This window comes from Hoplias malabaricus, chromosome 3, assembly GCF_029633855.1.
Source record: "Hoplias malabaricus isolate fHopMal1 chromosome 3, fHopMal1.hap1, whole genome shotgun sequence".
Taxonomy (NCBI): Eukaryota; Metazoa; Chordata; class Actinopteri; order Characiformes; family Erythrinidae; genus Hoplias; species Hoplias malabaricus.
The window spans coordinates 75,827,864-75,899,952 of record NC_089802.1 but is presented as its reverse complement, the minus strand read 5'-3'; the positions used below and the strand labels follow the sequence as shown (position 1 = coordinate 75,899,952).

The 72,089-nt window shown below is 43.6% G+C and overlaps 3 protein-coding genes across 4 annotated transcripts in view; all 3 read left to right on the top strand.

Annotated features, from left to right (window-relative positions):
• cacng5a (calcium channel, voltage-dependent, gamma subunit 5a) overlaps positions 1-4,238 on the top strand; it is an 8,667-nt gene extending 4,429 nt beyond the window's left edge. For both annotated transcript variants that reach the window (XM_066666435.1, XM_066666434.1), the window contains 3 exons: positions 1,608-1,748; positions 3,508-3,653; positions 3,981-4,238. In XM_066666435.1, coding sequence (XP_066522532.1) covers positions 1,608-1,748; positions 3,508-3,653; positions 3,981-4,238 — 545 coding nt within the window. The remainder of the gene's footprint in view (positions 1-1,607; positions 1,749-3,507; positions 3,654-3,980) is intronic.
• A 16,014-nt stretch (positions 4,239-20,252) lies between these two features.
• cacng4a (calcium channel, voltage-dependent, gamma subunit 4a) lies at positions 20,253-33,644 on the top strand. The gene is made up of 4 exons (XM_066665247.1): positions 20,253-20,552; positions 30,245-30,328; positions 31,740-31,880; positions 32,519-33,644. The coding sequence occupies exons 1-4, from the start codon at positions 20,321-20,323 to the stop codon at positions 33,058-33,060; spliced, it is 999 nt and encodes a 332-aa protein (XP_066521344.1). The 5' UTR covers positions 20,253-20,320; the 3' UTR covers positions 33,061-33,644.
• A 4,333-nt stretch (positions 33,645-37,977) lies between these two features.
• Positions 37,978-53,468, top strand: cacng1a (calcium channel, voltage-dependent, gamma subunit 1a). The gene is made up of 4 exons (XM_066662752.1): positions 37,978-38,206; positions 51,116-51,190; positions 51,846-51,983; positions 53,236-53,468. The coding sequence occupies exons 1-4, from the start codon at positions 37,978-37,980 to the stop codon at positions 53,466-53,468; spliced, it is 675 nt and encodes a 224-aa protein (XP_066518849.1).
• The last annotated feature ends 18,621 nt before the right edge of the window (positions 53,469-72,089 follow it).

Genomic DNA, 72,089 nt, shown 5'->3' with positions numbered 1-72,089 from the left:
GCTAAACAGACACAAAGAGCGCAGAGAAATAATCAGTGTCCTGATTAGAAGAGCAGTGTGGAGTTATTCGCAGAGTGTGGAGCTGTGTGTGTGTGTGTGTGTGTGTACGTGCTCCACGTGCTGTAGATGTTGTTATATTATTGGACTGAGCTGCTGATGCTGGTGGAGCACGGCTGCAGCTCTGAGTGATGAAGCTATAAAAGGCACTGTGTGAGCTGCTGAAGAGAAGACGGAGAGACATCACCTCTGTTAAAGGGGACTGTGAGAACTCCATAATTCAGTGACTGAGATGTAAAGAAAGTCATTCAGAGAGGTTCCTCTTAGAAGAACGAATGTATGGATGTCATAACATCTACAACACAGATTTAACATGGTGTTTACTCTCCGTGACAACCAGTGGCCCCACCCCTCTGATCTACAGAGTGGGCTATTTATATGGATACACCTTAAAATGGGAGTGGCTGGTGATATTAACTTCCTGTTTGTGGCACATTAGTATATGGGAGGGGGGAAACTTTTCAAAATGTGTGGTGACCATGGCGGCCATTTTGAAGTCGGCCATTTTGGATCCAACTTTTGTTTTTTCAATGGGAAGAGGGTCATGTGACACATCAAACTTATTGGGAATTTCACAAGAAAAACAATGGTGTGCTTGGTTTTAACGTAACTTTATTCTTTCATTAGTTATTTACAAGTTTCTGACCACTTATAAAATGTGTTCTAAGTGATGCCCCATTGTGTTGGATCGTCAATGCAACCCTCTTCCCCCACTTATCACACACTGATAGCAACACCGCAGGAGAAATGCTAGCACAGGCTTCCAGTATCAGTGTCACATGACCCTTTTCCTATTGAAAAGCCAAAAGTTGGATCCAAAATGGCCGACTTCAAAATGGCCACCATGGTCACCACCCAACTTGAAAAGTTTCCCCCCTCCCATATACTAATGTGCCACAAACAGGAAGTTAATATCACCAGCCACTCCTATTTTATTAAGGTGTAGCCATATAAATGGCCCACCCTGTACATATGTGAGTGAGTGGGTGAGTGTGTGTAATTGTCCTCAGGTGTGAGTGTGTGATGAACAGTGCCTGGTCCAGGGTGTGTTTCAATGATTCAGAATGGGTTCCAGACCCACGGTGACCCTGATCATGATGGAGTTACAGAAGCAGAATAAGATGAATGAATGTATGAATGAATGAATGAATGATGATGACAGAATAGTGATAAATCAGTGGTAGATATTTATATAGGGACTATTTTGCCTCATAACACCCTGCCTGTACCTTTCCGCCATGCACTTTATATTAAAGAATTGTTACACTGTATCTAACAATAAAATGAAGTAAAAGAAGCTGACGTTTTGATCATTTGCAGATGTTTATTCGGTGTTGTATTAAAATGAGATCATGAATATTAATGAGGTTTAACTTATTCACCAAACGGCTTCAGACTATTTTCTACCTCAGTGATGATCTCATTAGGACTGGGTCACTGCTCTGCATTTAAAGAGATGGTGGAAAATCTGGGTAATGAATGAATTTGATCAGGTATTGATCAGAACTCGTTCTGTGTGTGTGTGTGTGTGTGTGTGTGTGTGTGTGCAGAGATGATCCGCTCAGCCACTCCGTTTCCTCTGGTCAGCCTCTTCTTCATGTTCATCGGCTTCGTCCTGAACAACATCGGACACGTCCGCCCCCACCGCACCATCCTGGCCTTCGTCTCCGGGATCTTCTTCATCCTCTCAGGTACCAGACACAAAGACTAGGACGGCACTAACTTTACAGTGGGATTTAAACAACTGTTGGTCGGTTTATCTCCTATATCTTTTCACTTTCTCTCTCTGTGTTCTCTCTCTCTGTGTCTCGCTCTTTCTCTCTCTGTTCTCTCTCTCTCTCTCCCTCTCTCTCTTTTCACTTTCTCTCTCTGTTCTCTCTCTCTCTCCCTCTCTCTCTTTTCACTTTCTCTCTGTTCTCTCTCTCTTTCTGTCTTTTCACTTTCTCTCTCTGTTCTCTCTCTCTCTCTCTCTCCCTCTCTCTCTTTTCACTTTCTCTCTCTGTTCTCTCTCTCTCTCTCTCCCTCTCTCTCTTTTCACTTTCTCTCTCTGTTCTCTCTCTCTCTCCCTCTCTCTCTTTTCACTTTCTCTCTGTTCTCTCTCTCTTTCTGTCTTTTCACTTTCTCTCTCTGTTCTCTCTCTCTCTCTCTCTCCCTCTCTCTCTTTTCACTTTCTCTCTCTGTTCTCTCTCTCTCTCTCTCCCTCTCTCTCTTTTCACTTTCTCTCTCTGTTCTCTCTCTCTCTCCCTCTCTCTCTTTTCACTTTCTCTGTTCTCTCTCTCTTTCTGTCTTTTCACTTTCTCTCTCTCCATCTCTCTTTTCACTTTCTCTGTTCTCTCTCTCTTTCTGTCTTTTCACTTTCTCTCTCTCTCTCCCTCTCTCTCTTTTCACTTTCTCTCTGTTCTCTCTCTCTTTCTGTCTTTTCACTTTCTCTCTCTGTTCTCTCTCTCTCTCCCTCTCTCTTTTCACTTTCTCTCTGTTCTCTCTCTCTTTCTGTCTTTTCACTTTCTCTCTCTCTCTCTCTCCCTCTCTCTCTTTTCACTTTCTCTCTGTTCTCTCTCTCTTTCTGTCTTTTCACTTTCTTTCTCTGTTCTTTCTCTCTCTTCCTCTCTCTCTTTTCACTTTCTCTCTGTTCTCTCTCTCTTTCTGTCTTTTCACTTTCTCTCTCTGTTCTCTCTCTCTCTCTCTCTCCCTCTCTCTCCCTCTCTCTCTTTTCACTTTCTCTCTCTGTTCTCTCTCTCTCTCTCTCTCCCTCTCTCTCTTTTCACTTTCTCTCTCTGTTCTCTCTCTCTCTCCCTCTCTCTCTTTTCACTTTCTCTCTGTTCTCTCTCTCTTTCTGTCTTTTCACTTTCTCTCTCTCCATCTCTCTTTTCACTTTCTCTGTTCTCTCTCTCTTTCTGTCTTTTCACTTTCTCTCTCTCTCTCCCTCTCTCTCTTTTCACTTTCTCTCTGTTCTCTCTCTCTTTCTGTCTTTTCACTTTCTCTCTCTGTTCTCTCTCTCTCTCTCCCTCTCTCTTTTCACTTTCTCTCTGTTCTCTCTCTCTTTCTGTCTTTTCACTTTCTCTCTCTCTCTCTCTCCCTCTCTCTCTTTTCACTTTCTTTCTCTGTTCTTTCTCTCTCTTCCTCTCTCTCTTTTCACTTTCTCTCTGTTCTCTCTCTCTTTCTGTCTTTTCACTTTCTCTCTCTGTTCTCTCTCTCTCTCTCTCCCCCTCTCTCTCTTTTCACTTTCTCTCTGTTCTCTCTCTCTTTCTGTCTTTTCACTTTCTCTCTCTGTTCTCTCTCTCTTTTCACTTTCTCTCTGTTCTTTCTCTCTCTCTCCCTCTCTCTCTTTTCACTTTCTCTCTGTTCTCTCTCTCTTTCTGTCTTTACTTTCTCTCTCTGTTCTCTCTCTCATTTCACTTTCTCTCTGTTCTCTCTCTCTTTCTGTCTTTTCTCTCTCTCTCTCTGGTGCAGGTCTCTCTCTGGTGGTGGGGTTGGTGTTGTATATCTCTAGTATAAATGACGAGATGTTGAACAGAACAAAGACAAACGAGGCGTATTTCAGTTATAAATACGGCTGGTCCTTCGCCTTCGCCGCCATCTCCTTCCTCCTCACAGAGGTAAACACACTGTGTCTCTCTGTATCTCTCTCTCTCTCTCTCTCTCTCTCTCTCTCTCTCTCTCTCTCTCTCTCTCTCTCTCTCTCTCTCACAAACACCCATGTGTAATGAGTAGACCTATGTATATCAGTTCATGCCGTTGCACCCTATAGTTGTCCAACCTAGCAACAGTTACTAAGGAAAGGAACCATTTAGTGGATGCACACATTAGTAACTTTCAGGAACAGAATCTGATTTCTCTGTTGTTTGTGTGTGTGTGTGTGTGTGTGTGTGTGTGTGTGTGTGTGTGTGTGTGTGTGTGTGTGTGTGTGTGTGTGTGTGGAGCAGGCAGCCGGAGTGATGTCCGTGTACCTGTTTATGAAGCGATACACGGCGGAGGAGATGTACCGGCCGCACCCAGGCTTCTACCGGCCACGCCTCAGCAACTGCAGCGACTACTCGGGTCAGTTCCTGCACCCGGACGCCTGGACGCGAGGACGAACCCCCTCGGACATCTCCAGCGAGGCCTCGCTCCAGATGAGCTCCAACTTTCCTGCCCTGCTGAAGTGCCCTGACTATGACCAGATGTCCTCATCCCCCTGCTGAGAAACAAATACACACACACACACACACACACACACACACCTTTAAATACACAGTACAGTGCAAGCCTTAGACACCTGCGAATATTACATTAAGGCTATGACATGCTTATTTCAGTTAAGCATAGCAGGGTTCAAAAAACCTAGGTAAACATTGTATAGAAATGTTTGTTTATATTTATTTGTACTTATTTTTTCTATCACAGATACATAGCTTTAAATCCAGTGTTTTCAGATGTAGCAAGACTTACGCAGTACTGTACCTACTGTACTGTCACGGGGGGGACCACTGGTATACTAGCGCTTCCACAGATCCACCCCCAGACCCGGAGGAAATCTGAAACTCGGAAACTGGAAAGGTGTTCTTGTGGCGAGAGGATACTTTATCCCGTGTGGCCTTGCCCTTAAGCGAGGGAATGATGTGCACCCTGTTGAACCCATAACACAAGCATCAACTCGACACAGGTGGGATACGACCAAGTGGACTCGGTTTGTTGAACATCAGTGCAGAGCAAACTCCATTCACATCCCACTGCCGCTGAGTGGATGGTTGTCTCTTGGGATTGCGCATTCACGTCCCACAGGGTGTGAGGCATTCCCGTGCTTAAGGGCAAGGCCTCCCTGTTTCTCCCGGTTGGAGATTCCCTTGCCTGGGTGTCCCTGTCAAGTTTCAGAAAAGTTCCTCAGGGTGCAGAGGGCTGGGTCTGTTGTAGCACAAGCAGACCAATAGCTCCCCCACGACACATACATGCATCAAAATCAGATAAAGTAAATCTGATATGGCTCTGCTAGCATGTCTGAAATAAAAGTGTCACTGGCAGATATCGCCAGTTTCATTGTGTTGAAATGTGGTGATGCAGTTGTTTGGGTGTTTCTTGGGAGTTTGCTTCCTCAGGAGACTGTGGAGTTGAAGTCCTGTAAACAGTAGCTGCTAGTCCACCATGCTAGCATGTAGCAAACATGCTAGCACGACAAAAAAAAAAAATCTCTGCCTTTTTACTAGAAAACCTTTACATATTTTCTAGAGCCTTGGAAAACACTTTATATTTGGGTTGCCTTCATAGGGACTTCATAAACCAAGCATGAGCAGTCTATAACATATTTATAAAGCGGTATTAATAATAAATGTCACAATGACAGTGTTTTAAGGTGTACACATCACTGTATTGACATGGGAACTTCCTTGTGTAATGTTGCCTATGTAAATACCCTTATTACATGGGTATTTATGTTCTAAATAACTACTTTATGAATTAGTTTATAAATATTTTTGTAGTCCCTATGTAGGCAGCCTTCAAGTAAAGTGTTACCAAATGCATTCTACTTTTATTCTATATTTCATCATTTCCATCGTTATCAGAACTGCATTGTAATTATTTTTGTATCTCGTTAGCTAGCATTAGCCCAGCATATTAGCATTATGCTAATTCATTGTAAATATCCATTCAAATGAAAAAGGAAATTAAAAAGTGTGGAATAGTTGTTACGTACAGTTGAAATGCTTGTTATTATTGCTTTATAACACGTCAACTTTAGCAAAATTGAAATGCCCATAACAGTTCTATTAACCTCACTCTGACTGGTTCCTTTATGCACTTTAATAAAACTAGAGGGTCCTGTCTGTCTTGGTGTAGCAGTGGTGGCAGAGGTGGATTATGGGTTGGATGAAGTGTGGCAGCTGTTGGCTATGAATGTTAAGTTTATTTTAGATCATTGTATGGTTTATCGTTTTTAATTTTCAGTGCAATACACTGTTAACCCCTTACACTTCCTCTTAAACCCTCCACTAGTGCAGCATAATGTACTCACCAGCACTTTAATGACATAGCTATATTTTTGTTTATTTCAAAAAGTAAAGACTCAAACAAATCCTGAGATTTCAAGGGTTTTTTCCACATACTTTTTATTCTTATTAATTTCCCTAAAGTCTATTTTCACAATCACTAAGGTTTGCACTATTTAAGTGCATATTTAACACGTTTAAGAAACTGTGTCCAAATATTGTGTAGTTTGTTTAAATATTGTTTTGTATTTTGAAGCATGTATGCCATCAAATTACACTCACAAGTCTGAATTATTTGACTAGTCACGTATACAATCAAACATGTGTCAGCTTTTCTTAACCAGGTGTTGGAAATGGAAGCAGATGTTCCACGAGGTGTTATTTTTCTTAGTGCTTTTAACATGATTTTATAACCAGTGAGTTATTGACTCTTGACTTTTGGAGTTGATTTGAAGTGAAAGTGAAAGTTTAACATTTCTAGATCAGCTCAGTTTTAACTCTTTCAGCTGGCAGTCTTAATCAAAGCAAAGTGGGTCTTTAATCCGAGTCCCTCAGACAAGTCAGACACTTAAACCTTACACTGTAAAAAATGTCTTGTAAATTTTACAGTAAAATACTGGCAGCAGAGTTCCCAGGCATTTACCGTATTTTTACAGAAACACTACTGTATTTCAAATTTACAGCATTTTACTGTAATTGAATAATACAATAATTTACTGTAAATACTGCGATTTACAGTAAAATACTGGCAGCAGACTCACTGTAAATTTACAGCCATTTTTACAGTGTACCTTCACTGAAGGAGATTTCTTCTCTTTTAATGATGCACATAAACTGTACTTAGTTGCAACTAGCTCCCCCTTGTGGAGAGCTTTGAGGACTCACAACCCTGATAATAACATTGCTTTTAAAAGCAAAGTAGTGTGAGATTCTGACTCCCAGCTGCCAGCGTTTGAGTCGTGACATTTGTGTTAAACTCACAGAGGTTTTTATGCTTTTTGTTGGAAAATGTGCAGCTTGCCAAATCATGTTCCTTTTTACAAACACAGCACACATTACTTCTTTTATAGATGTATTTGAAGTTTGTTATATTATTATTTTTCCAGTTCTGTTACCTCTGTACATAGACCAAGGTGTAAATAAGATGGAGACTTTTATATAGATGTTTTACTGATCTGTCGGCAGTGAGCCAAACATGTAGCAAAAGCAGATGTTAACCTACTTCTAGCTTGATTACTGTACTCTCAATAGCAGCACTGCCTTCTGCCACGGCGCTTCTACTGTACAGAATGTGAGCTTTACGTGTCGTTACTGCACAAAGAAAAACACGTTTCTAACACGGTGGCAGGAGGAGGATGAACTGGGTTCCTTCATTGTGAAACATTCAGAGACGTGATGGAGAAAACAGAGAGAAACGTGCTTTTGTTTGGACTACGACGATGTATTAACATGCAGAACGCTAGCAACACAGTTCCGTCAGTGAACATGTACATGCAGCTCCAGTGTGTTCTTACTGTGATATTCATGCTTTATGTGCATTGTACAGTAGAACTGAAATAAAGCTATGACCCTGTGTGTGTGTTGACGTATACAATCAACCGCCTCCTGTGCTAACTGCTTTTTCTTTTAAAAAACTGGTTCACTCTAAAATGCTAGCACTGCTGGATGAAATCTGCTGTAGAGAAGTCATCCAAACCCTAATCTCTGTTAATCCTTTCTAATATTCAATCATCTACTGTGAATATCTGATGAATTTCAGGAAGTCGTGCTAATTGTCTGTGTGTTTATGTGATTAGCTGGAAAATAACATCTGTTCTCACTTCTTAAACGGAGGGTGGTTAAGAGAGTGATTAAGTATTTAGCCGCATGTGTGTGTGTTTACACTTGAACAAAACAGAGTTAAAGTCCAGTTGCGTTCTCTAAAGGTACATTACCTGTAATCTTTATTTACAGAACTGTGTAAAAGTAAATATCTCCTGGGGATGAAATCAACCGTGTTTTAAAATCTACAATTACAACCGAATAAGGTACAGAAAATGTTTCCTAAGATGTCACTGACAGTGTAGGTTAGTACATGAAGTACAATGAGTTCAGGAGTTGAATTCCTGTAAACAGTAGCTGCTAGTCCACCACGCTAGCATGTAGCAAACATGCTAGCATGACAAAAAAAAAAAAAAAGATGTGTTTCTCTGGGGCTAGTAATGATTGGCCTCGCGTTTTCAAAGGGATCTTTCCCAACTTACAATATCAGAAAACCACTATTTGTGTTTCTGCCACAGCAAAAAGATCAAAACAATTCGAATAATACATAAACAGATGTATTTTATTCAATTATATCACAGCAAATGTTCTCAGGAATCTGTGCCACCTCAGTATTTGGCCAATGGCGTTTCAGACTGTTTCATACTAACTGTACTAACTCGTTTAAAGTCCAAAGTATCCAGTGTAGTGATGTGTCGGTCGCGAATGAACCGGTTCAAAGAGCCGGCTCTTGTAAGTGAACGATGAGAGCCGGTTCCCGTCTAAGACCGAGCCATTTTTTTCTAAGGCTTCAACCAATCAGAGCACAACAAGCAAGCTCCAACCCTCCAAGCTGAGACACTTGGTTTTCCTGAATTCCAATTCGCCTTACAAAACATAGTTGAAGAAAATGTTAAATCAGTTAAATGTTTGTTGACAGTTGTGGTTGTTTTAATCACTACAGTTGAATGCTGCTGTTTTGCACTTTGCAGAGTATTTGTTAATTTTATTTCCCAGAAATGGACGATTATTTAATTTAATAAGCTATTTTGTAATACCTACCTTTTGGGTTCCATTGGCTGTATTTCAGAGTTTACAAGTGATTTTTTATTAAGGTGTTTAAATAAAAATCCAGTTATTTATACAATTGAATGTGTGAGTGCAATCAGTGAGTTATTACAAGACAGCCATAAAACAATTGGCCATTGCAACACTATTTATTATTTCTAATATTGAACAATGATATTTTGTCCATATAGTCATGTAAAATGTAGGTAATATTGTTCTGTACCAGGGGAAATAAGTGGTAAAACAAAGAGCCATTTAGGAGCCGAAAGAGCCGACTCTTTATGAAGAGCCGAGCCAAAAGAGCCGGCTCCCCAAAAAGAGCCGAAATTCCCATCACTAATCCAGTGTTCACTCTCCGTAAATGGAGTGGTAGTTCTCTAAATGGTTGTAGCTGTTAAATTGTAGTCTGGGTCCCTCTAGTGGTCCTATGTCGAACTACAAGGAACATTCCAGGTCAGTGGAATTCCTGATTTCCAATATAAGGTCCATTAAATCCAAGATAATTTAACCAGGTGCGCTACTCTTACGCTTAAATGACCTACATTAATAAGATCAAGGTGAATTCATTTGTTAATTAAGTGGCAGGTCCATTTCTTCGTGTAAGGGACCGTCTGCACCGTGGTCATCCAACCTCTAGGGGGAGACCACGTTCCAGGCCACCTCGTAATCAGCCCAAGTGAGAGCAGCTGGTGCTAGCCCGCTATAAGGGCTCTGCCTCTGCTCTTACAGCGCGATGTCTTGTGTTTATTTATTTATTTATTTTTTTTAACCAGACGCTGACGGTAATTTGGTATTCTCCTCAAAAGAAGTGTTCTGGCTTCATTTGTGATTCCAACTTTGGGTGAAATTCACCGCAAACTTTCCATTCTTCTCTCCAGAATTCTGCAGAGTTTTTCTTTGTAGGGATTTTTGTCCCACTGACATAACTTCTCCTTTTATTCTTTTCCTTTATTAAAAAAAGGCATTTTTTTTTAGCTCTCGTTAATGTACCTCCTTGTTGCTTTGACGTCAGCTGTGGTTCCCTGGTGGTGCAATGGGTTCAGCAGGTGATTAGTTAGTGTTAGTACTACTTAACGTTTTGTTCTTTCTTAACGTCTTGTAGCTCTGTTCTCGCTTTTTTTCTCTTCAGCCTTTTCCCTGTTAGTCACCTCTTGATTCTCTTTTTTGTTTAGTTTTTTTTTTTTTTCCTATTTTTCTTTTGGGGCTTGTACCCCTTTAGTCACAAGCACTACTACTTCCACTGTAGTACAGTGGTTAGGGTGATCAGACGTCCTCTTTTACCCGGACATGTCCTCTTTTTTAGATTTAAAAAAATGTCCCGGGCGGAATTTCACAAACGTCCGGGATTTTGTTTTTCTAGAGCTTACATAGAACTTCGAGAAGTTTCGTTCACAAACTAGTCCCGCCCTCCCCTACTCCGATTGGTTCGCTTGAGTGAGAAGGGGGCGTGGTGAAGTAGCCTAAAATCTTCTGATTGCACGGTCTGACTGTAGAGCTACCGTTATTGGTTGATAACCTTCTCTGTAAACATTTAATTGGTCAGTCTGTATGTCAGTAGTCCTTGTTTACGTCAGGCAAAGCTCCTGTACCTACCCTCATCTCGAGCAGCTATGCAGAAACGTAAATGTAAGTTCTCGGATGAATTAAAAAAGAAATTCCCATGTTTTGTGTAGCAAATAAAGGTGTAAAGGACCTAAAAGCACACATAGGTTTAGGAGTTAGCATACAACGGCAGCGAGGGGCGTGACCTCACATTCCTTTCACACCTGTGGCCTGGGTTTGAATTCCTCTGAATACAGAGCATCCCTGTCTGCTTTGGAGTTCTTCCTGGTGGTGAGCGCTACCAGGGGAAAAAAAGCCACAGCGCTGCTATCGAGGGTTACCCTTTCTGGATAGCAACCCCATTACACTGAGTCTGTAATAGTGTGTGTGTGTGTGTGTGTTAGCCTATTTGCAAACTACCACAACAAAATGAATGCACCAGCTCATGACCCAATGCTTAAAGAATGGACATCATCTTGAACTGGTTTCCATGACAAAACAATACATAACATCACTATTTGGAGGGAAAAAAAGTAAAATACTGAAACAAAAACATCTGTCCCTGTGGAGATTAACTTTATGAACACAGTGAATAGCCTAAAGTCTCTGGAAATGATTACATAATAGTCTCACACTTAAACACCAGCACACACAGCAGGCAAGCTTTCAACATCCCCAACTCCTGTGATTACACACCTGTCTGTGTTAGACCAGGTACCCTGGAGGAGTCAGTGTGAGAGAGAGACTGAAGGTGAGTGTCTGTGGGAAAGACAGTACCACTGCTGTGTGTGTGTGTGCTGTATTAATCACAGAAGCAGAGCCTTGCATTTAATTAGAAGAAATCAAACAGTGTAAAAGGCATTGTTTTTAATGGTGATCTGCTGGATGATGAGTTCAGGAATGAACACAGTCACACACACACACACACTCACTCACCTACCCCTGTCTGAGCTCAGCTCTACAGCAGAATAGAACAGAAAAGGTGTTTTCTCAGAGTGAAAATATTCACACACTCCCTATTTGTCAGGTACAAAGATTTACAGTTAGCCGTTTCTCCTTTACCCTGTCGTGCAGTGTTCTCTTCGCCACACGTCCCTACGATTTCCTCTTTGAAAACGGATCCGCGAAGGTAAACAACACCCTGCTTGACTCGGGTATTTGTGGAAAATGTCTGTGTATAACTAATATAGTGTGTGTGTGTGGTGCTGAGTCTGGCTTTTGTGCGACTTACAGGGCCAGGAGATTATCAGAAAGGTGCTGCAACAACAACAGACTCTTTAATAAAGCGCTATGCACCAGTAAACACAAGCGTGTATGTTACATGTAACAATTTTGTGCATGTATTTGTTATCTTGTTTTGTTTCCTGGTTCTTTCTTTTTCTCTCTCTCTCCTTTTCATTGGGTAGATTGGACTGTCACTTCATGGACCTGGCAACCCTTCCAGCTCCAGCCAATCCCAACCAGCCACATCAGCTTACTGCTCCTAAAAGGGTGGGGCTTAAGGGTTTTAAGCTGCACCAGGAAATCAGAAAGGCAGCCATCTTTGGGCTCACTTGTTTTGTTTGGAAATTGTTTGACTCTGTCTGGTTGTATGGTCTTGTGTGCTGGTGTGTGTCTTAAAAAAACTAGTTTAATGAGGTCTACCTTATGTTAGTGTTGTTTTGCCTTTGAAGTATTTATATTTTTGTGTTTGAAACTGTGTCCTAGTCCTGTCAGGTTGTCTGTTTGTTTCTGTCTCCCTAGGAGGGTGAGAACAAGTTAGATGTGCGCGCACTTACATGGTGCACACGTAGACTCTGTATTGTATAGACACACCAGAGTAGAGGGCAGGTACCACCCCTTGTATTTTCTTTATAGAATATAGTTAGAGTATCTTGACATAGCTTAGGTGTTAGTCATGTTTTGTTATTTTCTTTTCTTTGGTACTGTCCATCTTCCTCCCTCCTAAGGTTTGTCCACCTGTCGTGTGTTATTGTGGTATGGTCGTTTATATTAAAGTAAGGTTTATAGTCCTGAACCACTTGGTCTCTAGCTTTTTGGCTGGCTTTTCTTTTCACCTACACATATTGTTACGTTTCCCTTACTATTACCACCCTAGACCCTGGAGCCCAATAGTAGGGGCGTAACAGTGTAAGATATAATTCCATCCCTCAGTGCTGCGCTGACTAACGCTGATGCTACACAACTGGCTGGAGGTTTTGTTTGAGCTGATGTTTAGCAACTTGAGTTTTATTTAACTTGCCACCAGTGGCTTGCTGTAGCCCACTTTTCAGCACAAGAAGCAGCCACTGAGGTTAGGAACGTTAGTAGATACTACTTTGTTTCATGTGGGAGTGTTTTTGTTGAAGCACAGATTTGACAGTGGCCTTTACCAAGATGGCCTTCAGAATTATGTAGTTAGATGATGTCAAAGTGGGCGGCACGGTGGTGCAGCAGGTAGTGTCGCAGTCATTGTCTGCGTGGGTTTCCTCCAGGTGACTGTTTGTGAGGAGTGTGGTGTGTTCTCTCTGTGTCTGCGTGGGTTTCCTCCGGGTGCTCTGGTTTCCTCCCACGGTCCAAAAACACATGTTGGTAGGTGGATTGGCGACTCAAGTGTCCGTGAGTATGTGTGTGTCTGTGTTGCCCTGTGAAGGACTGTCACCCCCTCCAGGGTGTGTTCCCGCCTTGCACCCAATGATTCCAGGTAGGCTCTGGACCCACCGCGACCCTGAATTGGATAAGCGCTTACAGATAATGAATGATGTCAAAGCGCTAGTAACTTTGGTAGAAATCTTTCTGGTAGAATGTTTGTGAGAATAACACTTCCCCACTGGGAAAACATTGTCTTATTTATTAAAAGCATACGCCTTACTGAGGTTTCATTCATAAACCCTATGATCTTCACACGCCATTCTCTTGGCTTAAAAGCCACTAATGTTTGGTTCTCTTGCCCCCTGGATCCCCCGATTCTCCGCAGTGTGGAACAGCTTGGCTGGGAGCGCTGTCTTTTATCACAGGTTGAAGCATTACTCTACAGAAGCCCTGATTAAACACTGGGGATCCACACCAGGGACTCGCATTCCTTCCCAAAGCTTCTGTTCCTACCCCAGTCACTACAGGATGAATTAGGCCAGTGATACCGTATTCAACATCTTCATATTCAGTGGGGGCTGACGGCAGAATTGTGTGTCTACAAGTAGCAAAGTGGAGTTTCTGAAGGTTAAATGATCTAAAGTCACAACTCGTATAAGAATACTTCATGAACAAGTTCGGTTCCCCAGGAAATCTCAGTGTAAAATACAGTCGGTTGATATTATTTGGCACTGTTGCCAAAAAGGGCTCCAACATAGTGTTTCACACATTCCGATTTTCCCTCTTCATGTCCTCGGGTGGGTGGTAGGGTGTCACAGTCACACAGCTACAGGGACCTGGAGGTTGTGGGTTCGAGCCCCATGCCGCGTGACTGTCTGTGAGGAGTGTGGTGTGTTCTCCCTGTGTCTGTGTGGGTTTCCTCCGGGTGACTGTCTGTGAGGAGTGTGGTGTGTTCTCTCTGTGTCTGCGTGGGTTTTCTCCAGGTGACTGTCTGTGAGGAGTGTAGTGTGTTCTCCCTGTGTCTGCGTGGGTTTCCTCTGGGTGACTGTCTGTGAGGAGTGTGGTGTGTTCTCCCTGTGTCTGCGTGGGTTTCCTTCGGGTGACTGTCTGTGAGGAGTGTGGTGTGTTCTCCCTGTGTCTGCGTGGGTTTCCTCCGGGTGACTGTCTGTGAGGAGTGTGGTGTGTTCTCCCTGTGTCTGTGTGGGTTTCCTCCGGGTGACTGTCTGTGAGGAGTGTGGTGTGTTCTCCCTGTGTCTGCGTGGGTTTCCTCCGGGTGACTGTCTGTGAGGAGTGTGGTGTGTTCTCCCTGTGTCTGCGTGGGTTTCCTCCGGGTGACTGTCTGTGAGGAGTGTGGTGTGTTCTCCCTGTGTCTGCGTGGGTTTCCTCCGGGTGACTGTCTGTGAGGAGTGTGGTGTGTTCTCCCTGTGTCTGTGTGGGTTTCCTCCGGGTGACTGTCTGTGAGGAGTGTGGTGTGTTCTCCCTGTGTCTGCGTGGGTTTCCTCCGGGTGACTGTCTGTGAGGAGTGTGGTGTGTTCTCCCTGTGTCTGCGTGGGTTTCCTCCGGGTGACTGTCTGTGAGGAGTGTGGTGTGTTCTCCCTGTGTCTGCGTGGGTTTCCTCCCACGGTCCAAAAACACACGTTGGTAGGTGGATTGGCAACTCGGGTGTAAGTGAATGGGTGCATGCTAGTGTTGCTCTCTGAAGGACTGGCACCCCCTCCAGGGCGTATTCCTGCCCTGCAATCAGTGATTCCGGGTAGGCTCCAGACCCACCGTGACCCTCAACTGTATAAGTGCTTACAAAGAATGAATGCATGAATATCCTTAGGTAATTTCTCTTGGTTCTTGTCAGTGTTTTTCATGTTCCCTTGGTTCTTCATCACTGTTTTTAATGGAGGTTTTGAGTCTTGGTTCATCTTGAAGGTTCTCCCTCATGGACTCTTTCTGAAACCAATGTTTCTTCCTCACACTCTTTATGTTCTAAGTGAGATTTCCTGCCCATTTGCAAATGTTACATAGTGTGGTTTCTGCAGTGCTGAGCCCAGAGTAGCAATGACAGAGACTCTATTCTCAGAGGATCATTCTCTCTTTCTCTTACAGGACAGTGAAGCATCACAATGATTTTAAAGCTGTAACATTAAAGTAAAAGCACGGCCTAGTGTTGCTTTAAATCCCCAACCCATCAGTAATATCATTAACAACATAAAGACATGCAAATGATATGCGAAGAGGGGAAGAGGGGGGGTTGACTTCTGTGCAACTGAAGAAGATTCATCACAGAGAGTCAGATCTCCACTGTAATCAGATGGGGTTTCTGCCTCAGTCTGGGACCCGTCTCCTCTCAATTCCACCCAAATTTGATGACTGCAGATCAGTGATTTTTGGAAAGTTCTGTACAAACAAAAGTGACCTGAATAGACGCAGCACATGACGGTGAACTGTACACTGGGTTTCCAAGAGAAAAGATCAGTGGAACAGTTGGAATGTTGGAGCGGAAATTTCCATATTTCTTCTGAAGCAGATTATCAGGGTCTCTCCTTAAATGACCCCCCCCCCCCCACTCTGTGCCTGTCTCTCTCTTTCCCAGACTCCTCAGAGCTTCGTCTAGACGCTGCTCTCTTGCGAAGGATCAAAGGACACTAAAGCGTATTCTTCACAGCTTGCCTCTTTCCTGTTGAATCCAGTTCTTCGCCCGCGATCACACCGGAGATTTCACCTGATTAAACTTGCATGTTCATTAACTCTAACTCTCTATGCCCACAAACTTTAGACAGCAACTCGTCCAAGATCAAGGATATCGATAGGGAAATTGTCCTCGTTTGCTCCGGTAACACTCTGCTCTTCTGTGAAAAACACTGTAAAAATGTTCTTGTAAATTTTACAATAAAATACTGGCAGCAGAGTTCCCAGCCATTTGCCGTATATTTACTGGAACACACCTGTATTTCAAATTTACAGAATAATACTGTAATTGAGTGTCGCAATCACACAGCTCCAGGGACCTGGAGGTTGTGGGTTCGATTCCCGCTCCGGGTGACTGTCTGTGAGGAGTGTGGTGTGTTCTCTCTGTGTCTGCGTGGGTTTCCTCCGGGTGACTGTCTGTGAGGAGTGTGGTGTGTTCTCTCTGTGTCTGCGTGGGTTTCCTCCGGGTGACTGTCTGTGAGGAGTGTGGTGTGTTCTCCCTGTGTCTGAGTGGGTTTCCTCCGGGTGACTGTCTGTGAGGAGTGTGGTATGTTTTCCCTGTGTCTGCGTGGGTTTCCTCCGGGTGACTGTCCATGAGGAGGGTGGTGTGTTCTCCCTGTGTCTGCGTGGGTTTCCTCCGGGTGCTCTGGTTTCCTCCCACAGTCCAAAACCACATGTTGGTAGATGGATTGGTGACTCAAAAAGTGTCTGTAGGTGTGAGTGAATGTGTGTGTGTTGCCCTGTGAAGGACTGGCGCCCCCTCCAGGGTGTATTCCCGCCTTGTGCTCAATGATTCCAGGTAGGCTCTGGACCCACCGCGACCCTGAACTGGATAAGGGTTACAGACAATGAATTAATACTGTAACTGAATAATACAATACTTTACTGTAAATATTGGGATTTACAGTAAATTCCTGGCAGCAGAGTTCCCAGCCATTTAATGCATTTTTTACAGGAACACTACTGTATTTCAACTTTACAGAATACTACTGTAATTGCACAATGCATTGTTTTACTGTAAATATTTAAATGTAAATTCTTTCAGCAGAATTTGCCAGGCCTTTTACTGTGTTTTTTCAGAAACAGTACCTTTTTTACAGATGAACACTGTAGCACTGTAGCTCAGCAGCACTTTGGCGGTGGAGCAGAGGAGCTCTGGAGCAGCAGGACTTCAGAATCAGTTGCCGTGGCAATTCAGATCTAAAGCCGTTTTCACACCTGCACTTTTAGTCCGGTTGAATCAAACCGGTTTATTTTCGCCCTTGGTGTGGTTCGTTTGGGCAGGTGCGAATAAAGTACTTGCACTTGGATGTGGACTCTGAGTCCCTTGAGAGAAGGTGGTTTTGGTCCGGACCCAAAGGAACACTGGAGCAGTTAATTTCTGGTCTGAACGGGATGCAACTTCATCACAAACAGCTCCTGTAGCCAGGGGTACTGTTGTGTACTGGACGCAGGTGAACTGGGTAAAGTTTAGCCACTAAACAGAGAATTAGAGCAGAACACACAACTTTCTGACCAATCAATGGAGAGATCATTCACATGTGGTTTGTTGTGATGCATTTTGGTGCACTTGGATTTTCCGAGTGTGAAAACGAAGAACGTCTGCACTGATTCAGACCAGAGCCACCACACTCCAACATTGATACCCGACATTACTAATGCACTTGTGGCAGCATGCCATCAAGCCCGCGCAGCTGTGTTCGAATACATACTGAGCCCTGCTTCACCTACACACTGTAAATAAAAATCCTGTGGTGGCTTCGTTTACATCTCAGTGGGTCAGCACTGGGTCAAAGCTGTGGACGTCCTCCTCGGAGAACTACAGCTCCCCTGTGGGGACATTTGGATCACAAACACTTCCACTTGTTCTTTTTCAACAAACCAAACATGAAATAGCAGTGTGAGAATAATGGGGGGTGGAGGGAGGAGGGGAGTCCAGTCTGTTCTGTCCTGTCCCTTCGAGTCACTGCTGATTTGCCTTGCTCTCCTCTCCTGAACGGGCCCAGAGGAGATGTGAGGACACACACACACACACACACACAGCAAGTGCTTATGACTAATACCCTGAAAGACCCTCCAGAGCTGAGGCGGTAATTGCTCAAGTCGCCGTTTGCTCAGAGCTGCACTGAGGGAAAGTCTCATGGCCTGAGGGCGACCTTATTTTCCTGATATTGTCACAGAGGAGCATCTTGTAGCCAGTGGGGCTGTGAAGGAACACTGTCTCAGATGTGTGTGTGTGTGTGTGTGATCTAGATTTTTATCACTTTGTGGGGACGAAAATCTCCTCACACTCTTAAGACGTGGGGCCTTGTTTTCCGTACGGAGAAACGGATCATGTCCCTGTGAGGTCGTATCAACAATTTTGTCCGTAGTGATGTAAAGACTAGGGTGGTATGCTTAAGTCTATGTAATCCCCTTAAACAATGGAAACAAGACTTTGTCTGTGTGTTGCCCTGTGAAGGACTGGCGCCCCCTCCAGGGTGTATTCCCGCCTTGCGCCCAATGATTCCAGGTAGGCTCTGGACCCACCGCGACCCTGAACTGGATAAGCACTTACAGATTATGAATGAATGAATGAATATCCCCTTAAACCATGGAAACAAGACTGTGTGTGTGTGTGTGTGTGTGTAGTCATGTTTTCCCCATTTTTGAGTCTCAAACCCACATACCAACATGGGTCTTTGGACCATGGGAGGAAACCCACACAGACAAGGGGAGAACACACAACTCCTCAACTCCATGAGGTGCTGTAGAGCTCAGGGTCTATTGCGGTAAATGGGGAACCTCCGGCCCATGGGACACATACGGCAGTAAATACCCATTTTTTTATTAGCTTTATGACTAGGCTTTACGCAAACCCATTGGTGTTTATGCAAATATAATGGGCACATTTCAAATGATCCAATAGCTGTGTCTCCAGTGTCAACATGGTGTTAGCAGAAATGCTAATAATAACCCTCGCTACTCTCAAGAAGAGCAATGATAAACATCACACTACAAATGCAAACTATCCCACGCTTCGAGGAACTATAAAAGAGCAGAGACAATTAAGGTGCTTAAGAATAATTGGCGTTCAGACCCCTAACCAGGAGCTGGACAGTGTGACACAGGTGTGTGTGTGTGTGTGTGAGGAGAGCACAGATCTCAAAAGACTAAGGGCTGTATTGTGAAGGCGGGTTTTTGAAGGAGTATTATGTCCGTATACATTGGCTACATGTGTTTATGGTGGAGTCTGTGGGCCGTGGGAAATATTAATTTTGGACCCTCTAAGGTTCCCCACCCCCAACCTATTGGGTGCCTGGGGTTAGATCAGGGCTGGTTCCCAAACGTTTGTGGCATACGACCGTGAATGTTGGACGCTGTCCTAAAGACAGAGCTGAATTCACTTGTTATGAGGGGTGTCTACAAATGATGGGGGAACTGTGTACCATAGAACCACTCTGTGTGTGTGTGTGTGTGTGTGTGTGTGCGCAAGTGGGTCTTCACTCGGAAGCAGGCCAAGGCACTGCAGGAACAGGGGGCCACTGTGAGCAGGATGGGACACACACACAGCAAGCTCTGTCTCGTCCTGTCTGCTCCAATCACTCTGAAGCTACCAAACGCAGACTGAAACACACCTCTCTGACCCAACACACTCCTATCCCCCACTTGACGTTAATAATAATAATAATCTAGCGCAGGCAACCAGGCTTCGTCTGTGATACACATGTCCATGATACACAGCTGCAGAGAGGAGCCTGAGGGACACACTGCTTAGTATTCATCACACAGGGCCCTCCCCCTCCCCCAGAAGCTTTCAGACGGAGGGGACGAGGCGCTGAGGACTTCAGGAGCTTTGTGAAGGCTAACGATGATCAGGATTATCACTCTGTGTATTTGGCAATCCAGAGAGCGTCCATACAGGGACAAACACACTTCCTCTGCCTTTACAATGAAAGCAGAGACACTGCCACTGCTGGGAACTTTGTTTACTTCTCCGTGGCCCAAAACCACCGTGAGAGGCACATGACTGGCTTTGTGTGCTTTGGTGACTGTGGATACCTTCCAGAGCAACACACACAATCACACACCCGTGCATCAGTGTGTTTTGGTGTCTGTGGGGGGGCAATATCATGCCCCTCATTACGACTGTGTGAATGTTTCCATGCTCCTGATCCCAACCAAATAAAAGCTATTCCCAACGAGGATCAACAAAATGCACCCAAGCACAAGCGATGGTGTTAGTAGGACCTTCGGAATGACACCATGAATGCCCTCGCCTCCCAAAAGGTACTAGGTGGAGCTGGGTGGGGGATGGGTGGGGGGGCTTTATACCCCTCTAGCAAACACTTGGCATTGAGCACAGGCAGTTGCTCCACATCAAAAGAGGGCACCCACCAGTAAGAGGTGTCCATGATCTACAAACATGTTAGGCATTCAAACACACGTTATACATAACCATCTCTCTCTCACACACACACACACACACAGACGCTCGCGCGCAAAATTAACATACACTGGACCACTTCAGATTGGCTGATGGAGTGTGAGGGGTGGTGCCACTTAGGCTGTGCCTTCTCCCTCACACACACACACACACACACTGCCCACTTATCCCACACTTGTTGGCAGAACACCTCTCTCTCTCACACTCGCACCCCTCTCGCGCGCGCCACTGGCTGTGGATAGGGGGATGCGCGGCGCGCGTGTGATTATGGTGCGCCATGGCGTGGTGTGACCGGCGCGTGCAGGTGGCGCTGACCACGCTGGGCGCCTTCGCCGCCTTCAGCCTCATGTCGGTGGCTATCGGTACGGACTACTGGCTGTACTCGCGCGCACACATCTGCAACAGCACCAACAGCAGTAACGCGGACGAGGCGGACAACCTGCTGCAGCCCAAAAAATCGCGCGGGGATCTCACTCACTCCGGGCTCTGGAGGATCTGCTGCATCGAGGGTGAGTAGCTACCTGCACACCGGACTGAACCGGTTACCGGGCAACCTTTTGGGTTTGTCTTTTCACAGATTGGAAACTTGGGGGTAGTTTTAATTCGTCACTGTTGTAATGAATTATATTTACACCGTTTTAATAATATTCAATAAATACTGAGTATAGGGCCAATAGAAATTGCTCCAAATTATCATTTTAAATGAGTTAAATTATTGCACTAACAGTGTTAATTTAACACTAATAGTGTCCCAGTAAACATTTAGCCGTTGATTCAACGTTGAAATAACGTAATGACTGCCGTCTAATCAACGTTCTCTTAAGGTTGAAAATGAAAGTTGAAAAGACGTCCAAACACAGACATTGAAAATACGACTATTAGACCTATTTTGGACGTCCATTGACGTTATTAATTGGTCCCGAAATAAATTACTTGTATAAAACGCGTTTTGGACGTCCACTGACGTTATCGATTGGTCACCACTTAACTAACTTATTAAGATGGATTTTGGACGTCCATTGACGTTTAAAACATGTCCTTGACGGACAGACTACTTTTAGACCTATTTTGAACGTCCAGGGACGTTCCTTGTTTACTGGGGTTGATTTACTGTGTACATTGCAAAGAAAAAAAAAGGGTTGCAAAGTTTAATCAGTGGAAATTTTTCGTTTACATCGATGGACTAATTTTTTTCTTCTGCGTCTTAATCCTACATTTTTTTTTAGATTTGCGTCTTTTCTCAGACTTGAAACTTGGGGGCAATGTGACTTTCAGTTTAGGTGTTTAATTCCACTTGATATTATTTGGTAAAATACTTAAAGGGGGTCATTTTTCATATAAATAAATGACTATTTATTTATTTATTTATTTATTTATTTATTTATTTATTTATTTATTTATTTATTTATTTATTATTTCACAGATGGGATAAATGTACACAAACCCTTTTTAAAATCAAAACATATCAAAGTTTTTTGGAGACGTTAAGAAATGTTTTAAAGCTTAAACTGATATGACTGTATTGTGTATATTTCTAAAGGGAAATATTCAGCTGTCCTTGAATTTACTTGGCCAACAGTTAGCAAAACCTAAGCTGAAGTAATGCAGGTTAATTAACTCACGTGAAGCCCATGTACACACATGAATTCCCCCCAAAATAACTTTTATTCTACTTTTTTTTTTATTATTATGTGATTGAGAGCAGTAGATCGCTATATTCTAAGCCAAAAACAGTCCTCTGTAGTACCAAAAAGACCCTATTGGGGCGTTCTTAACCATCCAACCATATTTTCCAATCATGGATCATAGTCCTTAACTAAAAGGAGAGCTTGACTGTCATGGTTCTCTATATAATTAATCCTTGCCTTGACTGGGGGTTCCTCAATGAACCAATGCTAACGTTGCAGGCTATTTCTTCTAAAAACAAAACATCATATTTACTTCGTCTTTTGATTTCTTTCCTCAGATAATGATACTGAGGTAAAAACGGTTCTGACTGAGCTACGAAGTTCTCCTCAGAGTTAGCAAACTGTGCTAATCCTCCCTTGTTCAGAGGCTTTTAAGCATTTTCCTCTCTCGTTTCTTATTACCGACATAAGAGGGCGACATTACAGTTTCTTCCCTCAGGCTGAGAAAGCACGCCCTGCAACGAGAGAAAGAAACCCATCAATTATTTCTGCGTTTTCTGAACGAGTTCGCTTCAAAGAAGTTTCCCGCCTTTTTCTGTTGGTATGTTTGTTTGTTGTGAGCGTTTGAAATTCGGGTTCTTTTGTCGGGCTAATAATTAATGCACTGTAAAAGTAAAAACGAGGGTTCATAAATAATTCCTGCATTTTCTGAAGGTTTCGTTTGCCTTTATTCTCCCCTCCAACTTTGTGGAAGTTGACGCTGTTGCTAGGCGACCGCAGCCCTGACGTTTCTATGGTAACATGCTCTCCCCCGTGGGGAGCTTGATTTTTTGCTGCTCTGATTGGAGGAGCTAAAGCGCTTAAACTTGTTTTATTTATGTATTGTTTTTAATCAATGCATACAATTCAACATATCCCCAAGAGAATGAATATATATATATATTGTTCAGGGTCGTGGAGGGTACGGAGCCTACCCAGAATCACTGGGTGCACGGCAGGAACACACCCTGGAGGGGGCTTCAGTCCACAGGGCGACTCATAAATACACTCACACCTATGGACACTTGAGTTCCAACTCCACTGTGTGTTTTTGGACTGTGGGAGGGAATCGGAGCACCCTGTGCCTTTGCTACTCTGGGCTCTGCACTGCAGAAACTGTGCTATGTAACGTATGGAGAATGGCATCCATTGCTCCCTAACCCAAAGCCACTTGAATGCAGTTAATATTTCTGTAACATTAGGAAATCGGCTTGAAACCCCTCATTCACACGACAAATCGCAATATTAATGGCTTCTTGGCCTTCCGTTTTGTGCATATTAAGTAATAAGAGCTCCTCTCATGCCTACATAGACATGGCTCTGCAAGACGCTATAAATTAATAATCATAATCCAGCAGCATGTTGCAGTTGACTGTAGCAGAGTGTGGAGAGGAGGCACACGGGCTTTCAGACACTGGCTCAGCGTGAGTCTGGATTAAAAATTCACTCAGATCACGCCGCGTTGAGATGCACTTGTGTACTTCTCTGTGTGTTTGTAATTATTCCTATGTGTTCTGTAAGAGAGAGGCTGGTATTCTTCACAAATGTCATATTTAAGCTCTCGTTCTCGTAGTAAAGGGTTGTGTGTTGGGTGACTGGCACAGAGATGCGCTTGGTGGTGGTGTGAAAAGGTCACAGGTTCAGTCCCAGCTGAGAGCTGCTTGCACTATTGCCTTGAGTCAAACACCAAACCCGAGCTGTCAGGATTATTCACTTGAACTCGGTTCAATTTCTCTTTGAATCTACAAGGTTTAGTTTTCAATTTCACAACACAAAGACTCACAGTCCATACCCCACTGCTCCTCTGACCATACAGGTGCACTTTGCCCCTTTCACTCTGTTCTTCAGCGGTCAGACCCCCCCATATATATATATATATATATATAGGAACCCCACAAAGCAGACACTGACACTGACTTGGTGCTGATGTTTTAGTGTGTGTTGCGCCGTCAAGGTTGGATCAGACACAGCAGTGCTGCTAGAGTTTTTAAACCATGTGTCCACTCACTGTCGAAGTAAAATCACTGTAGAAGTAAAGTCAGTGCATTTGTCACCCTTTAGTCCTTCATCAGTGGACACAAGGTGCTGCCCATTGAAATCTAATGGGTGGAGTTTAAAAACTCCAGGAGGAATGCTGTGCCTGATCCACCTACCATCACAACAAACATTAACATCATCACCAGCACTACATCAGTGTCATAGCAGCACTCAGAGTAAACCACCACCCAAATCATACATGCTCTTTTGTGGCCCTACGGGGGTCCTGACCTTTTGAAGAACAGGGTGGAAGGGGACTAACAAAGTATGCAGAGCAATATGACAGTATGCACACTTACAGAGTGCTCTTTTGAACTATAGAAACAAGGAGGAGGTAGTAATGTTAAAGCTGTTAAAGGGTTCAGCTCATTTTATAAGGCTTTAATAATAAAAAAGAAAAAAGTGTCTAAGCAATGGTTTGAATGGTTTGAACAAGGAACGTCCCTGGACGTTCAAAATAGGTCTAAAAGTAGTCTGTACGTCAAGGACATATTTTAAACGTCAATGGACGTCCAAAATCCATCTTAATAAGTTAGTTAAGTGGTGACCAATCGATAACGTCAGTGGACGTCCAAAACGCGTTTTATACAAGTAATTTATTTCGGGACCAATTAATAACGTCAACGGACGTCCAAAATACGTCTAATAGTCGTCTTTTCAATGTCTGTGTTTGGACGTCTTTTCAACTTTCATTTTCAACCTTAAGAGAACGCTGATTAGACGGCAGTCATTACGTCATGTCAACGTTGAATCAACGGCTAAATGTTTACTGGGGTAAGATTAATGCTATGACTGCTCACATTAATGGCCCCGCCCACCAGAGGGCAGTACTCCGTGCCGCTGTCATTCCCTTAATAACAGCTGTACCTCAGATAGCGTCAGTTCAGGATATCACCAAGAAAAGAGATGAAAGTCAGCTCGCTTTTACCTGAGTTATCAGCACGTAGGCTGGGATTTAATATAGTCTGATGATATGACGGTGTCCCAGAGAGGATGAGAGGGGAAGACGTGCTCTGGTTCAGCTTATTAATGCTCTGCTATCAACTGCTTATATGTCTGGATAAACATTTCCTTCATTAAATTATTTAGATTTTATTTGTAAGAGCGCTGAGTCGAAAAAAGAGCTGAGGTTCGTGCTGCTGAATGTTTAATTCGTTTCAGCATTTTATGTTACCCCCTTTTTTCAGCTTAAACACACACACACCACGCAAACGTAGAACTTCAATAAGGCACATGTACATTACATATTCAATCTGTAAATATCCACATTAGTGGTGTTAAAGTTAACGTGTTAGAAACATGCAGACGGAATACACCATAAACACCAAACATTTTTAACGCAGTAAAGTTTGACCCTTCAAACTTTCCGTAGTTCCAGCCTGAAGGCCCAGCTGCTTATTTGCTGTTGCCATGACAACAACACAACGTACTGAAGCATCAAAATTAAGATAAAAATGTAATATGCAAAACGGCAATTTAAATTTCTCACTCATAAGGATTTTTGTTTTGTTTGTTTGTTTTTTTCGCTTTTTAATTTGTATATGTTATATGTTGTTTTGTATTGTTATGACATGAGTGGGGCGGCACGGTGGCGCAGCAGGTAGTGTCGCAGTCACACAGCTCCAGGAACCCCCAGGGTTCGATTCCTGCTCCGAGTGACTGTCTGTGAGGAGTGTGGTGTGTTCTCCCTGTGTCTGCGTGGGTTTCCTCCGGGTGACTGTCTGTGAGGAGTGTGGTGTGTTCTCCCTGTGTCTGCGTGGGTTTTCTCCGAGTGACTGTCTGTGAGGGGTGTGGTGTGTTCTCCCTGTGTCTGTGTGGGTTTCCTCCGGGTGACTGTCTGTGAGGAGTGTGGTGTGTTCTCCCTGTGTCTGCGTGGATTTCCTCCGGGTGACTGTCTGTGAGGAGTGTGGTGTGTTCTCTCTGTGTCTGCGTGGGTTTACTCCGGGTGAATGTCTGTGTGGTGTGTTCTCCCTGTGTCTGCGTGGGTTTCCTCCGGGTGACTGTCTGTGAGGAGTGTGGTGTGTTCTTCCTGTGTCTGCGTGGGTTTCCTCCAGGTGACTGTCTGAGAGGAGTGTGGTGTGTTCTCCCTGTGACTGCGTGGGTTTCCTCTGGGTGACTGTCTGTGAGGAGAGTGGTGTGTTCTCTCTGTGTCTGCGTGGGTTTCCTCCAGGTGCTCCGGTTTCCTCCCACAGTCCAAAAACACAAGTTGGTAGGTGGATTGGTGATTATAAAATGTCCGTAGGTGTGAGTGTAGCCTTGTGAAGGACTGGCGCCCCTTCCAGTGTGTATTCCCGCCTTGCGCCCAATAATTCCAGGACCCACTGCGACCCTGAACTGGATAAGCGGTTACAGATGAATGAATGAATGACATGAGTGATTGGAGATGAATTTTCACATTGTGGGTAATACATTTTATTTTATTCTAAGTTTGGTCACAAATTAAATTCTAATTAAAATATCCTTGTACATTTTTGAAGATTCATTTTGAAACCAAACTTGCTTGTGTGAGGGGGAAATTTAACTTCAAACTTAGGACTGCACTGTCACTTTGTATATTACATTCTCATTTTAGTTTTGATTCTAATATGTTTCCAAAACAATGTAGCTCTCTTGTTCAAATACAAGTTTATCAGCATCGTCACCAATAGAACACCCCCCACACACACAATCGCCCCACTAACTGAGAGGTTCCTAAAAGATGTTTGAAGCCAGCCACCATCTCTTTTTGGAGCAGTTGCTAACACAATAACATTGGACAGCTCAACACTCTGGAGGAGATCACTTGGTTTGCACTATGACATCACAGGGCTCTGAAGTTTTCAAGTTGCTTGGTGTAAGATATAAGAAGATTGTCCACAATTTCACTCAGAGCGTAGGTTATGTGCTTGCAGCTGAAACCTATTTCAGACCTCACCCAGCAACAAGAAATCCTATTTTCTGATTGGCCGATAGGTCGCTAATTCAAGACAGCTGTGGGAGCGCAGAGTGGTCTGCCTTTGACTAGTTTGTAGGATTCATTTCTGTGTGGTGAAATTAATCATTTCTCAGCGTGAGAAATATCCCGTGTGGCGTGTGAACTTGTTCAAGTGCGTGTGTCTCACGCTCGGTACGTGAGACTTGAGAGCGCTGCTATGTGATGGGTGAGGAGTTTGAGGCCAGTTGTGCTCTCTCTGGACAATCAGCGCTCTGCGAGGTTTACACATCACAGTTTAATCCCTACTCAGCAGCTGCTGTGTTTGGAAACTAATACATTAAAACTAGTTTCTGATGTTCGTTTATAATTAAAACCTATAATCACCACGTCCTTCTGCTCCTCCACATCACAGGCCTTCTCTGTTTGAGAGATCACTGAAGCTTCTCCTTCTTCTGCTCCACAGGGGTCAGTGACGGCTGCCGAAGGGCAAAACTCACACCAAAGCTTGATCTGATCTTTACAATCTGCTCACCCTGCGCATGTCGCTTTAAAGCGTTCCCTCCAACAGAACCAGACGTCTAAATGAACAGGGGACGCACTGTCTGTTTTCCTCCATTAGTCTCACGCTCGTTAAACCGCTACAGTTGATTAAACACAAAAGCTAATTAGCAGCGGAATGAGATGCAGAGCAAAGAAAACTCCATCCAAAAACACTGCTCGTGGAATTTTCCACTTGCAATTTATACAGCGGTGACACTAGGATGAGGGCATTAAAAACTCCAGCAGCACTGCTGTGTCTGATCCACACCAACTCAATGCAAATGTATTGGACTGTGCTTCATCGCACAGGATAATAGCTTCACCTCTGCACAGCACAAAGACAGGGGGCTTTATGCTTCTGAGCATGACGTATTGAAGCTCATTTGCATCTTCTCCGGAGATAATACGAGCTAAGAGTGGTGTGTTCAAATTGACTGCCCTCAAACAAGCCGAGTTCACCACCTGTAGAGTTGCGTCCACACACCTGTAGATATATAGAGCATGTTAAGGCCATTTAAGGGTGTTCTATAATGTCTGTATTTGCATATGGTTCAGGAAAGATAATAAGATGATTAGCATATATTACATTCGGATCCCTGGAGAGCAGTGAACCTGATCTCCATCCAAGAGGAGCTTAGCTGATCTAATGGTTAGCTTAGCAGAGGTAATGCACAGTCTCAGTGCTGAAATGGAAAAGTGGACGATACTGGGCCCAGTGGAGTGCATCGTAGGCTGTGTCCACGTGAAGCACATGAAACGCTGAAGACTTTTAAACATTAATAAAGCTTGGAGTAAAAGCTACACGACAACTGCATTAAGCTGCTATAGAGGACTCTGAGTGAGCGTATGCTTTATGAATGAGGCCTCATGCTCTGTAATATTATGGGGTGAGATTTGAGCAATTACACGTATGGAATATGAAAATGGAAAAACATCGCTAAGTGCAAGAAATCTATAGAAAAAAAATGATTTTATTTCCTGTTAATGTTCTTGGAGCTGTTGCCATGGTTTCATTTCACAGGAAAAAAAAAATACTTAGGGGAATTCCCTTTTAAATATAAACTGTAACTTAATATATTTTTGTATCTACACTCATTGTCTGTTTAATCAGCTCCACTGACCATAAGGTGGCGCTTTGTACTTCTCCAGATTATAGTCCAGATTATAGTTGCTCTGCATACTTTGTTACCAGGACCCCAACAGAGCAGCTAGTATTTGGGAGGTGGGTCATTCTCAGCGCTGCAGTGACACTGACATAATGTTGGTGTGTGTTGCGCTGGTACGAGTGGATCAGACACAGCAGTACTGTTAGAGTTTTGTACTTTGAGCAGTGTGGTTATGTTCAGCAGTGACAATGCTTTTCTATCAGGCTGGACTCAAGTGTTTATTTGTACATATTTTACTAAAAAAACTTACTCAGGATTCATACAGTGTATATACACTTAATTGATACTCATAAAATGTGTTAGAAAAAAAGTTAGACATCTGAGTTTTGTGTTTGCAGTTGGTGCGAATTTAAAGGCTAAGCACCACTTAATGAACCTCCATGAATATTTCACATTATTGTAGTTACTGACAGATATAAGTAAGAATTAAAATGAAAATAGCAGCTTAATTTGCTTTAAAACTGACAATTTTATTAAATTGACGGAAAAACCCGAGCTCGCTACGGAAATTCTCAAACGCGACCGTGACGTCACTGGTGGACAACAGCCGAACAACGCCGCGTTAAAACACCGTTATGACTGACTGTTATGACAGTATCTAGCTAAATAACCAACATTATTCATGACAGTAGCCTAGCAATAAGCTAAACTCAAATGTAGAGGTACCGTTATTCTTGTAAATGTGATCGAAGTCGAACTCGAATTCATCCGACACTATAAACCTCCGTAATGCAGCTACGTAGCCGAGTATAATCTGAGCACCGAGTTTAGCGAGTCAAGCTAACGTTAACTAACACCAACTAAAACAGGCGAAGTGAGTGTCCTTACCCTGTTTACCTCCATGTTACAGAGGCTCTTGAACACCTTTCGTTGGTGTCCTTACATGCCCATATTGTTGGAAAAGCTCCAGTGAAATGAGCTACAGATAACGGAGTGAGTGGAGGGTCCTTTCCAAAGTGCCCGTTTAAAGTGGACAAATTTAGTCCATTTTCTGGATATTTTGGGATCTTCAGGCCATTTGTGCACAGATGTCCCACTGTACATTGAATGATTGCAGCCAAAAACAACACACCTTTTCGTCATTTTGCATTAAATTAAGTGCAGCTTCTAGAGTTGTTGTCCACCGTCTACGTCACAGGCAAGACGCCTATTAGAGTTTCCCTACACCGTTGGGGGGGGGGGGGAACCAACGGTCTTTTAAACCTTATTCCTTCAATTAGTAAGAAATAACATGTTTTCTGACGATCAATAAACACAAGTTGGGAACTCAAACTCCACTGTATTTATTTGTTTGACACTTTCATAGAGCTGCTGCTTACCAGCGCCACCAGTGGATGACCGTGTAAAGACCTTGTGGTTTTTAATGGAGATAACACAATGTGTGAAATTGAATGTTTTTGTCATAAATGGGTGCACCTTAAAATGTGAATTTATAAACTTTTAAACATGTATTATTAGTTCCCTACAATATGTAATTATATAATTCATTAAAACACATGGAGACTGTATCGGTAGCACTTCTCTGATTGGCTCAAGCTACAAACATACTGCATGGTATTAAAATACAAAGTCAAACAACCAAATAAATAAAAAATAATAGCAATATATTTTTGTCAATATGTTATTCTCTAGTCATCTCTTCATAAAATTCTTCCAGAGTGTTTATATTACCATTATTTTGTGCTCTGATGTTTTTGGAAGATCCAGACCCCTGCCCCCCTCTCCTCTCCCCTCACGGCCCCCCAAGGGGTTTTTCATTGCCATCCAGCGATTATTATGTTGTGTTAAAGTGGAATGGCTTGGGGCTGGACTCGAGCAGTTTGCGATGTGATTGAATCATGACTGCGGTATCCGATTGCTGCTGTATCCATCCACAGGGATCAACAAAGGAAGCTGTTACCGGATCAATCACTTCCCTGAGGATAATGACTATGACACGGACAGCTCCGAGTACATCCTGCGTAAGTCTGTCTTTCCTCCGCTTTTTATTACTTTCTCTCACAGCCCTGTATCCAATAATGAGCCGCCATGTTCCTCTCGTATCTGACCAGAGTGTGACTTCATGGTGGTGTCAGGGAGTTGTAACTTTAACTGGGAAGATATGTTTCCTGAAGAAATCACGGAATGGTTAAAGTGGTTTTGAAGTGTTGACCACCACTAAGAAGAGTCAAGTGTAGTCTAGAGCTTTATCCAAAAGTACACATTAATGTCTGTATCTGAAGCCTTCCAACCCACACACTGTCAAACAAGACCACCCAGTGGTCCCTGCTCCACATCTGACGTCAAGTGCAGAGACTTTAGAACTGCCCCGCCCTCTGGTCTGAGTCTCTCCAATCACAGCGCTGGGCCCGCGTTTATGTGAGAGCGCTAATTTGGGGTTAAACAGTATAACAGTGTAAACAAACCCAACCAGAGGGGAGAAAAGAAGATAACAGAGAGAAAACAGCGAAAACAAAAGCTCCTGTGCCTAGTTTGTCACTGTGGCTCATCATTTAAAGGAACAGGCGCTGAAACCGGCCATTCTGAAAAGTAAGTGTTGTTTAGACAGGGGATGTTTGTTTCTTGTGGTACTTTGACTGAAGCATGTCACAGTTGTTTCATTTAGACCCCAGAACGTGTGGATCACCAACACCAACCCAAAGAGATTATAGAGGGTGGGCCATTTATATGGATACACCTTAATAAAATGGGAATGGTTGGTGATATTAACTTCCCGTTTGTATATGGGAAGGGGGAAACTTTTCAAGATGGGTGGTGACCATGGCGGCCATTTTGAAGTCGGCCATCATGAAAAAAACAAAAGTTGGATCCAAAATGGCCGACTTCAAAATGGCCGCCATGGTCATCACCCATCTTGAAAATATACTAATGTGCCACAAACAGGAAGTTAATATCGCCAACCATTCCCATTTTATTAAGGTGTATCCATATAAATGACTGCCCCACAGCCCATTGTTGGGGAGCTTTATACCACTACAGTCTACACTTGACACTGCTGAGTGGCCGTAAACTGAGTTACTTCAGCATCAGACGCTAGAGATTGGAATGCTTAAATGCGGAGGGTATTTATGGGGTAGTATTCATTGCTGAACTAACACTGTGGTTGAAGTGATCTCCTAAAACCCCTGCCACATTTGTTGTACATAGCATAGCTGCACAGCTGTGTTGAGATGGCTGTTGAGCTGAGCTGGTTGAACAGCTGCGCAAAAGTTAAATACAATTTAAATATTGTTGTTGGCTTTTCCAAACCGTCCCTACATGTTACGGCTGAGAAAAGAGGACCCCAGGTCTGTGGGTCACTGTTAGTGCAGTGGACAGTCAAAACTCTATAAAAGCCCATGTAAGTCTTTGTGGTTTTTCTGTTCCGTGCAGGGATTGTGCGAGCCTCCAGCCTCTTTCCCATCCTCAGCACCATCCTGCTTCTACTCGGGGGGCTGTGTGTGGGGGTGGGACGAGTCTACAGCGGCCGAAACAACGTCCTCCTGAGTGCTGGCATCCTCTTTGTCGCCGCAGGTAAAAGAAAAAAAAGTGACCATCTGATGGCTTTTTTATTGACAAACAGAATTGAACTTACACGGTCTTGGGGAAGTGGCACAGCTGGAATAGAGACACTGAGCTTATGCTGTGCTCACATCATGAATAAGCCCTTTGTAAAGTTATCTGATGAGACAGAGCACAAAGGATAATAGTCCTCTGTACTGTAAGGCTATGGATGTGTGTAGATTTAAAGCAACACTAGATAGCATTCTTACTGTTAAATTACAGCTTCAAATTCACTGTGATGATTCACTGACTGACCAGTAATAAGGAGAATAAAGGATCTGCCGTTGCTGCTCCAGGGTCAGCACTGTAGAAACTGTACTATGTGACTTTTACAGGAGGGATGGAAACCGGCCCTGCTCCCTCTCTACCACCTTGCTTGATTTCAGGACAGTGCTATAAAAGTACAATACACTCTGCAACTGTAGGGGGAGCTCAGGAGTAAAAATACAAAATCTTACCTAGTGTTCTTTTAAGAGTTAAGTGAGGGTGTAATGTTTTTTTTGCTAAAAACAGTGTCTTAAGAGGGTCTCTGGTGGGTGTATGGCCATATTAGTAAAGTCACAGTACATGTACCATGCTGAATGTCCATGTTTCTTTCCTATCTCCAGGCCTCAGTAACATCATCGGGATCATCGTGTACATTTCCAGCAACGCCGGCGACCCCAGTGACAAGAAAGGCGAAGACAAGAAGAACCAGTACAGCTACGGGTGGTCCTTCTACTCCGGAGCGCTATCCTTCATTGTCGCCGAGGCCATCGGTGTCCTGGCGGTCAACATCTACATTGAGAAGAACAAGGAGGTCCACTTTAAGCGTCGCGAGTTCCTGAAGGGCGCCCCATCTTCGTCCTCCTCGCCCTACACTCGCATCCCGAGCTACAGGTACCGGAGACGGCGTTCCCGCTCCAGCTCCCACTCCACCGAACCGTCCCGGGATACCTCTCCAGTGGGCCGCAAGATGGCCGCTGCCGCCTCATCGCTGCCTCTGGGGGAGTTCTCCATGTACACACTGGGCAGGGAGCACCCCCTCAGGCCGGCCGGTGCCCAGGGGCCCTACAGTCCCGACCGAGAGCCCCCTGGATTCCTGCAGGTCCACAACTGCTTCCCAAAAGACGCCAAAGATGGCGTCAATCGCAGGACCACACCAGTGTGACTGTACGGTGGCTGTTGACAAAACACGGCCTGCAGTCGAGTTAGCGCTTGACGGAACTGGAGTTTTCAGATTTTGAGATTTGTAGCGAGAGAAAAAGATATTGTAGCATTTCCTGAGCCATGTTTGGCTCCACAGAGCTACTGCACTATACTCAAATGCACAGTGACAAGTAGCAATACTTCCATGATGCACTGAAGTAAATATTAAGCTTTTGTCCCAGTGTTGGTCCCATACAATTTTTTTTCCACAACAGCAAATGATGTGTGCAGATGTTTGACTCTGAGACGACAGCTTACATGGAAAACTCTAAAAGGTGCTAATCCTATGAACGCAAAACAAATTACGACCCACTGCCCAAGCCACTACCCAAGCTATTATCAGGTCCCGCCCCTTTTTCTGGTCTTATATCTATGAAGGAAGCCATTTTGTACAACTGTTTTGAACCACTGCCGTATTGTTCACGTCTGACGTTTACATTCGAACTAAACCTGTTGATGTTTAAAACTGTGAACCATGTGGTCGTATGTAAAACCTTTGAGTGAAGAAACAAGTTTTTAAAAATAAACAGCTGGATGTTCAAGGACTTTCTGCTCAGGGAAGTTGATAGTAATCACCTGTTGGGTTAAGAGAAGTGAGTTATTTTAATGACAACAGCATTTGTCTTGAACCAATATCAAGGTACTGTTGGTGAGATTATGACTCCCTGTTGGAGGTCTGCTACCGACTCATGCTGGGTCAACAAGGTCTCCAAAAATAAATACGTATTTTACTAAAATATCACCCCAGTAATTCATAACATTCGTATGTTTTCCTTCATTATAATTTGTAGTTATTTTACATTCACAAAATGAGCTCCCGTCCACTGGTGGCGCTGTTTGTCTACATACACTCAAACTCTCTGTTGTGCACTGGAAGAAGAGCTACAGAAACAGCACTTTCCGCTGTTTGTTTAAGATTAGTGTTAGGTTTAAAACAGGGGTTAAATGTTAGCGATAGCATTTAGCGATCACAAAACTGTGTGGGTTCTAATGTTTTAGAGTTTAGTGTTAGGTTTATTGTCAAGTTTAGAGTTATGGTTAGGCTAAGTATTAAAATTTAGGGTTAGGGAAATCTCACCTGGTTGCCAGATATTCACATAGAATTCATGCAAAGTTTATGAATCCTGGGAATGCTCTTTCAGTAAATATGTACGTTTTCACCTTAATACCAGTCTAAGTTTGGGTCCATTCCCAATTTGTTCTCTACACTGTTTACATTCTGCAGTAATTAAATGAAGTAAATTGTATTTGGATGAGTTTGGGTAAGGCACAGGTCATGTTTGGGCTGAAATGTGATGCCTCTGCAGACCTCTGTCCTCCTAAAGCTTACCCTAAAGTTCTTGTTATTAAAGAAACTCTTCACTCGCACGTCCTCGTGGCCAGGTTTTGGCGCATATGGCCAGTAATATGTCTAAACCCCTTGGGTCATTTTCTCCGTTTTGTGCCATGGGTGCCTCACGCCATGTTCACCTGACTCAGAGCTGTTAGCCGTGGGGAGAAAAAGGAAACATTTGGCAAATGAAGCAAGCTCCAGTGCCATATAACACAGAGAATCCACTGAGCCAGAGCACAGAACACATTACAGCATCCACAGGGCGGTGGATTAATGCTCCACAGTTCTCTCAGCACGGCACTGAGCCCACTCCAGCATTCCCATCCTTCTGAGATGCCGGTGTGGATCACAGAAAACACAGAAATCGGAGCGATCACCAAGAAAGGGACCAAAAAAATAAAACGTCTGGTGACAGTGGAAAATTACAGATGGTAACTTTCCAGGACCGCAACTGCCACAGTCGCTGAAGTGATGCTCTAACTGCCAAGAAGTCCATTAGTTTGTCTTTATCTTATTGCTGTGATCAATCAAACACGGACATTTGTTGTTTCTCTGTGGATGGCGTGAAATTGTCTCATAACGTAACAACATTACTGCAGGAAACATCTCTCTATTCCCAGCGGTTATCGTCATGGCAACAGTTCATAAAGTCAAAGTCAGTCCCGCTCTGAAGTTGCCTATGCTGTTTATGTTTATGGCTACAAGCTCCTCCCACTATTAACTCCTGTTCTAAAACCACAAAAAGGAGACACGATGGTGAACCCGTAAAGTGCTTTCTGTTGAGCTAACACACTGGCAATACATGATTGGGTTTGGGTTCTTTTTTTGTTTTGTTTTTCCCTGTGAAAAAGTAAGAGTGGGTGTGTATTGTTCTGCTGTAAGTTTTACAGTTTTTGTTTTGTCTGCTCTCTATAGTCCACCTCAATAAAAGCAAAGATGTTAATGTTTGACCTGACCTGCTTAATGCCTGCACTTTTCCCTTGCTCCATCATGTGAATGAGCCTTGATGATTTAATGTGAAGACAATTACAATTTGTTTCCACAGGGGGGTGAAAGTAGAAACAGTTCTGAGGTGTTTTGAAATGGCACAGACGATCAGTTTGTTAATGCTGTTGTTTCATTTTAATTCATCAAAACGAAAAGGCACTGTACCCACCAAATACCTTAATGCTATCCGTCAGAGTGAAATAGACATTATAGTGAGCCATTTTTCATTTGGAGGTAATATGGCTGTTCCTTCACTAACCCTGGCCCCATTTTTTCTGCTGGTACTGGTGAACAGAACCTGGCCGTTTCCAGTACTTAGCCATGTCCAGGGTCAACAGTGGGCTAAAGGTTAGAGGAGCAGGCTTGGGACCAGAAGGCTGTCTCTGAGGAGAATATCAAATAATAGTCAAAGGCTAAAACGTCTGTCCAACACTGTGCTCTTTTCACTACACAGAGATTCCATTCTATATTGGTGTCCGAAAAACACAGTACACAAATTTCAGTGTACTGAAACAATCCCACAATGCACCACAATATGTAGTATACTAGCATATAGTGGATACCCATAATGCAGTGACTTGTTTGGTTATAAACCCACATGAGATGAGCCCTCCTGAATTTGTTTCCCTATAACTGTGCATTATATAGTGAGTAATGTACGGAATATTACGTAGGAAGCCATTTCAAACACAGCGCTGGAAATTTTGCTTAGTCACGGAAGGCAAGAAACCAGCGTGCCACATTCTCACAGTTTTCCAGATGTGTGAATCCCTCACAAGCCTTCATGAAAGTGTGGAAGTCATTTTAAACCTTGAATTTACATAACAAGTGAACTCTGTTTCTCTGTGCTCAATGTTTTGGTCTCAATTTACAATGTATTCACCATTAAATGACACTTCTTATTCAGTGTCTGCAATAATTTTGGAGTTACACATTGTAGTTAATTAAATGTTCAAAGTAGGAGTTGTTCCTACTTGAAATTGAATTTACACAGTAAATAAATATAAATATAAATATAATGTCTGTGTCCACACCTGTCTTCAGCAATCTGACCCCATGAGGACAGTGAGATTTATTGCTAGTTTGAACCTGGTATTTCCATGTGTCTCAATAGCGTCTCCAGTGACCACTTATTAACAGATTTCATGACTGGAAGGACAGTAGGGCACTCATATACTTTAGTGGTTGTTGTCAGGCGAAAAAGTCCCATGAGTCCTTGTTTGCGTACATGTTCGGGATGCTTTGACGGCACACACTGCTAACTTATAAACAACAGAAGAAGAGATCAAGGCGAAGCTACTGTGCAGTAATGACACTGCGGAGAGACACAGCATGTCCTGGGTGAGTTACTTGTTTGGGCAAGGTATTTTATGCAATAATAGATTAGTTCTACTATACACAGAACATAGAGTGTCCTAGAGTACCACCAGGTATGTTGCTCTGTGTGAATCCCAATGCCTGGGTGCAGTGACAGGGACACTGTACTGATCAAAATAGGGCTGTCCTTCTGATGAGGCCTAAAGTAAGGATCTGATTCTCTGCCACTGTGGTCACTTCAGGACTAGTAATTGTCCCCATATTCAACATCCTTTCGCTCAGCCATTGCCTCTCATCTGCTCTCCACCCGACAGCCAATGAGTGGCGTGTACTGACGTGGATCGGCTCTCGTCGCGTCGTCCAGGTGGATGGTGCTCACTGTTGGTGTTTGAGGTGAGCTCCTAATGTTCCAAAGAATATAGAGTTCATTGGGGTCTAGGAAAGTGCTACTGAAGTAGAACATTCAATGCTCAGTATCATTAAGAAACAACTGCAACAGAATATGGTTCAGTAACATCACTGCCCACCCCTTGGCAGATTTCAGCTCCCCTCTCAGGTTGCCCTGCTGCACCAATATACTCCTTCCACTACTGGCGCGCTTCTCTAACGTGAAGAAATGACATTTCTCTCTGTACCAGAGGAGTGCCTGCTTAATGCCACACTCGTAAAATGTAAATATAAGATGCCGTCTTGGGAGGACCACCCCAGTGACAGTGTGTGTACCCTCAAAAAGGTGAAGTTCAATAAGTATTTGTGATTACGCCCCTTTTTGCTGTTTTTATTTGTGCTGGTCTGACCACACCCCTTCCCAGATATGAAACCCAATAGGTGGCCAGCCTGAATGTTTGACTCACCACACTCATTTATAGCTCCCAGCCCCCAAAACTCACGCGGGTGAGATGGCCCTTTTGGTCATCAACTTTTTCTGATGTACCTCAACAGCTGCGGCTGATCCACAGGCCCAGAGCCTCGGGGGAGAGGGGTAAGGGAATCTAAGCCATTGCTCTTTGGCTCTTTCACGGTCTACCAGCACAGTCCTATCGAGAGCCTACCCCAAGTCAGGAGGTCGAACAGGAACATTGGGACAGTAGGGGACCTGTACTAGACTGACTTGTCTAGATTTACCCCTGCCAGAAGATTGGTTAGGGGACCAACAAAGGGAAGCTTTAAGTGTTTGGCTTTTTACCCTCAGAGGGGCTTATTTTCCCAGTAGCAGAACCCAGGAGTCAGTCTTTGGGCACCATGCAGAAGAGCACGAAGGTGAAGCTGGCCTCTGTGATCATCCTGGTGGGGATGGTGTGTATGTTCATCGCAGTGGTGACGGACCACTGGGCCGTGCTGAGTCACAGGGTGGAGGCCGCCAACTCCACATGCGAAATGGCCCATTTTGGCTTGTGGAGGCTCTGCAAGAAGCAAATCTATGAAGCGACGAATGTGGGGCAAGGGTGTGGGCCACTCAGTTTACCAGGAGGTGAGTGTGTTCAAGACGCTTTTGATAGCCACAAATAGGTTAGCATTTGCTGTTATGTGCAGACGGATGGACATAGGGACTAATCTATGGAGCGTATGTCAATGTACATATATTAGCAGATGGCCTACTTTATATAAAGCCCTCATAACTTGGTGATAACAAGGTGTGGACTTGATGACTGCTCCATTGTTCCTGCAGACCCATTGTGTTCAGTAGAAGGATGGACACAAACGACTCTCAGAGCGGAAGCACAAGTTAAACGTACTTTCTCAAAGATGAAAAGCTCTGATAGTAAGAGTTTTGGTGTTCCGCCTGGTCTCGCATCGCGGTTACAAGTCCCATTTTCTATTTCAAGTTTGTTTGCCTGCTTTTAAAACACTCGGTTTGTTTATCCGGCAATCCAGGTGACCACGCCCACGCCTCGTTCACCATAACCTGAAAATTGATTCATACAAAACCTCATTTTTGAAGTTAACCACCTACGGAATGAGTCAGAAACTCAACAGCGAGTCCAGAAAGGGACATGTTATGCTTTTGTTATATTAGCAGTTGTTAGCATGATCTTAATAATGACTCTCTCGGCGTCTGTGGGTTGTTGAATGCATGATTCATGAGCAGTCTATTATTTAGGTCACTGTTACCCAATCTGTAATGGAGCTGCAGACATCTCTGCAATGTGGAGCCATGCACTTTCCTGCAGCTACGTGCTAGCAATCGAGCCACTCATACAAACAGGGGGCCCCTGTGGGTGGTCTAAAACCAAGGCAATAGCATTAGCAAGGCTAATGGACAAAAACACACACACGTATATAAATATATATATACACACATCACAGACAAAGCGCATTGTATTTTGTCACGGTATTTGAAGTACTCTCAACCCTGAAGCTAATTATGCTTTCTGTCAGAGTCTAAACATGCTAACGGTAATTAGTAAGTGGCTTGTGTTTCCAAAGTGCAGGGTATCAGTGAGCTCCACAAATACACAGAGTATAAATACACATAGTGTATCATAACTCTACACAGTGTCTACACAGTGTGATATAAGGGTACACTACACTTATATCTACATAACCATTAAATAAACTGTTGGATTGATGTGTACACAGTTTACAACACACATACTGTTCCCCAAAGGCTGGCATCCAAACATGACATTTGGAAGTTGAAAATTCTACATGTTTTAGTTATACTACAGTGTCCAAACGAGGCTAGTCTTGCTAACCGCTAGTCAGAGTGCTTCAGATTAGCCTTTTGGCTCCTATGGTAACTCACAACAGAGCTGGTTTATTAACTTCAAATAGATACTGTGAAGTAAGCATTGGTAATTAATGTGCTTGCTACCACATGGAGATTTTTTAGGATAAGCTGCTACAGCATTGTTTATAGTTATGGGTGTAACAGGTGGCTGAGGATTTAAATGCAGTTGTGTGTGGCACACACATGGTTGTATGGCTATGTTTGTTAAGCCTGTCTACACTGAGGATGATGGTCTGGGTGCCTCCTTCACAGTCCGGAGTCCAGAGTACACTTTCAAAAGTTGTTAGGGACAAAATCAGCCATTTTAAGCCTTATTCAGATGGGATTAGTTTTGCGTGGGCAGCTGAGGTAATGTTATTTTTCCACAAGACGTCAGTAATGTTTATGGTGGATTCACACTGGATATGAAATCTCTGTATAAATATCAGAGATGGAAGCGGCTACTTGATTCACTCACTGCGGTTACATAGAGTGGATCAGACACAGCAGAACTACTGGAGTTTTTAGACTGTCACAACACATAAAAATATCCCGCCCTCGACAACCTTCTAGTACTTCATATCAGATAATGAGCGAGAAGACGGCCAAACCTTTACTAATCTTTCACACAGTCATTAGAAATGATTATATAAACAATTGAATGGTAACTTAAAATGTAGGACACGTTCATAATAATACATATGGAGTCTACTATTGTACATGAAGCCTACCTACAGCTACCAGAAATATCTCTTTACAGAGTGATTCCTCACGTAATTTCATCACAAAACACCTCCTCCAGAAAATCTCCCTTTCCCCGGGATAGTTCTTTATTATATTTTTACTGCTCGTTTTACAGAAGGTAAATGGCTCAGGAATCTTTCCTAAAATGGGAGCATGCATTCCAGGTAAATGACTGGTGTCTTCGGACGGCATTAAAATTACTGAGATACTTCGGTAATAAGTACTTTACCCCACGTTCACAGGTAAAACTAATCCCATCCGAACTGAGCTTTAGAAAGTGGTTGGGACATGTCTTCACCATCGCCAGTGTAAATGATGCCTATGTTAACAGTACATTCCTGTTAGACTTACAGCAATTACAGTTAACTCTTTAAACACCAACATTAAAGTCGTGTGATGCTTTGAGCTCTGCTGATAACCCACTCACTCCATCTGTTTGTCTTTACCTGAGCCTAGTGGATTAGAGCAGATACAAGTCAGACTGTGACAAGTCAACTGAGTCAAGTCATTTGTCCGAGGGATTATGACTGCAATGCCGTGAGATAAATCGTGATACTTTCAAACAGCTGTTGACAATCTGCACAACCATTAACTTGTAAATTGTTTACACGTTTACATATACATAGAATATGCATAGTACTGTTACGCACCAGGATTTACAAGACTTTTTATTTACACACTAGCGTGATTATGTGCAATTAACCAAGGGTTACAGTTTAGAAACATGATGTGCTTTCTTGTATCAACGGAAAAAGGAGAATTTAGAAAGCAAACTGCATCTCAAGACCTGAAATCTCATTGACTTCACCTTCAACTGACTGTCAACTTTCATCTCCGAGATCAGACGCTTAGAGAATGGTTCTTAATGGCAGCTGAGATGAAGCCTAAGAGGCAAAAACTTGGAAAGTGTGTCAGAGCTGTCAGTTTATTTACAGGAAAAGTCTCTTATTTCAGTGCACCACAAAAACAACAGCATAAGAGCTTATATGAGGAACTGATTGTCTGCCCTGTTTCACTGTAGTCTCTTACTCTCATTGCTCTATCCCTCCATTCATTGCTGCGGTGAGAATGGATTGCTTCCTGGACTCACTGTGGAATTACTCATGGCTGCAATCCAAGGATCCAATCCAGGATTAAGTGCAAGTCTAATCTGGAGCTTCTCAGATTTTGAACAGACTGAAGAGAGCAAACTGAGCCTGAGAAAAGTCTACGACAGAAACCATCTGAACTATACCAGGTTCTGGACTTCAGGGGACTGTTAAGGCCAGTTGCACGTCTAGCAAAAGGTTACAGTTCATGTTTTCATGGTCCAACTGGCTACAACAATTTCAATCTCCCTGAACTAAAAAGAACTCCTGAAACAGTTGGAATGCCTGGCATAAGGAAAGTTAACTTGGAGGAACAGGGCGGCTCCCTGAATGCACAATTCAGCGACTCGATAGAAATGGGGTACAATCCAAGTTTGATAAGTTGATGAAGCATTGTTAACAATCTCGAGCAAAATGGGGTTTGTATCCCACATTTCGTTCGTTGATGGTGGTCTCTTGAGATCCATTTGCGTGAGGCATTCCTTTGCTTAAGGGCAAGGCCTCCCTGTTCCTCCAGGGTTGAGTTTACTTTACCAGGTGTTGCCAAGTTTTGAGTTTCAGGAATTCCCCTGAAGGTTGGGAGGGGCTGGATCTGTGGTAGAGAGATAGAGACTGTCTAGAGATAGAAAAAGCTCCCCAGAAGTGCCCTGTAGAGCAGTAGAGCTACATTTTCTGAAGCGATGGACCACCATCTACTGTGATAAACAACTGTGAACTAGGGCTAAGTTGACAGCATCATGGTCTGACCCCACTAATGTTCACTAGGCAACAGGGCATCACATTTTCACAGGAATAGCATAACGCCTTCTCGGAAGAGCAGAGACTGTTACTCCAGCAAACGGCAAACTCCATGATAATACGCTTTATTACAGAAGAAATTCATATTCATCTCGCTCACATTCACTATGCAACATTATATATACATTACAGACCATCTCTAGCTCTAGGATACGGCCATGTTGTTTCTAAATCTCAACAACTATTTCCTCTTAATCCCTTTATATATTTACAAACCGCTGGGTCCAGACCACAGGCTGGACACAGGGAGCTGAAAAACAGAATCTAAACAGCTTGAAGAAGCCCCTGCTGGACCTGAGGGAACATTATTTCTGAGGAGAAGGATCGACTGCCAGGACTAATCTCTGCAGAAAGAAATGTGCCCCGAGCAGGACAAGGTCTAAGCACAGCCACCCCATAACAACCCCCGCCCCCACCCACCCCCAAGCCCCTAATACTGTACTATGACAAGTGACTAATACACAGTTGGATGTACATCACCTTTAATGTATGCAGCAATTATAGCAACACTGCTGCAGTACCGCATCTCTGTTTTTACCATTATTCCAGGTCACTTTTAAACCCTCGACCTGTTATTGGTATTTTGCAGTATATTTGGTATATTTAATTACATAAATACATGGTTTATTACATAGGTAGTTACATGATAATGAGTTGATATTGAATGCATACAGGTCCCAGTATCTACAGTTATCCAATTTCTCAGTTTGTTTTAACACCAAAAATGTAGCTTAGATTCAAACATTTTTAATATTTTTAACATTAAACAAACATGTAAATTTAACACCATTGCAGAGTAGTCCAACAAAATCTGGAGTCTGCATTTAACACACACACACACACACACATATATTCCATATCAATTCAGCAGTGGATGTTGAGGGAGTATAACATGTTGAGAAGCACCACCGACTAAACTACGGCAAGGCATTTACACCTACAGGGTTAATAACTTCATTCATTCATTCATTCATTCATTCATTCATTCATTCATTATCTGTAACCCTTATCCAGTTCAGGTGGGTCCAGAGCCTACCTGGAATCATTGGGCGCAAGGTGGGAATACACCCTGGAGGGGGCACCAGTCCTTCACAGGGCAACACACACACTCACACACATTCACTAACACACTCACACCTAAAGTCACTTTTGATTCACCAATCCACCTACCAACGTGTGTTTTTGGAGTGTGGGAGGAAACTGGAGCAGGAGCACCAGGAGGAAACCCACGCAGACACAGAGAGAACACACCACACTCCTTACAGACATTCAGCCGGAGGAAACCCACACAGACACAGGGAGAACACACCACACTCCTCACAGACAGTCACCCGGAGGAAACCCACGCAGACACAGAGAGAACACACCACACTCCTCACAGACAGTCACCCGGAGCGCCCCTGGAGCTGTGTGACTGCGACACTACCTGCTGCGCCACCGTGCCGCCCCAGGGTTAATAACTTGATGAATGCAAACAAATCATTAGTCTAGACTCCTACTGAACAAAAAGACATGCAACAAACATAACTTTAATTAGGGATCCAAGCACCTGAGCACCAAGATCCATGGCATTCTTATGATTTTCTCTCTCTCTCTCTCTCTCTCTCTCTCTCTCTCTCTCTCTCTCTCTCTCTCTCTCTCTCTCTCTCTCTCTCTGTGGCTCTTAAAAAGTCCTGAAAATAATGTTCAGGGTCTGTGCTGTCACTGTCATTGCTGGACTCTGACTCTGACACTGGGACACCTGTTGGGTGTAGAGGCTATGTTGGGACGGGTGAGAGGAATCCCCCAAGCAGCTGCAGAGTATTACTATCTAAAACACAGGAAGGAATTTATTAGCCCTTAATTCCTGCTAAAGTGAGGTTCTCTGTGAGACAGCAATACGTTTAAAGGGTACCTACATATAATATGATGGCGAGTGTACAGTGGTCTAAAATGCCACATTCATTGTGTGTTAAGAGCTGTGTTTAAAAAAAAAGAAAAGAAAAAACTAGAGTGAGGAAGTATAAAGAATATAATAAAAGTCCTGGAGATGAAATGGAGTGTATGAAATAAACACAATTTCTAAATCTACAGTTCACTGGACGGACAGAAATGTACCCTTGAGGGTACCACCACAGAGTCTACAGAAGTACAACGAGCAGATCTACTTACAGTTAAAGCCCAGACATAGCTCAGTGTGTGGGCATTAAGCAAGAAAGAAAATCAGTGTAAATGAAAATAGGAAGAATTTTAAGCCTTCAGTCAGGAACAGGTTAACAAACTGTAATCAGGGAGCACATTAGACCCATTACTGTCTTTTTGTTATGAGCAGAAATATGGCCATGCTATTGATTAAGCTTGGTACTAAGAAACGTAATTAAAAATAATTGAAACAGAGTGGGTTTCCTGATCGTGTGAGAACTGATTGCATTCATTCACCTCAAGCTCTTGCAGAGAATCTGTTCTGAAAGCAGCCCTGCCCTGCTGGTGTACTATAATTGTTTTATGGCTAAGAAAATAAGCTCACATGCAGGACTACGTGAGACAGCAGGACAACCGTGTGGCCAATGAAAGACAAATTTAGGCTGGGTGAAATAGCCAGCTGTCTGGAGTGAGAGGCGGGAGGGATTTTAGGGCTCATGCTGAGTGACAGCCACACCTGAGCACAGTGGTGTTCCTCGGGCTGCAGCTTAGAAACTCAGGCTAAATTCAAGAGAAATTCAATTCAATGTGCTTTCAGGTTTGGTTAAGTCCCAGCTTCTCTTTTTGCCTAGTGAGCAGTCCATTATGGTTTGAGACACATGCTGCCAGTGGTGGCTTTGAGTGAAATCTCTCTTGTGTCCTATTTGGTGCAGTAAAGTACCTTTGACTGGCCAAGTAGTGTTTGTCTGTCTGGCCCAGTAAAGGGTTTTTTTGACCCACTAAATGTTTTCTGTGTGACCCAGTCAAGTCTTTTTTTTTTGGCCAAGTAAAGGGTCTCGGTTTGGTCCAGTGTAGGGGCTCGGTTTGGCCCAGTGTAGGGGCTCGGTTTGGCCCAGTGTAAGGTCTCAGTTTGGTCCAGTGTGGGGTCTTATTTGGCCCGGTGTAGGGGGTCGGTTTGGCTCAGTGTAGGGTCTCGGTTTGGCCCAGTGTAGGGTCTAGGTTTGTTCCAGTGTAGGGTCTTATTTGGCCCAGTGTAGGGGGTCGGTTTGGCTCAGTGTAGGGTCTCGGTTTGGCCCAGTGTAGGGTCTAGGTTTGGTCCAGTGTAGGGTCTTATTTGGCCCAGTGTAGGGTCTCGGTTTGGCCCAGTGTAGGGTCTAGGTTTGGTCCAGTGTAGAGTCTTATTTGGCCCAGTGTAGGGTCTCGGTTTGGCCCAGTGTAGGGTCTTATTTGGCCCAGTGTAGGGGCTCGGTTTGGTCCAGTGAAAGGTCTCTTATTGGCCCAGTGTCGGGTATGTTTTGGCCCAGTAAGGGGTTTTTTGGGCCAGTAAATGTTTTCTGTGTGACCCAGTCAAGTCTTTTTTTGGCCAAGTAAAGGGTCTCGGTTTGGCCAAGTGTAGGGTCTTTTTTGGCCCGGTGAAGGCTGTCTGTTGGCCTACTAAGAGGTCTTTGTTGGCCCAGAGAAAGCTCTGTTTGGCCCAGTTAGTGTTCTCACTTTAGCCAGGTTTAGATACTCTTCTTTGCTCTGCACGGGTCTTTGTCCCAGTGAAGGGTCACAGTTGACCCAGTGTGACTCCACGAAGACTTTAGCCTCCAGAGACCAATATGCTGAAAATGTTAACACCATGCCATGGTGGACCCACCAGCTGAAAGAACCAGAGTTCAAGGATATTAAAGGCTTAGCCTCAAACGGTGATAAAGTAATAATAGTAATCTGATATCTGATTTCCCTAGAAACAAAGTAGAACAAAACTCACAGCTGTGTCGGGACAGACCTGCTGATCACCTTTGTCGTTCCACACTGGATTTTGTTTTGCTGTTGTTGTTGTTGTTGTTGTTGTTGTTGTTGAAGAGAATGTCGTAGCTGCGCAGTAGCAGTGGATTCAATAGAAAATGTGCATTACTGACTCTCCAATTCCTAACTTGAATTGAAAGCTGATTTCCTCCTGAGGCTTTTTTACAGACGTGGTTTAAAAAACATCTCCACACACATTTCACAATAATTTACACAAAGGCAGAAAACCCACAGGATGTTCCCACCTCCTGAAAAGCTGTGGTTTTAGAGATAGGGCCCTGAACAGAAGCAATGCACTGGTTCCTGAAGAAACACAAGAAGCAAGTCTCTAAATCTAATAAGAGAGTGGTTTCTATGCATACGTGCTTGTGTTTAAGGGATATGCCTTACTCGAACACTGATCATTCACATTGCCCTGCCATGAGCACGCTGCCCAATGTTCCACTGCACTCACAAGGTAATACCTCACAGATTATAGAGCTGTGGGCAATTCCCGGCCCAGTCCCTGAGGGGACACCACTTCTTAATTAATTTACATACTGTATCCCATGATTCCTGGGAGTTCAAAATCCACCTTTCTGCTGCATCTAGCAGCACACTTCTGTTTTTTACTTAAACATAAAACATCTGGTGGACATGAACCAGATGATGGGTGGCGGCCACACTGTATTTAACCAATCAGGAGAGGGCTGACCACACCTCATCTGGTTTACCAGATAATGTGTGAAATTGTCCACAGTGGAATGTCTTATGACAAACGTGATGAGGATGATGCAGTTCCTAATTAATGATCAAATGAGAAAAGGGGAATGAATGAACAAATGAATGAATTATTGAATTAATTAATAAAGGAAGGAAGGAAGGAAGGAAATAGATGAACAAATGGATGAATGAATGAATGAATGAATGAATGAATGAATGAATGAATGAATGAATGAATGAATGAATGAACACACAAACAAATGAATGATTTCATTTTGTGAACGAATAAACAAATGAAGGGTGGAAGGAAGGAAATGGATGAACAAATGAATGAATTAATGAATGAATAAACAAATTAACGAATGTACAAACAAACAAATGAACAAATGAATGATTTAATGAGTGAACAAATGAATGAAGGAAGGGTGGAAGGAAGGAAATGGATGAACGAATGATTTATTGAATGAATGAAGGAAGGAATGAAATGGACGAACGAACGAATGAATGAATGAATGAATGAATGAATGAATGAATGAATGAATGAATGAATGAATGAATGAATGAATGAACAGGAAAAAGCATCATGTCCTGTTTAAAGGCACTAAAATATTGCTGGTAAAAATTGAACACAACAGGTTTTGTTACAACAGTGATGGTATATTTTCTGCTTTATCCTGACTTTAAAAAATGACAGATTTCGTACCAAATGAAAGCATGGCTTCTGTCCTTGGACTGCACTGTATATATGTGTGTGTATAATCTATACACATTTGTGTAGCTCTAAGGCTTGTGTGGCATTTTCACCATTTGTCCTGGAATAGCAGTGCCAGCTGGTGTCACACCCAGCAGGTGCCACTCTGCAGAGCTGTGTGAATAAGATCTATGGCAATTCAAACTATTTACAGCTTCTCCAACAACACTAAAAGCATATGCATCATACAATACGCCTGGTTATTAATAACTGCATTTCATGAAGCTGATGCTGTGAAATTCCATCTGTGACATAATAATCTGTCCAGTTAAAGACAGCCGTGATTTGTATAGGACCATGACTATAGCCTAAGTCTGAAAACACGGGATAAAACGAGCCGTTCTGATTCTGACGTCCAGTGCAGAGACTTTATAATAGCCCCGCCCCCTCGTCTGAGTCTGTCCAATCACAGCGCTGGAGCCAAGTTTAAGTGACGAGGTCAAACGCGGCAAAGCAGACGCAACGAGCGCGGAGAAATACGAGCACTGAGTAAAAACGGAGAAGAAAGAGAACAGAGTGAAAACGGCTAAAAAACAGAGCTTCTGCTCCTCGCTCCTCACTGCTGTGCGCTCGGGTCGGGGTGAACAGCGAGCGGCTCGTTATCATTTAAAGGAACAGCTGCTGAAACTGAAATAGTGGGAGAATGCTGCTGCGTGTGGTGACGGATCCTTGTAGTAATTCGAAAAAAGCACGTACGAGAAGTTCCATTAAAACCCAGAACTGTTTTCACTCATGGAAGTAGGGGGAGAATATGTCGGCATTAACACTATGTAACAATTCATAAACATCTACATTCTCACCAGAAAAGACAAACGTTTATTTCATTAAAGCGATGCATGTTGTATATTGTTCCAAAAGGTGTACCCTTACATCAATATTGGTTTGACACTGAATAGCTGGGAGAACTTCTGCATTCCAGAGGCTGTACGTTGTTGTACCGATGTAATCTCTCTCAGGGACGTCTGGCTTCAGATAAAAGAGATCAGACTCACAGACCCACCGCCGAACAGCGAGGCTTCAATAGCTTGGGTTTAGCAGTCTGTCAGCAGTCTGGAGAAGCCTCTTTACACAGTGACATTTGAAACAAGTGAATGCTGTTAAGTTTCCCAGCTGTGGTGTTAGAGACGCGCTGCTCCGGCCTGGATCACGTTCCCCAGCTCTGAAACACCTGGAGCAAAGCTGGAGCTGATGTTGAAGGAATTCTTGACGCCACAGCAGGGATTTTTCTCTGAATTCCCTCAAGGGAAACAATGCAACAGCACAATAGCACTGCTGTCACCACCACACAGCTCCAGGGTTCAGGGTCCTGGGTCCGGTCCTTGCCCCAGGTCACTGTCTGAGAGGAGTGTGGTGTGTTAGCCCTGTGTCTGCATGGGTTTCCTCCCACGGTCCAAACATACATTTGTAGGTGGATTGGCTGTGTAAGACTGTGTGTGTGTGTGTGTGTGTGTGTGTGTGTGTGTGTGTGTGTGTGTGTGTGTGTGTGTGAAACTGCTCATAGGTATGAGAGTGAGTGACTTGTGAATGTGTGAAATTGTCCACAGTGGAATGTCTTATGACAAACTTGATGAGGATGATGCAGTTCCTAATTAATGAACAAATGAGAAAAGGGGAATGAATGAAGAAATTAATTAATTATTGAATTAATTAATAAATGAAGGAAGGAAATGGATGAACAAACAAACAAATGAACAAATGAATGAATGAAGGAAGGAAGGAAGGAAGGAAGGAAGGAAGGAAGGAAATGGACAAATGAATAAATGAATGAAGGAATAGATGAACAAATGCACAAGAAAAAAATGAATGAACAAACAAACAAATTAATGATTTAATGAGTGAACAAATGAATGAAGAAAGTGTGGAAAGAAGGAAATGGATGAACAAATGGATGAATGAACAAACAAACAAATGAATAATTTAATGAATGAATGAAGGAAGGAATGAAATGGACTAACAGATGAATGAATGAATGAACGAACAAACGAATGAATGAACAGGAAAAAAATGAACAGGAAAAATGAATGAACACACAAACAAATGAACAAATGAATGATTTCATGGGTGAAAGAATGAATGAAGGAAGGGTGGAAGGAGAAAATGGATGAATGAATGAATAAATGCACAGGAAAAAAATTAATGATCAAACAAAAAATATAACAAATTAATGCTTTAATGAGTGAACAAATGAATGAAGGAAGGGTGGAAGAAAGCATATGCATGAACAAATGGATGCATGAACAAACAAACGGATGAACAAATGAATGGTTTAATGAATGAAGGAAGGAAGGAATTAAATGGACTAATGAATGAATGAATGAACACAAACAAATGAACAAATGAATTACTTCATGGGTGAACGAATGAATGAAGGAAGGGTGGAAGGAAGGAAATGGATGAACATATGAATGAATTAATGAATGATTAAAACAAATGAATGAATGTACAAGCAAACAAATTAACAAATGAATGCTTTAATGAGTGAACAAATGAATGAAGGAAGGGTGGAAGGAAGGAAATGGATGAACAAATAGATGAATGAACAAACAAACGAATGAACAAATGAATGATTTAATGAACGAAGGAAGGAAGGAAGGAAATAGCCGAACAGATGAATGAATGAATGAATGAATGAATGAATGAATGAATGAATGGATGGATGGATGGATGGATGAATGAATGAATGAATGAACACAAACAAATGAACAAATGAATTATTTCATGGGTGAACGAATGAATGAAGGAAGTGTGGAAGGAAGGAAATGGATGAACATATGAATGAATTAATGAATGATTAAAAACAAATGAATGAACACACAAACAAATGAATAAATGAATGATTTCATGGGTGAATGAATGAATGAAGGAAGGGTGGAAGGAAGGAAATGGATGAATGAATGAATAAATGCACAGGAAAAAAATGAATGATCAAACAAAAAAATTAACAAATGAATGCTTTAATGAGTGAACAAATGAATGAAGAAAGGGTGGAAGGAAGGAAATGGATGAACAAATGGATGAATGAACAAACAAACGAATGAACAAATGAATGATTTAATGAATGAAGGAAGGAAGGAAGGAAATGGACGAACAGATGAATGAATGAATGAATGAATGAATGAATGAATGAATGAACAGGGAAAATGATTGAACACACAAACGAATGATTTCATGGGTGAATGAATGAATAAAGCAATGGTGGAAGGAAGGAAATGGATGAACAATTAAATGAATTAATGAATGAATAAACAAATTAATGAATGTGCAAACAAACAAATGAATGAATGAAAAGCAAATCCTCAATTACAAGTCAGTTGCCAAATCTGTCATTCAGTAGGCTGTTAATAACAATGTTATAATCATTTACAAGCAGTTTTTTTTTCTTTTTTAACAAAGCAGTAGTTGTCTATCCCAGGAAAGCCAGAGCCGTTAGTGATTTCCTGCTCAAACCCAAATCCTACAGTCATGATAAAGCCACTGAATCAAACGAACAGCCGAAAAACACTCTGGTCAAGAGGGTGATTTGGTCAGCAGGGTTTTTTCCTGACCATGTGGTGGCTAATTAGCCATATGCCTTAGCACAGCTCAAGAGCCTGGTCCTGGTCCCAGAGCAGAGGATTTCCACCGACTGCAATGAACTACTTAATGTTCCGACTCTCTCATGTTTTGTCCCCGCAGAGGTCAACTGCTCCTACTTCAGACACTTCACTCCTGGAGACGAATCCAAGACCTTCGACATCACAACCCAAAGAGGTGAGTTCTGTTTGGTCTCTGCCCTGTCCTAGCTCTGATTCATTTAATGGCTTAGCTTTGTCGTTCTATCTCATGAACTATCCTGACCTTCACGAGTCACTCGTTTTGTCGGTCCCTCTTTGAAGAACGTCTAGAAGTGTCCGACCCCCCGACTAACTGTAGCATAGTTGGATTCTCCCAGTCCCCAGTGCATCTTGGGAGATTCCAATTTTAGTTTGTGTAACGTATTAATAGCAATTAGCTTGTGTTTTGAAGTCTGTCCCCAAGAGGCCTGGTCTGGACGTCGTCTTTACGCTTGAGTGAATGGTGCATGGGGGTGATTTAGGGTGAGGGAGGATGACCCCGGTGTTTAGGACTCAGCTATTGTCTCAGCGCAGTCATTACAGCAGACTGGACACATTACCGGACATCTGAGTGAATACTCAGATACATACTGTGAATGGTCTGTGAGACCGACGCAGAGACTCTGCGAAGCGTGTTACTGTCTGTCATCCTCCGTCCAAACTACAACTTCCCAAACCCAGCCCATATCCCCAGACTCCACGACAACACACTGGCGCCGTCTGCTCTGCCCTCAGGCCTCTCCCTTACCTTCCCGTTCCTCTATGAGTCCTCCAGAGCAACAGAATACAGACCCCTCTTCTTCTCTTCACAGAGTACAACATCTCAGCAGCAGCCATCGCTGTTTTCAGCCTTGCCTTCATGATCCTGGGGTCACTCTTCATGCTGTGCTCCATTAGAAAAGGCAAAGACTACCTCCACAAACCGGCCGGCATGTTCTACGCCTTCGCTGGTAAGTCCTTATGTGCTCGTGTCCATACGTCTCAACACAGCAATGTTCAGAGAAGACATGAAATCAAGTTATTGCCTGTGTGTTCCGGGGTCTTTGTATAGATGCCAAGCTATTGGTTTTGGGCTAATCCTGAGCTCTAATTCACTTCACTTGATTCAGTTTGGTTCAGTTTCAAACCAGTATCACCACCAGTATCAGTGTAATAAAGCCAAACCAACACCTAACACTGTGTATCAGCCTGAGGTATGTGACTAAAAACGCTGTTGGAGGATCCATACAATGTGTACAAAATATAGTTAACACTTAGAGAGCATATATGTGAATTTGTGAACAATCTGTGTTCACCCTAACCCTAGTCTCGCATTGTCAGACTCTCCCTAGTGAGTCCACTACTCAAGAAATGCAGGAAAAATATTTGATTGATACGCAAAAAGACCAATCAACAGTCTGCTTAAAATAAAAATAAATACAGCTGCATTTTTACCCATCATCACTCGCTGTCCAAAACAAAACATGCACTGTAAAAAATTGCTGTAAATTTACAGCAAGTCTGCTATAGTATTTTAGTAATACCCAATTACAGTAATATGCTGTAAATTTGAAATACAGTAGTGTTCCTGTAAAAATACGGTAAATGTCTGGGAACTCTGCTGCCAGTATTTTACTGTAAATCACAGTATTTACAGTAAATTACTGTATTATTCAATTACAGTAATATGCTGTAAATTTGAAATACAGTAGTGTTCCTGTAAAAATATGGTAAATGCCTAGAAACTCTGCTGCCAGTATTTTACTGTAAAATTTACAAGAAATTTTTTAGTGTATGTCTCCAAAATAGTAACTTTACAGGAGAAGGTAGTGGTGTTACATGTTTTTCTTCGGTTAGCAATGAGATGCAGGAGCCTGTGGACATAACTGACATGGTGTATTCAGACAGGACTAAAAACACAGAGCAACTCCGATAACGGACCTAACACTCCACCTCAGAGGAATCGCTTTTAAACAGGTCTGTATACAGAGAAGGCTTGTTGCCACACAAACCACTTTGACAGTGGCTCAATGTTTGTCAGTCCATTCTATTAATAAACTTCTCATGCCCCACACTTCCCTCAGCAAAGTACTCCTATTACCAGTGAATGATCCAGAAAAGAGCAGTGGAAAGTGCCGGGTGTGTGTGTGTGTGTGTGGGGGGGGGGGGGGGGCACAATTCTACTTACCTCTTCTCTTCTCTTTCCCTCTGCTTTGTCCTCAGGTCTGTGTGCCATCATCTCAGTGGAGGTGATGAGGCAGTCTGTGAATAGGATGATCGAAAGTGAGGCGACCATCTGGGTGGAGTATTATTACTCCTGGTCCTTCGCCTGTGCCTGCACAGCCTTCGTCTTCCTCTTCCTCAGCGGGCTCGGCCTCTTGATCCTCTCCATGCCCCAAATGCCCCGCAACCCCTGGGAGACCTGCATGGACGCTGAGCCGGAACAGATTGATTAAAAACAGTTGTAAAATTCACCCTGTCGCAAAACTATCGTCCTGTCACTGATTACAGCAGAGGCACGGAAACAAGGGGTTCAATAAAACGAGAGACGGTAACCCTTTTCTAAAAGCGTGCATTATTACATTGTCATAACCATGTTATAAACATTTGATTGGATAATTTTTAAAAAGTCATTTTTATTGGTGATGGTCTGGTGTCATGTGAGTGTATGACATACGCAATCGTGATTTTATGAAGTTTATACATCATAACATTTTATAACATATCTGCTGAATTCAACCCCTTTATGGATTTTATGATTTATCATTCTGTGTTTGATAAAGTGTTATAAAATATGTAATAACACGCAGTTCATGAATATTTTTAATAAACAGTTGACACCAGATTTTATAGCATCTGTCCAGACAATAATAATAGTAACATAGATATATTAATTAACATAATCTATCAATTGACGACTTATGTCAGCTTTTGACGTTGGACATGACGTGTTTATGAAATGGTTATAACAATGTTACAATGCAGGGTTCAAGCGAAGGTCTCCTGAAGGTGTTTATTTACTGGACTGGAACTTCTGACAGTAACAAAGGCTTTAAACATGTGAGTTTTGGTTGCACAGCTCAGAAAAACCATGACACATCAGTGTGAAGCTTACAGTAAGGGGAGTTCTACCCAAAATGGTTTTTTTTTTTTTTTTTTTTGCCTTGTTTGTCTTAAGAGAAAAGAGGGCTTTTATTGTGAAGACTGCCCTGACTTCAAACGGAGCGATCAAGGTGAACGGAGTTCTGCTTGAAAATGTAGCTTTTGTATATTTTTGCTGTATCTATACAGACTATTTGTACTTGGAGTGGTTGTCACGGTGATGGATTACATGCCATGAGCTTAGTGTCATATCACTGACCATATAGGTGGGCTAACAAAGTATGCAGTGCAACAGATGGACTACAGTCTGTAATCGTAGAACTACAAAGTGCTCCTGTCATGTCAGTGGAGCTGATCCTATAGAGAATGAGTGGAGACACAAGGAGGTGGCTTTAATGTTATGGCTGATCACAGACATATTGGGTAACATTACTTATTATTATTATGTCAGCTGATATATATATATAAATGCTGCCCTTTAATGAAGTGCTAATCACATAATGTATATTTCAGAGGTGGTCATCTTTAGGACGATAACAATAATGTAAATGGCTAAATTAGCATGTGGCTAAATTGATAACATCCACTGTTAACTTGCAATGAGCTAATACCCTGTGTTTATGATATTTATCTCAGTTATTATCTGTTTGTTGAAGCTGGGTTATAGTTGGAGAAGTCTGTATTAGCCTATAAGCGCACTATGCTAGCTTTGTTTGGAGGACCCACACACACAAGCTCACTTCATCTGCCTCCAGCTCTGGACAGAATGCTAATGTCCAGTCTCTGCCGCTCAATGCCTGGCCAGACATTTTGGAGTGCGTTCAGATGTGGCAGGTGCAAACAAAATTGCCCCTTTTTTGGGTTTTGAGAGTAGAATAGTGGCTAACTCCATGTCGTTATCCTGAAACTCATCCCCCCCACACACTTTTTAGCCATTAATTTCCAACATCAACACCAGAGGTGGGTGATCACTGGCTCCATTCACTCGGTTAAATGTTACATTTAATTATAGCTTTGATGGCCTTGTAGTTCTTTAAATATGTTATTGTTTCAAATGCTAACACCTTGCTATTTCTGGTTAGTAATTTGAGAGTGTACTCACTACTCACTTCCATTTTGGTCCATATTTTGTTCCTGGCTTTATTTATCTGTTTTATTTTAATTTTTTGTCTCATTTTGGAGCGTTAGCATTAGCATTTTAGCCCCAAATGAGAATTCAACACCTACATGCCTGAGCTGAATGATGCTGGATTTTCTAAGAATATGTTCTGGATAAGTTTGTCTGCTAAATGTCAAAATGTCTGGTAACGCTTCATCAAGGCCATTAAAAGTGTATTTCTGAAGAGGTCATCTTTAAGTTGATTTCTGTGATTTTAAATATGACTTAATTAGCTCTGATGCTAAATGCTTTTATATTTGTTTTGCATTTGTCAGAAAATCTTATTCTCTGTTGCCCAAAGGCCCTTATAGGTACCTGCCCAAGCTGGGACTCAGACCCTAGTTTGCTGTGTGTTATCCACTATGCTACATCACCTACAGTTATCAGTGCTATAGGGAACTCTGCACTTCAGGCGTTTCTATGCCTGGAATATTTTGATATATTGACTTATACTCCAGTTATTATCTAATTCAAGCAGCAACGTTTCTACCCGAGTACTGACTTTTTCCGTTCTCAGGCTCCTAAATTATCCAAAAGCCCAGACATGACTCTTTCCCTTGTCTGCAAAGTTCAGTCGTTCAACATTAAACTTAATACATTTCTCATGCCACTTTCCACGAGCCAAAGAGAAGCAAGGCTTCTCTGAACCACTCTTAATTCCACCCTCTGCTTTAAAACTGGGTCAGAGCGGCTCCGAAACTCACGCCTTAAACTTGGAGATGTTTTAAATCAATGCAGTTCTCGCCGCATGTTTAATGACGCAGGAATTACTTTCTGAGCGGGGCTCCAGATGCGGGAGACGTGATATCGCTCATGCACACAGCACAGTGGCGAAGGTAGGGAACTAGTGAGGAGTAAAATAGAAATGCAGCCACACTGCTGCAAATACTATCACTGTAATTTTTGAGAAGGATTTTTCTTATGCTAATTATATAGAGCAGGGTTGATGCTTAATGAGGTTTGAAAAATCCCTACCCTTTGGTACCGTTAATGCCTCAGCCATCCATGGCAGCCAGCATTAGAGAGTGCAATTGCCCTCTCTGGGTGGGTAGGATGGCCCCATTGACCCCTATATCTCTGCTTATGATGGTACTTTGCGTGGGCATCTTTCAGCTGATGTGACAGATCTGGGCAGTCTGCATTCTCCTCTGGCACATTAAGCTATCCAGTGGTGTTACATATGAGAGCAGTTCAAAAAGAAGCAGTTGGTTGGCTTCACGTGTCTTGAAGAAGAACATGCTTCCCGAAGCTGATGGTCTAAGATATCCATATGGAGTACATATATGACAACAAGTATCCCAGATATTTGTGCAGTTTGTATGTTATGATTGGTTATGACTTGTAAGAATTCACTGTTCTATTCACTAATGAGCTCCTGTCCATTGGTGGCGCTGTTACACAAGTGTGCGTCACACAGACATAAATCCATTTGCATACCTTCCATAGTCGAACCATATTTCATATGCATTGTATTAATACCATGATTTATTAGTCTTATAGCATCAATTATACATCATTTACATGGTACCAAAATTCATACAAATGCTATGGTTCCCATTAACAGTGTTTTAATGATTCTGGAAGCTCTCCTACCCCTGACATCTTTTCTTTTTAGTCTCATTCAGCTCATCTTATTAAAATCCAGTGTTTTTATTCTCAGAGTATTTGATTACACAGAGGTTATGACAGGACCCTGCAGAGAGGCCCGTTTATTCCAGTGAATCCAAACTGTCTTAAATTCCATTTAGCGCATAGTGAGGGCTACAATCCAAATCCAAAATAAAGACATCTACCATAGCCTTAAGACCGTAGAGTCCAGCATTTGCTTTGTGTCATTGTTTCTGTTTTACTTATTCATTTTTTTTATTTGCATGCTTTAAGGGAGAGCAGATTTACTCCTATCTCATGCTTTGACGTATGATTCCTGTACTGTGTATTTTTATGGGAAAATAAACCTGCAGTTGACAAGCTGCCCTCTCTGTTCTATGATTTTAAAATGAGTCCCATCTAGGGTTGAAAGCCAAAAGTGGTCAGATACTGGCTGAGGCATCAGTCCTTCTGAAATTAGAACATTGCTGTGAAGATCTGATGGCCTTTAGCCACGAGGACAGGTTGATGTTGCTGATGTTGAGAGGCATTCTTTTTGGAGAAAGGATCCCCAGCAGTACAGACCATTACTGTGGGCATTTAGACCCCTCTAGCCTACACTTGGCATTGAGCAACACAACCGTAAGCTCATGTGCAGCTTTAAAAATGTAAGAACAACCAAATAAGGTGTAACGACGGGACTGAGTGGACCGTACCTGCTCTTAAAGGAAGGGATGGAAAGTTTTTGGCCTGGTTTGTAGTCACAGTTCACATCTCGTCTGTTACTGTGAACGACAGCCATTTGACAGGGGCTGAGTGTCGACTAATTATTCACACTTCCTTCACAAAAACCCTGTTTAAATTAGACCTGGCGTGTCCGTCACAAACAAAAAGGGACAGCTACTGACCTCCTGCACTTTAAAGACTATTTAAAGTAATATGGCATGGCCAGCGAAGTTGGGGAATGACCTGATTCAGTCCAAACTTCCTTGGGCTACTGTGGTAATGCTCCGTAACATCTGTGAAAACGGCCAGATGCTGATGGCTAAGCATCTCCACCCAAAATGCGAGGGTGGTGTTTCTAATAAAGTGGCCTGTGAATGGACGTATAATGGAAGTGTGTTAAACTGTCCTACCCTCCTCCCAAAGCAACATAGCGCAGCTTCTGCAGTGCTGAGCCCCAAATAGCAACAACTGTATTTAGGGCTGGACGATACGACCAAAATTTATATCACGATATATTTCTTAATTTTGGTCGATACGATATAATTCCGATATCGATATGAACCATTTAAAATCAACAGAAAACCTCCTAAGAACAAACAGGAAACATGACATCATCGTTAAGCAACCTCTTGGCTTTGTCAATATTCATATTTTTAAAGTGAATTACAATTGACAGTGCACTGTAATGAATGTCAGTCAGTGACAGATGTTGTAACTAATGTATGTTGAAATATTGAACATCCATCCATCCATTATCTGTAAGCGCTTATCCAGTTCAGGGTCACAGTGGGTCCTGAGCCTACCTGGAATCATTGGGCGCAAGGCAGGAATACACCCTGGAGGGGGCACCAGTCCTTCACAGGGCAACACACACTCACACAATCACACCTACGGACACTTTTGAGTCGCCAATCCACCTACCAACGTGTGTTTTTGGATTGTGGGAGGAAACCAGAGCACCCGGAGGAAACCCACGCAGACACGGGAAGAAAACAACAACTCCTCACAGACAGTCACCCAGAGGAAACCCACGTGGGCACAGAGAGAACACACCACACTCCTCAAAGACAGTCACCCGGAGGAAACCCACGCAGACACAGAGAGAACACACCACACTCCTCACAGACAGTCATCCGGAGGAAACCCACGCAGACACAGGGAGAACACACCACACTACTCACAGACAGTCACCCGGAGGAAACCCATGCAGACACAGGGAGAACACACCACACTCCTCACAGACAGTCACCCGGAGGAAACCCACGCAGACACAGGGAGAACACACCACACTCCTCACAGACAGTCACCCGGAGCAGGAATCGAACCCTCATATATATATATATATATATATATATATATATATATATATATATATATATATATATATATATTGAATTATTGTTCAGCCCTATCTGTAATTGTAAGGTCCCTGGCCACAGAGATGCACCTGACACATTGGTCAAGTTGGTTGTGATACAACGTTGAATTCAATGTGAGACATTCACAAGGTGGAGCAATAAGTTAGGGGTTTCTAATAAAGTGGCCAGCGAGTGTAGTCATGTTTAATGGTCCTCACCCCGTCGTAAAGGAAGGCCACCTTTTCTGAAAAGTCTGAAATGAAGAAGTCGAGCAGGCGGTGAGCAAAACTAGCCGAGTCACATATTCAAGTGCTCCAATTAAGGCTTGTTGAGGAAACCTAGCATCTTCGCATATATGAAGGGGGTCCCTAATTGCAGTGAGGAGAAGCCTCGCACAATCACAAGCTAAAAACAGCGAATTTCCATCTTTCAGTTGTCATAACCCCTCCCCACCCTTCAAAACCCCTCCAAACCCCCCCCCCCCCCCCCCCCGGTCCCTCACACACACACAGTATTCTGCCAATCACCTCCATTCACAGTGGGCGCAGTGACATGCAGAGAACGCAATCATGACAATAATAAGGGGGGATGAATCAAACACCAGAGCAATCTGCGGCACCAGGGGTCCACTGTGCGGAATCACAATGAGCCAGAATCAGGCGATAGAGAGAGACCACGTCCACAGAGAGGGAGGGGCTGGGTGGGGGGGGGAGGGAAACGCTGCCAAGAGTGCTAACCTCTGGCCTCCAGCTGCTTTCTTACGCAAGGTGTAAGTCACCCAATAAAACAAATCTGACGTTCCCAATGACATTTTTAATCTTCAGGGCTTGGGGCTTTCAATTTCAAAAAGTAATAACTACACTTACAAGAGTAGAGCGTCCTAAACCATTCCTGGCTTGGACTTACTGTTCTCTGAAGAACTGCCATGACTCATTAGTATGTATGGGTTCTTTTGCACTAGTTAATCTTCCAGCCTGAAGTCCTATCTGAATAAAAGACCCCTTCCAATACTTCATACCATGTATAAAATATAATTGGCATTCGTACAATGTGCAGTAAACTGCAAAAAATGAAATCTACGGCAGTAAAATTTACTTCAATCTAGTCTAAATATCTAGTGTTACTCATTCGGAATATAGTCGTAAGAATATAGTATGATTATTCAACTTATTTCTAAGGAGTGTGGTGTGTTCTCCCTGTGTCTGCGTGGGTTTCCTCCAGGTGACTGTCTGTGAGGAGTGTGGTGTGTTCTCCTTGTGTCTGCGTCGGTTTCCTCCAGGTGACTGTCTGTGAGGAGTGTGGTGTGTTCTCTCTGTGTCTGCGTGGGTTTCCTCCGGGTGACTGTCTGTGAGGAGTGTGGTGTGTTCTCCCTGTGTCTGCGTGGGTTTCCTCCGGGTGACTGTCTGTGAGGAGTGTGGTGTGTTCTCTCTGTGTCTGCGTGGGTTTCCTCTGGGTGACTGTCTGTGAGGAGTGTGGTGTGTTCTCCCTGTGTCTGTGTGGGTTTCCTCCGGGTGACTGTCTGTGAGTAGTGTGGTGTGTTCTCCCTGTGTCTGCGTGGGTTTCCTCCGGGTGACTGTCTGTGAGGAGTGTGGTCTGTTCTCCCTGTGTCTGTGTGGGTTTCCTCCGGGTGATTGTCTGTGAGGAGTGTGGTGTCTTCTCTCTGTGTCTGTGTGGGTTTCGTCCGGGTGACTGTCTGTGAGGAGTGTGGTGTGTTCTCTCTGTGTCTGTGTGGGTTTCGTCCGGGTGACTGTCTGTGAGGAGTGTGGTGTGTTCTCTCTGTGTCTGTGTGGGTTTCCTCCGGGTGATTGTCTGTGAGGAGTGTGGTGTGTTCTCTCTGTGTCTGCGTGGGTTTCCTCCGGGTGACTATCTGTGAGGAGTGTGGTGTGTTCTCTCTGTGTCTGCGTGGGATTTTTACATGTTTTAAATCATTTTATCCACAGAAAGTGGTATTTTTTAGAAAGTATTTATATATAAGAAAGTATTTTTGCTTCTTAATTAATAAAAAAATATCTGCCAGTGGAATAGGACGCTTTCTGTAGATAAAAATGATTTAAAACATGTAAAAATAAGTTAGAAATAAGTTGAATAATCACATTATATTCCTACGACAATTTCCAAATGAGTAAAACTAGACATTTAGTCTACATTTTAGTAAATTTTACTTGCTTAGATTCCATTTTTTGCAGTGTATTTATGTTTGTGGGTGTTCATGTGAATATCTGGCAACCCGTTGTGAAATATCAGCTAAAAATCGTCCCTTAAACTTACACATGGAAAGTGCAGTTCTTCAAGGGTTCTTTAGTAAAGAAATGGATTTATATAGAACCCTGAACACTCAAAGAACCCTACAGATGGTTCTACACCTTTTAGAGAAGGGTTCTGTAGGGCACTAAAATGGTTCTAATGTAATAAGCTTGATGTTATAACTATAGAAGAACCCTTTAGCACTTTTCCCATGATAATGAAGAAGACTTTCACAATGCAAAGAATGGTCCCATTTACTTTACTAAAGAACCCTTGAAGAACCATCATTTTTAGGAATGTTACGCCTGGGGAGCATTTGGAGCTTAGACACCTTGCTCGTAGGCAGCTCAGCTGTGGATTTTGAGGGAGGATAAAGCACTATTCCCTCACTCCCCACCCCCAATTTTCCTGCCTGTCCTGTTGATCACATCAACAAACATTTCAGTTCTTACCCTGCTTCCTCCTGGAGATCTGCCACTGTATGTTGAGCTGCTAGCGAGCAACAAGGGGCTAAAAAGATGGCTGGCCTTAAAAAGCCATTTCTTTTTTGTTTGATTTCTGTGAAGAATTGATGGCATTCAGCCACGAGGCTGCGATCAGGTACTGATCACAATCACCACTCCAACTTGTCCCAAAGGTATTGAGTGGCGCTCGGTCAGTTCCAATGCTCCACAGCCCAGTGCTAGCGGCTTTATGCCCCCTCTGTCCAGTGCTTGGCATAAGGCACGGTGATCATGAACCTGAATTTACTGATTATAATGAGTGTCTACAGACTTGAACATACTGTGTATGTCCATCACAACATGTAGCAACAGACACAGAGTACCGCTACTTTGTCCAACCATAATTATGATTGTTAAAATGTTCCTTCGTCCATTTTCCAGCAGCAGCTTGCAGAGGCCTCTATAAACATGTAGAAGGACCTGTCCGTTCGCTAGGGCCTGCCAGAATAGAGTCGTCAGATATTCTGCTTGTTGTACGAGGCGTATTTGATGTTGTTTGGCTCCAGACGCCAGATCAAGACGCTCGCCGGGTTGCAAATGAGCTCTCTTTGATCTTTCTGAGGCAAACTCTCTGTGACAATAGCTCTCTCTGTTTCTCTTACTTACACACACAGACACACACACACACACTTTCACATATACAAACATACACAATTTTGTAGCTGTGAATAGTGGAGACATTATATAGACTTCCATTCATTTTTTGGAGACGGGGTCCCAACAATTAAGACGAGTTCCCAAAATGTGAGTGTCACACACACACACACACACACACACACAGACACACACACACACACAGAGACACACACACACACACTTTCACATATACAAACATACACAATGTTGTAGCTGTGAATAGTGGAGACATTATATAGACTTCCATTCATTTTTTGGAGATGGGGGTCACACAATGTGAGTGTCACACACACACACACACACACATTATATATATGTGGGAAATACCATTTACAAAATAACTCTAAACATGAAGCAAACAGGCACACTTGAATCTGTAGGTTTTAATTCATGTGTGTATGTATAAAAAAGGACACACTAGAGCAGCTACACATGAGCTTAAAGTCACCATACCCAATGCCATGTGTTGGCTAGAGGGGTATTATGCCCCTCATCAATACTCTTTGTGCAGCACTTCTGAGTGATGGAGCTCCATCCAGTCCCTCTGGGTTGAGCTGGAGCGGTGTTCGAAATCCAGATCAAATCACCCAACATCAGCTATGATCTCACTAATGTCCTATCGCGCCAAACGCCATGAAACTGTAACAGAAATGTTCCAGCACTGATCATCAAACCTCCCCAGGAGAGTGGGAGCTTTCGCGGCAGCAAAAAGAGAATCAAACTCCCCATTAATTCCTTCCCATCCCTGCCCGTGATTTCACTGGGATGCTTTTCAGTGCAACGCACAGCTGCTGGAACACTATGAGACTGTATTCTTCAGAATTTGAGCCGTACCCAGACACTCACAATCCAAACATGCGCCTGGTAAAAGCTCCCTCATTTCCAAGAACGCGCCGTAAACACCCAATCCTGTTCCAGGCACAGCCTCCATTTCCAAGACACACGCAAGTCTTGCAGCATCCGATCCCTGAGTGCTCAGACGCGCCGTACGGAGAGATGGAAAAGTCACGCTGGGCCAAACGATTTCATGATTAGAAATAATTATTCCATCCACCATTGCTCATTATGTTTTTAGGGGGGTAAATTATCTGCATAAATTGAGTTAGATGGGAAGTTTACTTCTTCTGACTGTGTGTTGTGGTGTGTGTGTGTGTGTGTGTGTGTGTATGTGTGTAAGAAAGAGAGATTGAGAAATGTGCAATTTTACCCCATAGGCTAATTGAACATGTTGGCACCAGAGGTAATTAGTTTCAAATGTGTGCTGCTTCTATCCATTTCACTGAGATTGAAAGCAGAGCAAGGTGCGACCAAAGCAACGGCAACAAAGTCTGATTATTTTGGGTAGTCACAATTTTTTTTTCACTAAAGTGTTTCTGTGTAAATCCACCACCCAGGTCATAGCTGCTCTGCGGTGGTCCTGTGGGGCTCCTGACCATTGAGGAACAGGGTGAAAGAGGTCTACAAATGTATGCAGAGCAACAGATGGATTATAGTGTAATTCATTCATTCATTATCTGTAACCCTTATCCATTTCAGGGTCACGGTGGGTCCAGAGCCTACCTGGAATCACTGGGCGCAAGGCGGGAATACACCCTGGAAGAGGCGCCAGTCCTTCACAGGGCAACACACACATTCACTCACACCTACGGACACTTTTGAGTCACCAATCCACCTACCAACGTGTGTTTTTGGACTGTGGGAGGAAACCGGAGCACCCGGAGGAAACCCACGCAGACACAGAGAGAATACACCACACTCCTCACAGATAGTCACCCGGATGAAACCCACGCAGACACAGGGAGAACACACCACACTCCTCACAGACAGTCACCCGGAGGAAACCCACGCAGACACAGAGAGAATACACCACACTCCTCACAGATAGTCACCCGGAGGAAACCCACGCAGACACAGGGAGAACACACCACACTCCTCACAGACAGTCACCCGGAGGAAACCCACGCAGACACAGGAAGAACACACCACACTCCTCACAGACAGTCACCTGGAGGAAACCCACACAGACACAGAGAGAACACACCACACTCTTCACAGACAGTCACCCAGAGGAAACCCACGCAGACACAGGAAGAACACACCACACTCCTCACAGACAGTCACCTGGAGGAAACCCACGCGGACACAGGGAGAACACACCACACTCTTCACAGACAGTCACCCGGAGGAAACCCACGCAGACACGGGGAGAACACACCACACTCCTCACAGACAGTCACCTGGAGGAAACCCACACAGACACAGAGAGAACACACCACACTCTTCACAGACAGTCACCCAGAGGAAACCCACGCAGACACAGGAAGAACACACCACACTCCTCACAGACAGTCACCTGGAGGAAACCCACGCGGACACAGGGAGAACACACCACACTCTTCACAGACAGTCACCCGGAGGAAACCCACGCAGACACAGAGAGAACACACCACACTCCTCACAGACAGTCACCGGGAGGAAACCCACGCAGACACAGGGAGAACACACCACACTCCTCACAGACAGTCACCCGGAGCGGGAATCGAACCCACAACCTCCAGGCCCCTGGAGCTGTGTGATTGCAACACCTACCTGCTGTGCCACCTTGCCGCCCAGTGTACACACATGTTTATCTAAAAGATATATAAAGGAATTGCTTTCAGATGCCTTGCGAGTTAGATCGGAGATTTGGGAAAGGTGTTTTTTCTTCCTTTCTTAGCTGAGACCTGCTAGTGTTTTGGTTTTGAAATGTCTCCTCTTCCTCATCGTAGAAAGGTTAACTAAATCAGCATCAATGCCAAAAGCCCTGCGTGAGACACAGTTCAGACTGATTTTAATGAGGTGGGCTTTTACAGTGCTTGCTAGCTTTCTCTCTAAAACACACACACACACACACTTAAACACACACACACACACACATTCGCTTCTTCAAAAGCGTGCTGTTCATTGAGGAACAGTGCCTTGTCACGTATGAAAAGGTCAGAAGGGTTCCTGTTTTTGACACAACGATATGAAAATGGTTTCCAAATGATCAACAATGGAAAGTCCTTTATAACGAAATGGAAATGGTCTTCGCTTCAACATTGTGGTGGTTATTACTCAAAGTGGACACCGTTTTCCGAATGTTCTGAACATTGTGAGCAGTTAGGGTGTAAAGTTATAAATTAAAGCCCAAGCTTGGGTTTAGTTGAAGAGCTTGGTATTAGCACATATTAGCATATTAGCATTAGGACCAAAACCTTATCTTATCTTCCCTTCTAATACATCATATTCACCCAAATTTCTCCCCAGTTTCAGTGACTGCCAATTAGCTGGCTCTCCTCCAGTCACACAGTGCTACAAAGCTGGGAGGGTGAAGGCTAGCACAGCACGGTTTTCTACTGGATTCGCCACAGGTCTCCTGTAATGATAGCTAACATACGCCTGCTTTGTGTAGCATCGCACCATGTTGATGTGAAAGCGAGGACCACGATTCTGAGAGAGAGAGAGCAAACGAGGCCAGTTGCGCTCTGTTTGACTCATAGCCACAGATGGATGTGGAAGTACTGGGGATCAAACTTGAGGTCTGCTAATGGTAGGACCACAGCCCATGTTCTTAATGTTCTTTATATTTAGGGATCGATGCTTTTACAGTGATATTAAATCAGTATTTATAAGCCATAGACTCACATGTTCCAACATGGACCACCATGTCAGTCACTCACTCACCTCTACTCAGTCCCTGGTACCACCCTCACCCCTCCTAAATGTACCAGGTGACATCGGAATACAACGTCTCTAACAGGAACCACGTGTTGCTGTTATTGTGTGGGATTGAACATAGCTCTGTGCTGGTCATTCTTTCATCAGCCACCGATCCAAGGAGTGTTTGAACTTCTTCAAAAGACCTCAGCGTAATTTTCCAAGCTGCCGTTGTGAGTCGGATAAGAACAAATGTGATCTCTAAACAGATACCAACAAAAAGCCTAGTCAAGTAGAGTAGGTACCATGCAGTGGAAAAGTGTCATGTGATGGTGCATTAGCATTGGTTTTGAAAACATTGCTGTGATCACTACCGTTCACTACCGTGTGATCACATTTGTGATATCTGGAGGAGTTACACCAGCCAATCAAACTCCACACGTGACATATTCACATACTAATCCAGCGCTAGTTCTGCTGTTAGCGTTGCTAGTTGCTAGTGCCAGTTGCTATTGAACAGAAATGACTGACATTTTTTTTTTCAACATCTCCAGCTAGGAGGTCGGCTGTAGCTTCGTGTGAACTTGAGACGGTATACACAGGTTCAGCTAACAACTGCTGAACTGTACTGAGGTCTTTATTATGTTCCTAGGGTCTGGAGTGAAGTCATTAGCGTTAATGTTATCTGTCTAAGCCTTCACTTCTGCAGCTGTATGGCCTCTGGGTTTGGACCTGAGTCAGCCTCCCGCTCTCAGGCTGAGTGACGTTGAAAGGTTTTGATGGCAGTCACCTTGGCCTCTGCAGGTGCAGCCATTTTGTTCCCTGCCCTGTTTCCTTTGGCCAGAAATGTGTCCTCGTTATTCTTTCAAAGAACACGTCCGGACTCTCTCCATTTCCATCGCTCTCCGCGTGATGACTTCATATCAGTATCACATTATATCTGTAATAAAACCATTAGCCTTAGAAATAGCGCCCAAATAATGTCCAAAACGTATTTATGGACACAAGAAATAATATGAATAAAAATGAATAGAGCATCCGCAGTTTAATTAGACACTTAGAGAAATGTAAAGATTCTTAACTCATTTCCTCAGAATAGGGATAATTCTCTGATGAGACGGAGACATATTCCAGCGCATATTTAATGGAAAATTGAAAACGGTCAGATTCTGATCTTTAATCCTGCAAAAACAAAACAAACGACACCATTCTCCACTCTTCACACAGCTCTGTCACTTAGCATTTATATTAATCTCAGAGAACAGATAATCTCAGTAAAGCTGACACTCCTGCAAACGAAGAACTGGTTGATCATATTTGATCTAATTTACATATTCCACTCTTGTCCATTCTGAACACACAAGCACTTTATAGTTCTACAATTATACACGGTGGTGCAGCAGGTAGGTGTTGCAATCACACAGCTCCAGGGGCCTGGAGGTTGTGGGTTCGATTCCCGCTCCGGGTGACTGTCTGTGAGGAGTGTGGTGTGTTCTCTCTGTGTCTGTGTGGGTTTCCGCCGGGTGACTGTCTGTGAAGAGTGTGGTGTGTTCTCTCTGTGTCTGCATGGGTTTCCTCCGGGTGACTGTGAGGAGTGTGGTGTGTTCTTCCTGTGTCTGCGTGGTTTTCCTCCGGGTGACTGTCTGTGTGGAGTGTGGTGTGTTCTCCCAGTGTCTGCGTGGTTTTCCTCTGGGTGACTGTCTGTGAGGAGTGTGGTGTGTTCTCTCTGTGTCTACGTGGGTTTCCTCCAGGTGACTGTCTGTGAGGAGTGTGGTGTGTTCTCCCTGTGTCTGCGTGGGTTTCCTCCGGGTGACTGTCTGTGAGGAGTGTGGTGTGTTCTCCCTGTGTCTGCGTGGTTTTCCTCTGGGTGACTGTCTGTGAGGAGTGTGGTGTGTTCTCTCTGTGTCTACGTGGGTTTCCTCCAGGTGACTGTCTGTGAGGAGTGTGGTGTGTTCTCCCTGTGTCTGCGTGGGTTTCCTCCGGGTGACTGTCTGTGAGGAGTGTGGTGTGTTCTCCCTGTGTCTGCGTGGGTTTCCTCCGGGTGACTGTCTGTGAGGAGTGTGGTATGTTCTCTCTGTTTCTGCGTGGGTTTCCTCCGGGTGCTCCGGTTTCCTCCCACAGTCCAAAAACACACGTTGGTAGGTGGATTGGCGACTCAAAAAGTGTCCGTAGGTGTGAATGTGTGTGTGTCTGTGTTGCCCTGTGAAGGACTGGTGCCCCCTCCAGGGTGTATTCCCGCCTTGCGCCCAATGATTCCAGGTAGGCCCTGGACCCACCGCGACCCTGAATTGGATAAGGGCTTACAGATAATGAATGAATGTTGTTCACTGGGCGCAAGGCAAGAAAATCAATCCAACGAGCAACATTTGTGTGTGGACTGTGGTAGAAAAACAGCAGCTGGAATAAACCCACACAGCCACAGGGAGAACACACCCAACCAAGGTGGGAGTCAAACACAGGATTTTTTAAGCCTATACGTCCCATTGATTAGGCCTTCAGGAGCTGAACTGAAGGCTTTACACTATCACCATTGCTGTTCAGGACGAGTTATGATTTAGCATTATGTCCAAGTATTTGTAATTCATTATTACTGGTTTACTTTATACAGCCCACAAACACACAAATACAGGGAGAGAGATTATCATATATTCTTCTTGGTTTATTATTTTTTAATTGCACGAGACACACACGTAAGAGGCCCGGGCCGATTCACACACCACCCACTGTTCCTCCGCACTCTGCACTTTTTATGCCACATTTGACCGATAATTTTAGCTGCGGGTGTTTCCTGCTGCTCACGTTTTCCCTGACTCTCATCAAGAAGAAACACGCACATACGTTTCTTTATATATATGTGTAGGATTAACGGTCATAGGCATGTATCACATACTGATGGCCTGGTGGACTCTTCTCAGTCCAGCAGTGACAATAAGGGGTTTAAACTCCAGCCGCCCTGCTGTGTCTGATCCACTAACACACCACAACCAAGTCAGTGCAGCCCTGAGAATGATTCACCACCACAACCACAAACCATACCTACTCTGTGCTGGTCCCGTGGGGATTCTGACCATTGAAGTACAGGGTGAAATGGGGCTTACAACGTGGACAGAGATGTTCAATGGTGCAGACAGCTATCTCCATGGAAAATCTCCATATAAAAGCATGAAAGAAAATGGGATACACAGGATCCTTAAGACACACACTTATTTGACTCAAGTGACATTTACAGTGCCGTGTTTGTGTGTGTTTGTGACTATAGCTCGTGTAAGATGGGTTTGGGGGGTGGTAGTGTGGGCTTGTGGGGGGGTGGTAATTGATTCGCAGTGACATGGAAAAGGCTATTTATAGGCCCTTGGACCCCTGTTCCAACATAGTCACCCTTCAACGTGGCCACGTCCCAGAACGCCCGGGGGACAGTTTGCAATAACGCTAACTCGCCCCAATTAAACGTGTGTCCAGATCACGGTAGTCCCACTACAACGGTCTTCACAGAACCGAGCAACAAGCTCTTATCTCCGTCTGCGACGGAGAGGACTCTTCCGCAGTGATCTGTTTAATATGATCATAATACGCCCCTTTCCCTGTCATTAGAGAGGCAGCCATGGGTGAAATCAGGGAGACGTCACTATAAAAAGCATTCCACTACGTGGTGTGAGAAGAGCAAGAGGAAGGGGGCGGGGAAGATGCAAGAAAACACGTTTACATGATGCTGTATCCAAGGAATTTGCTTTTGAAGCAAATAGCCTCAAAGAAATAACCAAACTGACCCAGATGTTTCCTTATATTTGCATGTAAAACACATCTGGTCACGTGACAAAAGAAGTGAACAAATCCCAATTCTGCTTCTAATCTTTACTCACAATTTAAGGTGGAACTGGAGGTTTACTGGTCATGACATCAGCGTACTACCCCCTACTCCTATATCCAAGTAAGAATTGAAGCACCCTACCCCTAGGTAAAACCGAGGGATAGGGCTAAGTGGTAGGGGGTGCCCTTAAATGTGGGACACTGAAACCATAAAAACGATGTGTCCCACTGTCAGGGTTCAGTCCTGGTGTCCTTCCTCTGGCCTCACACGTCCAGTTCAGCTCCTCTGTGGTTTGCTAATTAGCTGGTAAACAAAGTGTGATGAGTAATAGAGTGTTAAAAGCATATATCTGTCCAGGGAACTCTAGAACACCCATTCGATACTCTCTTATTAAGGGCTTTCAGTTTAGCTGAGCGGTGGCACGGTGGCGCAGCAGGTAGGTGTCGCAGTCACACAGCTCCAGGGACCTGGAGGTTGTGGGTTCGTTTCCTGCTCCGGGTGACTGAATGTGAGGAGTTAGTGTGTTCTCCCTGTGTCTGCGTGGGTTTCCTCCGGGTGACTGTCTGTGAGGAGTGAGGTGTGTTCTCCCTGTGACTGCGTGAGTTTCCGCCGGGTGACTGTCTGTGAGGAGTGTGGTGTGTTCTCCCTGTGTCTGCGTGAGTTTCCGCCGGGTGACTGTCTGTGAGGAGTGTGGTGTGTTCTCTCTGTGTCTGCGTGGGTTTCCTCCGGGTGACTGTCTGTGAGGAGTTGGTGTGTTCTCCCTGTGTCCGCGTGGGTTTCCTCCGGGTGACTGTCTGTGAGGAGTGTGGTGTGTTCTCCTGTGTCCGCGTGGGTTTCCTCCTGGTGACTGTCTGTGTGGTGTGTTCTCCCTGTGTCCGCGTGGGTTTCCTCCGGGTGACTGTCTGTGAGGAGTGTGGTGTGTTCTCCTGTGTCCGCGTGGGTTTCCTCCGGGTGACTGTCTGTGAGGAGTGTGGTGTGTTCTCCCTGTGTCTGCGTGAGTGTCTGTAGGTGTGAGTGTGTGAATGAATGTGTGTGTGTCTGTGTTGCCCTGTGAAAGACTGGCACCCCCTCCAGGGTGTGTTCCCGCCTTGCGCCCAATGATTCCAGGTTGGCTCTGGACCCCCCGTGACCCTGAATTGGATAAGCGGTTACAGATAATGAATGAATGAATGAGTTTAGCTGAGCGTCTTTCCATTGATTACAACCAATAAGAGCTTATTATGGGTCTCTGACTTTTGCACAGCACCCCAAGTCTCTCTACATTAAGGATGACAAGGACCTAGTCTTGTATGTACAGAAATAACTGCCTGGGGGCTTTGCCAATGCAGTGGGCATCTCTGAATCTTCCGAAGACACAGACGGATGTTCTCAGGGATGTTCTAGGCCATTCTCTGGGATTTGCTTTTGTGATCTGTCTTTAGCCCTGAAGTCACTGGTTGGGGTCTCTTTGGGCCTGGACCACACTGAGAGAACTGTGGCATAATCCAAAGGCTCAGAAAGGCTGAGCCGGTCTGCGGTCACCATGGCTACCAGTTACAGCTGGGATCTGTAAGAGAGAGAGTGTATGTATGTGTGTGTTTACAAGAACCTATCAAGAAAAACATGAAAACATCTTAAAGTCAGTTGATATTTTCTAACATGTCTTATGTAAAATTATTTCTTGCTTAAAAATATAATCCAGTGTGCTTTCATTCTGTTATTCTTTCATTCATTCATCTGTTTGAAATGCTAATGTGTCTTTTTCCACTGTCACAACTCATTCATTCATTCATTTTTTGTAACAATATCATCCTGTTCAGGGTTGCCGTGGAGGTCCAGAGCCCACCTGGAATCACTGGAGGCAATGAAAGGAAGAAACACAACACCAGTTCAATGCAGGACACCACGCACTCACTAAGTCAATGACACGCTAGTGTCAGCCACAGACACCTCGCCCACAAGTAGACAGAGAGTCTGAGGTTGTGGGTTCGATTCCCGCTCCGGGTGACTGTCTGTGAGGAGTGTGGTGTGTTCTCTCTGTGTCTGCGTGGGTTTCCTCTGGGTGACTGTCTGTGAGGAGTGTGGTGTGTTCTCTCTGTGTCTGCGTGGGTTTCCTCCGGGTGCTCCGGTTTCCTCCCACAGTCCAAAAACACACATTGGTAGGTGGATTGGAGACTCATAAATGTCCGTATGTGCGAGTGTGTGAGTGTGTGTTGCCCTGTGAAGGACTGGCGCCCCCTCCAGGGTGTGTGCCGCCTTGCGCCCAGTGATTTTTACATATGGACATGGACTAGAGC

Coding starts and splice junctions, on each gene's coding strand:
- cacng1a (XM_066662752.1), top strand. CDS start 37,978: ATGCAGAAGAGCACGAAGGTGAAGCTGGCCTCTGTGATCATCCTGGTG. Junction 38,207..51,115: donor GCCACTCAGTTTACCAGGAG/GTGAGTGTGTTC, acceptor TTGTCCCCGCAG/AGGTCAACTGCTCCTACTTC. Junction 51,984..53,235: donor CATGTTCTACGCCTTCGCTG/GTAAGTCCTTAT, acceptor CTTTGTCCTCAG/GTCTGTGTGCCATCATCTCA.
- cacng4a (XM_066665247.1), top strand. CDS start 20,321: ATGGCGTGGTGTGACCGGCGCGTGCAGGTGGCGCTGACCACGCTGGGC. Junction 30,329..31,739: donor CAGCTCCGAGTACATCCTGC/GTAAGTCTGTCT, acceptor TGTTCCGTGCAG/GGATTGTGCGAGCCTCCAGC. Junction 31,881..32,518: donor CATCCTCTTTGTCGCCGCAG/GTAAAAGAAAAA, acceptor TCCTATCTCCAG/GCCTCAGTAACATCATCGGG.